This window comes from Aptenodytes patagonicus, chromosome 3, assembly GCF_965638725.1.
Source record: "Aptenodytes patagonicus chromosome 3, bAptPat1.pri.cur, whole genome shotgun sequence".
Taxonomy (NCBI): domain Eukaryota; kingdom Metazoa; phylum Chordata; class Aves; order Sphenisciformes; family Spheniscidae; genus Aptenodytes; species Aptenodytes patagonicus.
The window spans coordinates 62,273,971-62,346,059 of record NC_134951.1 but is presented as its reverse complement, the minus strand read 5'-3'; the positions used below and the strand labels follow the sequence as shown (position 1 = coordinate 62,346,059).

The following is a 72,089-nucleotide window of genomic DNA, read 5'->3' as shown; positions in this document are numbered from 1 at the left end:
GCAGCACGAGCCTTTGGTATTAGTGTCCTCAGCATCCGGGGCACCTTCATTTTTCATTGAATTCTCCCCTTCCTGGATACCTCTTTTCCTCAGCCTTTCCTTAGCAGAATGCAACTATGACTAAGATCAGCACTTGACCTGAACCTTGCAAACCCACTGCCTCTGAGTATCACAAAGCTAGGTAAAGTGTGCTTGCACGTTGCCCTGATCAGCCAGGGAGGCTGAGTAAGCAAAACCCACATTCTCAGAAATATTTTCATACAAAAGCTTCAGAATGAAGCTTGATGGCAAAACCATCAACTTGCCATTGTGAAGTAGCCACGGTTCCACTATACAATTTCCTATTTACTGCTGAATTCCAAGTCTTCTTGGTTTACCATATTTTTCCCAGGAAAATTAGAAATTTATCACTTTTAAGTGATACTATGACATTAACTGAACAGCTGTCCTGGAAAAAAGTAATTTTTTTTGTTATAGTTGATGAGGTAAGGAATGAGTTTCATGAAAGAAAAACATATTAGGGACTCATTATTACAATAAAGAAGGCCTTTAAATTCCAAAGATTATATTATCAGCAAAGTTATATATATTCCATAGCAATCTATATCTGCCTGTGTACAAACACAAACACATTTATACACATGCATATACATGCACTTCAAAAACTATACTTTCTCATGTTTGCTCTTGAAAAATAAATACTCAGTGAAGGTAAATTCATATGTAACATTGATTGAAGTTTGCTTTCCTTGTATTTAAAATCCAGGAAGCATGTGATGCAACATCCTACAGTCTCTGTGCCACATCTGACTAGCTCATATTGAATACAAGCTCTGTTAAGTTGAAAGGATTTCTGGTTTGTTTCAACTTGAAAGTAATTTAATATGAGGCCCAGAGAGAAAATCTGTCTCAGTAATCAAATTATAACAAGTAAGGATTAAAAGTATTAAGAAGTTTAAGCAATCTTTTAGCTGCCCTGTGTTCTTGAGGTCATTTGAAGCTGGCTGTGGGAATAAGTAAAGTAAAATAACAAGAGGGAAAACAACAAAGTATTATAGAAGGGAATCAAAGAGCGTCCTTCAGGATTAGATTACGGTACAAGAAAGGGACTGAAACATTTTCCAGGATCCTTAATTCATTTTCCTTTGGGAAACATAATTTTAAAAGGGAATTTTAATACCAGTCTTTCTTTTCTTTCCTTCTAAACTGGATGTACTAACACTTAAAAAATTAATGTTTTTATCTTTAAAAAAATGCAACAAATGCTGATAATGTCCACTAATTTACAAAATAAACAGTGTTCCCCAAATAGACAATTTTAGGGACTGGGCATATGGTATTAGCTGTTTATTATTTGTTGTATACATACATATATATATATAAATAAAAGAGCATATTCAGCCTCAATCAATAGTGGCAAATGCATTGACATCAAATAGCTTTATAGCAACTCATGTAAGTGCCTCAGTGCAAAAGACAGTCATGTCTGCTTTTGTAGGTCATTTTAACAACCTTTACAAAGAGACAAACTGAACCAACTCACTACTAAGGTACTGGTGGCAGCTCCAACTTGATGCAGGAAAGGGCTGAGGTGATGCTACAAGGAGATATACATTTTTCTTTTCTCTGTCTGAACCTGTTTTTCTTTCAATTAGTAGCATCTTTCCCAAGAGCTAAAATCACTTAATGTCCCTACAAATGCCCGGCGTATCCTTTGAGATGAATCCCACGAACTCATTCCCCCAGCCGGCACCAGTGAAGCCAATTATGAAGTGGAAAAGGTGAGGACTCGCAATCTCAATTAATTTCCTCAAATTAATTTTGTTGGGAAAAAGAAGAAACATTGAAAATTACTTTTACTTTATCCTGACATTCTGTTTCCAAGAAAATTTTTTAACCAACTCATCCTGAGTATTTATCTATGTGGTAAGTTCTGACAAATGCGTATCTATGGATAACTGTTGTACATGGCTGAGGTTTACTTTAGAGCAACAGCTCAGGTCTAAATAATTCTGCTCAGAAAGCAGCGTGCCCCCTGCCACACCCACGTCCACCACTGCCCACCTCGTCATGCTGTTGTATGCTCTGTGGGAAATATAACCCCCAAGGGACCGACCAGACACCACCCTTGTGCTAAAACGTTACAGCCTGCGTGTTGCCTAGTCACTGTGCAGAGGGAGAGGAAAGGAAAGATCAGGGCACTGAGCCCATTTATTTATATATAAGTAACGATTTTAATTAGGTTGTGATGGGGAATTGTGGACATCTGATCATAATTAGTTTTTTTCTAGCAAATGAAAACTTGTTTACACGATTAAAAAAAACCCAAAACTTAACCTAAATGAGGTAACACAAGCCAAAACGCACTGTGCAAGCAAGCTGGTGTCCAGATTTGGTCACTAAGCCTTCAAAAAGCAGCTGCCAATTACTATTAGATGGTCTTTGCATTGGAAGTTCACCTCCCAGAGAAAACAGTGAGTCCATTCAATATTACGCATATATGTGTGTGGAGGACTGTTTTAAAAAAAGGGGGGTGGGTAAAATCTGCGTTGGGTTGAGCGGACACCTCCGGACATGGCTAGAGTGTAAATGCTCTCAGTAGAGTTAGCTGCCTCACTGACAGGCTGACCAAGGAGTACGGAGAGCAAATCATTTCCAAAGGTGGCGAGTAATACTTTCTTGCTTTCCTTTTTTTTCCCCTGTAAACAGAGAATATAACTGACTGAGCTTCTGACGCATAAATCCAGCCAGCCACTTTCTTCCGCGGTCGCTTTAATTTCATTATCCGTGTATTTTAAATCAAGCTGTCACTGCCTGGACAACTTCATTAAGAAAGTCTCCAAGGCGCGGGGGCTGAGGGACCTGGCACGGCTGTGACCAGCAAGCGTGGCTGGGTCCCGAAGTCCCCATGCAACCTGGTGGAGGGTCCCACTTATCCGGGCTGGAGGGCTGCGGCACCAGGCGGACGCGGCGAGGGACACAGGGAGAGCAGCTTCACGGTGAAACGTGAGGCAGGTGCAGGTGAGGTGCTGGTCTCCAGGAATTTTATTAATGATTTAAAATTGTGGTATATATAGCATTTTATATATATATACACATTATATTTTATATATATACACATATGTGTACACACTATATTTTGGCCCAAGTATGCTGTAATTTTGGACAAGATACTTGTGAAAGCAGTGACAATTTTTTCCTCAATACCTTTTGTCTTTTATACTCTTTCTTTTTTTGGGGGGGTCATAGTCCCAAAATCTGAAAATCATCAACCTGCACCAGACAGACCTTCAATAAGTCATTTTTGTTGAAACATTGACCCATATATTGCTCTGACTTTCAGAGATAAATGTGATTTATTTTTCTACCAAAGGTATGTTGTTGACAGTATGTCTTTAAGTTAATTGTGCTTGATTATGAAAATACTGTTACTTAATAAAAATCACATTTGTTTTTTTACCTAAGCATTTTAGGTTTTAGTAGCTGTGATGTTGATATGTTCCCAGTCTGGAAAACAAAGCTCAGCAGAGGCTGTTGTTAATTTTTGAGTAAATACATACACAAAACCTTATGTGGATGTGTTCCTCTAAAGCAATAAGAGCCCTCACCTACTTAGGTTGTATGTGACTGCCTGAATCCCACTTTGTTTTCTTATTGCTACCACCCTGGATTCTCTCTGGGGAAGTCCTTGGTTGTGGAAGGGCTTGGGTCCATGCCTGCTGGGTTCAAGAAGAAGTTGTCAGTGAAGGACACTTGATAAAGGTCTGATTGCAGATCTTTATTTGGCACTGACTTCAGAGGAGTTTTTCATATCCTAAGGGAGCTGGGTCTTGAAAGCTCACTAGGAGGTACAAAGCTCCCTCACTGGAGAGGGACTCTGCTGGGAAAAGCTTTTGATGAGACCTTTTAAAGGACGTAGAGGAGAGGAAACTATCTGACTTTTTAAACATACTTGGGGCGTACCCTACAGATCTTCATTCAGGCAGTACCAGTGATTTCAGAGAAACTGCTTTGAAGAGCCAGGGGTTTGGTTTCCTCCAGTTACCCGGTGCACAGATAGCAAGGAAGAGAAAACAAACTCTTATGCTGTCTCCTTGTTGCCTGATTGCTAAGACTTTAGCTGTAGGATGAAAACAGACAGGACAGGATAGTAAGGACGTCCAAGAAAGCATGGGTAAATGGGTGCAGCAAGGGAAGCGCGCCTCTTCAGAGGAATAATCTGCCTCTCAGTCAGAAGTAGTAACTCAACGGTGACTTGGACCTAGTAAGCAGTAGAATAGGTCCATAAAGCAGTAAGAGGGGTCCAGGTCATCCACTGATGAGAGGGTGTGGCCCCAAGGCATCTCCAGGAAGAGAACAGACAACAGAGGGAGCCTGGATCACTAAGCAGTACTTCGACCGTTGACCCGTAGTAAGGACACAGCCATGGCCAGAGCTACTGGTCACCAGCAAGTATAAAACCACTTAGCCCTAAACATGGGTTCTGGCTTAAGAACTAAATAAGGACTCCATGTATGCCTTTAAAAACAGCAATATATTTGCCCACCACCAGGTTTCCTGACTTTGTTTCAGGTCTAGCGGGCTAGTGTTTGTGAGGCCACATCTGCAAAACATTGCAAGTTAGCAAAGAACTGAAATCCAAAGAAATCCAGTCTACCGAAGAGAGGATTTTCAAATGCTCTACAGTCTACCATCAGAAGAAAAAATACTCAATAGAGACATTCAATTCATTTTCTTTTTAATCCCAATAACTATCACATCCTCTGCATCCCATCTGACCAGAGGAAGGTACAAACTGCATACCAAGAGATTTTAACACACTTGTCACCACTTGCAGTACGATGCCAACTGCAGACGTACAAAGTACTGCATTTTAAACTGAAGCATTTCTCTCAGTAGAGATATCCTCTCCCAGCCTATCACTGTGACACACAAAGTTAAATTAAGATTAGAACAAAATCTGGGACGATGATTTAAAATGAGACTCAAAAGGTTATAAAGCTAAATGCTTTTTCAGAGCCAGTGGTTGTCATAGTAACCACTTGTACAACTTTTTTTCTTGGAAACACAGAGTAAACACTTAATTAAAGTGGGCCTCAGTGATACAGTAAATACATTAATTTATTACTATTTGCAGTCAGGGCTGGGTGAAGAAATCCAGGAGACACTATTTCAGAATTTGTTTTCCTTCTCAAACCAAAGGTCCAATGATACAGTCATTCAAGCGACCAAGGAGCCTGAGATGCATGTTTATTGTCTGTTTTGGCCCATCCCTGGGGCCATCCTCGGGGCCCTGCGGCTGCAGCTAAGCAACCAGCTTCATCTGGGTCAAACTCAAAGACATGGACAGCACACATCAGGCTATCGTGTTGTGAAGATTATGACATGATGTACAGCTGGCATGGAAAATTTTATTTAAAGAAACACAGTTTCAAATTAGTCTCATTTTTCTGTACTAATTAGGTTGCGTTTTTTGTTTGCAGCCAAGCTGTGTGAGTTAAAAGTCTACTGGAAAGAATAACACATAATGCAAGCTGTGTTCTCTCCAGGCTTTAGCTGTATGGGACAAACCAATATCCCATTAAAAAAGATAACATTAAAATTATACATAAAGTATTCCAAGGTGAATGGTTTCGGTGTGTTAACCCATGCACTTGATCTCCAATGGGTATCTACAGTTTGAACTTTCAATATATCAGGTGCTTTGGATCACTCCAAAAAAAAAGGATGTGCAGTCTCAGGACAAATTTGTTCAATAGACACATGCAAATAGCAAATTCCTGATTGCATGTGAAAACACGGTCAAGTTAAGTCATGTGAAGTCCTAACTTAGGTTATAAAATTAAAAAGATGAAAAATCTTAAAAACTTCTTTTAAAGTCTTCTTTTAAAAGATGAAAAATCTTTTTTAAATATTTGGAAGAAATGAAAAAGATGTCTGTGACATTCACCCTTTCTTCATTAAGCAGCAGTACTTAATTATACCTTTGGATATAGATATACTTAGATATAGATACCTTAGACCAACGTGGATAAAGAAAACAAAGGCAACTCTGATTAAATTGAGTTGTAAAAGGAAGGATCAAGTGTTGAGCTCCCAGCCATATGTATTAGAAAAATCTTGCTGATGTAAACATATAGAAGTGACGTCAGATCTACAAAAGACAGTATCCTCATTGCAAATAACACAAGGTAGAACAGCTCAACCCTGAAACAACTGTAGTGCCAGGTAGAAGGTTTTGGACATTTGACCTCATACAACTCTCCTCTTACTACCTATTTTTGTGAAGGAGCTTTTTCTTCAGCACAAGAGATGGACACAGCTGTACATCAAACTTACAGCCAGAGTTACAAAGTTACTGAAGGTAAGAGAAACTCCCACATGTTCAAGGTTTGTATTAGGGGGAGGGAGACCTGAGCATCTCTCCCACATTCCAGTGACTGTAAAAATAGAGGAATGGTGTTGGAAGCAAGACCTGGAACCCCAGTCTTCCCACTACAAATGGATTTTTTTCTTCGCTAGGCTATGTGTCAGACTTCTGCTTAAGTGTCTTTATGTTCTCTCTTAGATGAAACAAGTAGTAGAGTAGCTGGGATGCTACTCCACAAAAAATTGTTGAAGACTGTCTCAGCTTCAGCATCCCAATTCCTTCCCCTAAAGGCTGGTTTGAGGGCTGTCCTGTGTCGTAACAGGTTGGGAATGCAGACTGCTATTCCCTTAGGAGCTCAGTCAGGAGGCAATGGAGTTAGTAGGATAACCTAGTGGGAGAGGGGAAAATAGAACATTGTGGACATAAAGTGTCAACAATAACTTCATTTTCTGAAGATCCCAACTTTGAGAAGTGTTTAGTTTTCTCAACAACACCTACTAAGCTAAGCTTCTCGGGGAGACAGATAGAAAACATGTTGGCTGCATCTATACTACTAAATCAAATGAGTGTGGGACTGTTTTCTGTCACTGAGTCCAACTGGCATGGAGCAGCCTACATCCATACTCCTAAATTCTCATCTTCCAAAACATGCTTGCAGCAGCCAAATTGCTTGTGATCTCTGAATGACCTTTGGCCTCTGGAAATCCTTACTGTACTCAGCAATTGTTTGGGGTAGTGCTAGCTGGTCCAGGTCAAAACCATACTAGGAACCTTCTAACAATTTAACAGTTAGATGGCTGAGTTATCATGCCCAGGAACATTCCCAACACAGTCTAATTTATTAATATAGATGCTGTCATTTTAACTCTTCCCCAAAGAGGCACAGATGTGAGTTAGGAGTTAAGCAGACTAACTGTCAGGACTGGGGTAGTTCTGGAAATGTAGACAATTAAATTCAATTAAATTTTCAGTTTGCAAGATAGAAATTTGGATTTTGACATCCAGGCTTCAGCTAAGACTTCACTTAGGTACATGGTGCTAAAATGTCTTGATCTGGCTCTATAGTTTTAATGTAGCAAGTGTTTTCAGAATGACCAAACGAAAGCTTCTAGGCTCACTTTGCTTCATACACAGCACAATTTCCTTCTCACGAAACAATCAACCATACAGATGTTTCTCAGCTGCATGAAACACAATATAAAATTTCTGCAGGAAACCAGAATTTGTTCTGGTTTTTCACTCCGCATAAATTTTTCTACACAGCTCTATTTAGGACAAAATTCTAGTTTAAAGTATCTATTTCCCATTTATTGTTGGTTTGTGATATTATCATCTATAACTCTTTGCAATTCCTTTCACTATTTATTCAGCTTTTAAATGTGCAAAAAAGAAAACTTGCATTAAACTTGAGCCTGAATCATGATCAGCTAAAAAGGACTCCCAATAAAATTTGCTAGATTTCCAATGGACATGTGAATCTACTGTTGCAATGCCCACTGAGGATTCAGAATTACAGGGCCTTAGGCTAGTTGATGAATGTGTTATAAAAACAAAAGTAGCTGATGCATGAATATGTCATATTAATTTTTCAGTCTTCGGTTAAACAGCACAGGGAGTCCTCCTGCGTACTGCGGGGAAGGATACCTTCCTAATACCTTCCTTTGGAGAACTATAGCAGAGAAAAGCTGGCCCCTACTTATCACAGTTCTTCTTCAGGACATGCCTTGTTGCTTTGCTGATAGACACAGAAACTCTCCAGCTCAGCTCACTCACTGACTGACTTACTGGCCCTATGAAGTAGGTTGTGATGCTTACTATGCTGTGAGACTGTATAGACTCTGGGGTACAAAATACTTATTTTCCTCCATTTCTAAGACTTGTGTACCCTCTAAAATGTGTGCTATCCATATAAATAAAAGAGCCATGGGATTTTAAAGCAGATAAAAAAGTACTGGACTGAACAGGCCAAGTTCTGGTTGCACAGAACCAGGGACCAAAAGACATCCTGATCCCTGAAGCAGAAACAAACTAAGCCCAAGCATCTCCACCAACACACTGGAAAGTGACAGGGAAGGCAGGAAGGAGCTGAGTCACCCTGGATGGAGGGAATCAGTGAAAGAAAGAAAGAAGTTGAGATTAGCAATCTCTCCTCTCAGTATATATCATCGTTACCTAAACCACAAATGGAAGCTTCTGAAGTTTGTTCCTCACCTTTTTCCAGTGCTGCAAACAGCAGTAGATGGTGTACTTTCCTAATTCAAAGGATAAACCTGATTGCTTCAGCATTCGGTGCACAATAGTAAAAAATGACTAGCACCTCTCTTCCACTTAGAGAAAAGTCAGTGTCTGTACACTTTTTTGTACAGCTGAAGTAAAATCAACTTGGCAGGAGCCATGGGATAAATTAGACCTTAGAAAAGAATCCAGATCTTCAAATTAGAGCTAGTCAGGATTTATTTTTTTTTTGGGACAATTTTTATGTGCACACATTGAAACATGCTGCTTTAGTTAAATCTAAGTTTTCAGCAGAAACATCACAATTTGAACTATTTTTTTAGTGGAAGAAACAAAGATTTGCACCTGTTGAACAGTATTCCAAGCATGGATAAAGAAAGAGAGGTACACCTAACTTCAGCAGAGCCAAAGCATTTGACAGGGTGCATGAAAGATCTCATTCATGTTCCTGGTCAGAAACAGGCAAATCTGAGTTTCTACATCTCATGTGAGTGCCCTAATTCCTGGTCTAGTCTACACTCTCTGTTCTCTTACTGTCCATGAATGATTTCAAAAAGTTTCTGGATTTTGCTTGGGGTAGAAAAGGGCCTTTTTATCTATATACTTTTTGCAAGACGAAAAAACCTTTTCCTACCCAGCTCCACTTCTGATCTCTACTTTTGCACCCGCTATACTGAACATTGCTACAATTGTCTGGAAAGCAACTCTTGAGCCCACAGAGGCAAATCACTGCTGTGGCCAAGAGCTGATCAGTGCAGGAGAGAAAGTGAGTAATCAGGAAGATCTGGTTATGATTCTTTGATTCTCCGCCAGCACTGGCCACAGAGGCAGCATGCATTAGAGCAACCCTCAGGCTGGTCTAACCTACAACAGATGACAATGGTCTTACGGTGGCAAACTGCCAGCTGGAATTATCTGGAGCACAGTAGCACTCCGGTCTCATCCCCTCCAGCCTCTGGCATTATTATTGTATAGGCTGGGACTGGTAAGATTCAGAGCCATGCCAATCTAATGTCTACTAAAAACCCCCTTCTGCTGGGAAATTTTCATTTGGCCAGATACAGCTGAATTCCTGAGGTACAAAGAGGCCAGCATATGGAACTGAATCTCTCCCAGTGTATTTTTGGTCTATCATCTTGTTAACTCATCAGTTAAGAAAATCTTTTCATCTTAAAAGAGTCCTGCTGTGGTGTCACGTTGTGATCCCACAACTTTACAGTACGCTTTGCACTAGAACTCTATGTCACTGATGCATCTCAAAGTGAGAGGTCACATCAAGAAGAGAATCAGCCAAGAAATCTGACAAGATACAGCTTTCTTGGCGCTAATGGAGCCAAGATTCGCAAAAAAGGCTGTTTCTGAAGACTGAAAGATAGCAACACTGCTGGTGATAACCACCATCTCTTACACAATTGCTGCCATGGTTACAGAAAGTCCTGTTCAGAGAGAACGTAGCAGAAGAAAACAGGGACTTAAATCAAGCTTTTATAAATATGTGTGCATGTGTGTGTGTGTTTATAAAATGACACAGTAAAAGTCTTTTACCCAACTAATACCCCCAAAAAAACCTTGTTAAAATAATACATTTTCACCAAAAAAAAAACCCTTCTATTTCTAGTCAGTGTAAATGGGCAGTTCACATAAGAAGGCAGTAGGACTATAAACTAACTAAAATTAGCACACAGTTGCCAAAAGTCTTCTCCCTGGGAGGAGAAATACCTTTGATTACTGAGCTTATCCTCTATGCTCTCAGTAATGAGCATCAAAACAACCAGCTTGTCCAGGAGATGTAGCAGGGAACTGCTCATCAGAACCCTCTGGCTCTGCTTCCCTCGCTGGCATGTCCTTCCTCAGGCAAACTGCTTAGCATCCATGCACTCCAGCATACTGTGACTTATCACTGTGGTATCTGCTTCCTAAATTACTAGAAAAGAGTTTACTTTCATGCAACTGAGTCAGAGACACAGATGTAAAAGAAAACGAGCCATCAGTTTTTGGTGTCAAAATTAAGACATTCATGGCCAAATTTTTTAACATATTAAGCATGGCATAACTCTTCATATGTAGAAAGCACAGGGATCAGAGATTCCAATGACACATATGAGGACTCAACTTTTCTGCTAATCAGAGCTTATGCTCTCCAGTCAGACACAGAGAAAATAAGTCATGCATATGCAGTAACTACATGCAAAGGACTGGGTATAAATTAAATTTCCACCCTTTGAAGCAGATGAAAAAATAGAATCCAGTTCTTTATTGCAGCAGACAAACACCTTAATAATGCAAATGTGCTTTTCGTTTTGGCAGCCCTTTCCAACTTCTCTCTTCCCTTTTAGACAATCACTACTCAAGCCTGATTCGTTTCCAGAGCAGCTCCACTCAATATATTGAACTGACAGTGACCTGCTGGAAACAGGACTACAGACTGAGGTAAATTAAGGTTATCATAAGCCATACAGAAGAGTAATGAATTAGAGTTCCACAGGAATATACTGGTATGCCATTTTTTATAACAGCTTGCCTTTACAATCTTAATACACTGGGTTTGGGGGTTTGGTTTTGTTTGGGTTTTTTGCATTTGTTTTTCTTAAAGCTTGGGAAATCTGAAAAAAAAAACCCAGATAAATCTCCTCATAAAAGCCCATATGGGCTTTACAGCAGAGTTGGCATCTTTGGTTTCTTGGCAAAAATCTCTGCTACCTAAAGTAACTGGAAGTGAATGGAGTAACTGGGAGAAATAGAAAGCTGCTGTATTCTGTGTGAATCAGCCTCTAGACATAAGTGAGAAGCATGCTTTGCATTCAGCAAATATCCTTGAAATTTAATGACACAATGTAGTAACAGAATTTACTAAGTGCTAGACCTGCATGGAGAGTGTTCACATCACCCAGCCTTGGGCAGCTAAGCCCAGTCAGCAGGTTGCTCTCTAGTCAATGAAGGGAGTTAGGCCCAGAGGTTGATTCAAAAATAGGAAAGGGCCTTGAGAGATCATCTAACTTGTTCCTTGTCCTAGGACAAGATCAGCCATTACTTGTGCCTTCTTGATAGATAGTCTAACCTGTTCTTGTAAGCTGCTAATTCTGTGAAAGCTTCACAGCCTCCCAAGGCAACCTAACAGTTCACAATTCTTAGTGTTAAAAGGGTTTCCTAATCTTTACCTGTATTGTCGTCACTCCAATTCAAGTCTTTTTTTTAATCATCATTTTGGTCCTACCCACAGTGGACATAGGTGAAATACTCTTTCAGAGAGTGATTCAGAACAAGAGTCTAAGAACAGAAGAGTTTAGAGAGACCTGCTTTGTAGTATGGCCAGCTCAGATCAACGCCTAGCCATAGAGATAGACGTAATCAGTTGGATTAGGCCGTTGGCAGTTGGACTAGATTATTGTTGTAGGTTCCTTCCAACTGGAACTATTCTATTCTATTCTATTCTATTTATTCTACTCTATTCTAATTACGTTTAAACAGCCATATTTCCCTTTAGGATAGAGCTGGTTGCTTGTCATGGCAAGAATGAGAATAAACTATTTTTTTCAACACTGAAATATATAAAACCCATGGCCAACTGAAAAGTAAAGAGCAGAGGGAAGTGGAAAAGGAAAGAAAAGCCAGTGGCACACAATGTTTTAATTAATAATAGATTGCTGGAACTGGGAAATCATGAGAAAAGTCAATAACCTTTACCTCATAATAAAAGTGGTTTTAAAATCTTTTAATATTATTAAACTAACAGTTTCAAATGCTTTAAAATTCTATTCCCCACTAGGCTGGAGATGTGAAAACTCACAGAGGAGTATCTTTCAATAGCGGGCTGGCTGATGTGACAAAGAGTGTGGCTCTCTTTTTTTAATTCTTGAGTTATGTTTTTAGTTGTTTTTTCTTTAACGGAAATCACGGGTAATGAGATGCATATAGCCTTGGGGAGAATTTACTCACTCACTTCAGCAGGAGTACTTTCTTGTTTGACTGAAATATACTAACTGTGGCCAAAATGGTCTCAATACATACCACAGAAATTGAAAATATTTCATGAATAATGGCATGCTGGGACCACTACCTCACAGGGCTTTGAGGAAAATCTTGGTGGTCTTCTCACTTTGGCAGAAGAGATTCAGGGCCAAATCTTTGGAAAGGCTGCACTCTATTTAACACAAAGCCCAGGAAAGGAACAAAAAGTGGTACCACCTAACTGTGGTAGCGGTGTAAAATCCAAGTGTCTGAAGGCCTTCCATGCCAAATCAATAAAATGCTATTATACCTTTAATCTCATTGTAAAAAAATAATTAAAGGGACTTTAGATTCCCAAAGCACTTGCAGTAACCATAGTTTTTCAAATATTCGTCTCTCACCCTCATCACCAGTTCCCCACACACTGAAAAAGTTAACAATGTATTTATTTTGATGATGTTTTTTAAGGCAAACTTTTCCTTCATTTGGCTTTTCTTGTGGGGAAAAAAAAAATGAGGTCATATCACTAGACACAGTTTTCGGTAAGTTTAAGACTTGGTCTGATCTCATTCTTTTACACAGTGGCTGTCCTGCACGATGTCTAGACTGTTAAGTGATGTTTAGACTGTTAAGCAGTCCAAATACTGCTAAAATTCATGAGGGCTGTCCACTTCTGTTATGATGAGAGACAAAGACCTTCATATCTGTATTCCAAAAGTCCCTTTTTCTACTCATAAAGTAACATTAATTTTTCAGAGATCACCTTTTCCTTTGGTTACCATCAGGAAACAAAAAGCATCATTTTACTGGGCAAAGGAGAAAAACAGGCGTTCAAGTAGCAGTTGATGAATAGACTGCTAAAAATGTCTTCTATTTGTTCTCACTTGAGGACAATTTTGTGGTGTAGAAATACTTTTTAAAGTTTTCTCTTCTCACCAGGGAACTGATTTATTGACAACCAATTAGTGCTTCCAGATAAATCTCTTACGTTTACAGCAATATTTCTGCCTCACTTATTTTTTAACTGTTTAGTTTTATGTTCTCATAGACTTGTGGAAATTAGTTATTGAAAAAGCTATTTCTTCACTTTTTCCATCTTGCAGCTCAGCACCAGATTCTTCCTTATTTTATGGTTTAGAGAGCTTTGTTCAGGCTCTTTTTAAATATCCCAAAGGATGGGTATTCTACCACTTTTCTTGGAAAACTTTCTACAGCTTAATAGACTTCGTTATTAGCAAAAAAATCCCGTAAATCAGCCTAATTTTCCTATGCTACATTTAAATCCGTTATTCTTCTTAGTTACAGTGCCCTGGACCACTCTGCACAATCCCACATCCTTCCTTTCTTTTTAACATCTTTCAAAATTCTTGGCTTAGTTTCCTGCCCTAATAACTGTTGTTACCTGTTCCATGGGAGCAAACCCTTTTCCTGGCAGAAGACACCCAGGTAATGCTGGGTACGTCCTGTTTACAGACATTTGACAACTTTTAACAGCAGCTAATTTTTTTTAAAGCTAGATGACATAATCCGATATTACACTGTGGTAATTGGGTATAGACAGACCCAAAAATTTAGGTTTGCAGAATACTTACCTAGCAAAATGTGCTTTATCTGTGTTTACTTCTGCTAAGATGCCCGTGTTTGTTCAACCAGACTGTAAAAACTCTGATAAAAAAGCTGAGAGGTGCTGCTTTTCCCTACTCTTCTTCTCGGGATCTTTCTCCGTGAAAGCACGAAACAGAACATCATGAAGAGGACAGCTAAGCACAACCTTGTTTCTGTTCATGATGTGTGTTTGCAATGTTTGAATAGCTACTGTGTAAAACCATCAGCAGTGCTGCCACTGAGCAGCCAGAGAGGTGGTTATGGAACATGGGGCAGGACCATGAAGACACTATTTTTCCTCTCATCAGCAAAGCTAACGTGAGCAGAAAGGTAGATTAAACTATTCTCTCACCCTTAGAGACGGATATTGCAAGGTATATGTAAGACCAGAGAAAAACAGCGTATGGCATCTGTACTCTTTTGTGTACCTCCCAAGGCCAGCACAATCTAACTCCTGATAACAGCTTTGTCCAGTTTCAGTAGGAAATGTAACTCTGTAAAAACAAATGTAGTTAAATTATTGTGTGAAATTTATCAATTTGAAAGAGTAAACAACAAAGTTGTCGGAAACCTCCTGAAAGACACGTGAGAGCAAGCACCTGGAAAGCTCCTACAGTGAATCAGTCACTGGAGGAATAGGAGACGGCTCTGCTGGTGGCAGGTCCCCTTCAAGAACCTCCCCTTTCACGTCCACTCTCTTTTGGCTGCTGGTTGTGCCAAATGTCAGATGAACATTTTAACATGGTTGTTCTGTAATACAGGACTTGAAAGCCTCTGACAGGCATAGGGACAGTATCAAGCAGTGGGGAGTAAGAACCTTTTGAAATGATAATAAAAAGGTTTAAATTACTATTGTTCATTAAAATGACAATTGGTAAACAACTTAGAGACTAGCATCACTAACGAGGACAATGTATTAGTGAAAAAGTCATGCATCTTCTAAAACTTAATTACCCTCATTGTATATATATCAGAAAGAGAAAGAGGTGTAGGAAGCAGAGTCTTCAGCAGGAGTATAACAACCAAATACATTCACTAGCTAATGAGAACAAATATATTTGAAAAGATCTCTAGTGAACTAACAAATCAAATTTTAATAGGGAGGGGAAAAAAGATGAAATCACAAGTTTATGTGGTATAAATGATTTCTAAGAGAATCAATTTTCTATATGGACTTCCTATTCCACAAATCTTAAAAGGTTGAGCCATGTTCTCTGAGAAAGCATTACACTTTGTTCAGCTTTTCCTCAGGTCAAAATTACTTTTTCCTGTCTTCCTGAGCTTGAAAAAACGTCCAAGACAAATGATGATACCAGCTATTTTTGTCTTGCAAATGCTGTTTGAGCAAAGGAGATAAATATGCTGCCTATAAGCATAATTGTGGGGAAAGTCTTTCGATAAGACTCCATAGAACGTTATTGCGTATTCATATAACTGGGACTCTACCCAGCACTTATCATGATGTTTTTCCTATAAATCTCAAAATCCTCAAGTGAGGATGATGACTGTATACATACAGCATTTGTATGGAAAAACTGAGCAAGAAAGTACTATAATAATCTGGAAACAATTCCTCAATGTGCTGTTCCTTCCAATAACACCACTTGTCTACAGTGCACTGTGGCAAAGATTGCAAATTATGATTCCATTAAATGTTTGGCTTACTGTATAGTTTTAAAACAAGTAGTTCTCTGGATTTGTAAAATAGTAGTACAAACTGGAGGTAATAATGGACATAAAGTTTCACTTGGTTAATCAAGTACTTGGCTACATGCTTTTTTGCTGGGATAGCAAATATTCATAGTTTACAAATTTATCCAAGGGTAGCTGCAGAGTTTGCAATGCATTTCTGCTGAGGAGATTAAATACTCAGGAAGTTTAAGTGTTTAGGTTCAGATCTTCCATGATACCTGGGTGTCTGCATTCCTACTTACACACTTAACCTGCATTTTGGCATCTTTGATGTTCTTTAGCTGCTTATCTGCCACTTAATCCAGGGAGGATCTTAATTTCTGCTGGTCTGTATATGTGAAGATGAGCCACAGCTGGTGAGCTGCTTGAAGCCCCTGCCATGCTCCAAGTAGAACAGGAACTTGATCCCAGGCTGCCTGGTCCCAGCTGAGAGCCCTAACTGTTTGGGTAGTGGCCACTGGGGAGCAGATCTTTCTCAGTCTCCCCTGACAAATTTGTTCCATTTGTAGAAACACTTTCCCTGGGGAGAGAGATTGAATTCTGGTTCCACACTACTAATATACAAAGAGAGTTGTATATTTTTCACACACAGGAAAATTACCTTTCTGCATGTCCAGTTACAAGAGAGGATAAAATTTCCCTGGAGCAAGACTCCCACCTCTGTCCTCTCCATCCTTCTCCTGGCAACTCAGGAAACTCCCTGCTTGTTTCTCAAGATCACTTCCTTGGGTTCCTAACTGTACCACAACAACGATTAAAAAGTCTGGACACCTAACCTGGGACTGAAACTTCCACAACTTGCAATGCATTTAAGAGGTAGGTGGTGTTTCACTAAGCACTGCATCACCTAAATACCATAAAGACTTGTCATAAACTCCTAAACCCATTAAATTCAAAGACAAAACCCTTTTGATATCTTTGAAAGCTCCAGTATCTGTGAAAGAGAGATGAGCAGCATGCCACTTAAATATTTAGTTTTAAAAGCAGTCTTTGAAAATACATTCAAGAAAGATCAGTGGAGAGACCTGTCATGGCTCACCGTGCAGATCACAACACTGCCTGGCATTTACCATCAGGCACATATTTGCAAATTCCTTTGCTAAAAGGAGTGGTAGTGACTGCTCCTTTCACTATTTTCTGCTTTCAGCAGAGTCCTTTTGTCAAATCCCTTATTGTCAAGGGCAAACCGTGATCCTATTGAATTTACTGGCTGAACTCTTATTGCTGGACAAGAACTTCGCTGGCTCAGGGTCAGTAGTGCTGAATAAGCAAGCACGCTGCCACAGGCAATGTCATGCTTTCCTCTCCCTCTAAATCCAGGTCATAAAACCAATAGCCATAGGTTTTAAACATTTTTTTGTTTCTTACAGCCATAAGCAACTTGCAGAGCACCTAAACTGGCTGGAAACACAAACGAGGGACCATTGGTCTACCTAAAAGGTAGACTCTCCCAACATCCCAAAGGGATGTTTCTGGTAGTATTTGAGCAAGCTCCTGCACATGATCAGAAATGGGGACAACAGGTACATCACTGGCTGTTTTTTGTTCCCTCATCTTTTACAGAAAAAATAGACCAGATTTTCTGTCTGAACATATTTTCATACAGTTTATCTTGGTTTATCCATCCGAGTTAAAAGAAAAAAAGGAATAAAATTTCAGGTTTGTGCTGAAGCCATGTGTTGTCATGCCATGTCCACCTCATTTCTGTGAGGGGTAGTTGGGACCTATTCTTCTCCTGAAATCTATAGCTTGTAAGCATTTAAATGAATTATTAGCCAGAATTCTCAAGCAAAATAATTATTCGCTTTCCAAAATAGAGAGTTTGGTATCTTTATAAATGGGTGCTTATAGCATTGCACTGTGAATACTAATTTGGATACCTGAAGAGATGTCAGTAGTGTTACAAAAGTTCACTATGTACCTTTCATCCCTCTATGATTGCCACTTCACCTAATTTTACTCTGTTTAATTCTTCAGCATTTCTAAGTCACTAACATTCAGTTCCTTCTTTAGTATTAGCAAAAGAAAGACTTTGTTACAAAACAGTTCTCTATCTGTGGGTATTACTCAATTCTATTTACTCTCCTAAACACTTGCAAATAATTCTACCAGCTCAAAAGGTTCACATACGGCGAACACATGCTTTACATACAGTAATAACATGTAAGTTTCAGCAGGGTATGCCCTATTTTTAAACAAGCAGACAAAAAAATATTTTGAGTGAGAAGACAAAAACTGAATGACTTCACACATTACAAAGTAAAAATTAATATTTGTTATGGGCTATCTACATGTTAGTCAGACAAATCATCTCCTCTGTCTTTCTTTTTTTCCTTCTTTACAAGGTGATCTCTTTCTTCGGGAAAGATAACTCGGTTTCAGTCCTGCTCCTATACTACCTTTACCAAAGCAGAAGGGTGGAGCCTTGCTTTCACAGACTGCAAAGAAACAAAATTTCCTACTTTTTTTTTCCTAAGCAATCTGTAACTCTTTCCTTGGTCTCACCATGACTACAACCTTTATAAACATACCATAAAATTAACTAAAGTCATTCAGGGGCTTGGTTCCCAAACTTACTGGATTCCCATTAATCATATTATGCTTGATGGTAGCTGTGAGACTGTTCCCCCACAGAGTGTTACTCAGAAATTGGTGGTAGCAAAATCAACTCCATCATTATAGAACATGTTCTATGTACAGAGAACCTTACGAGCTCCTTGTGTGGCCCGGTCATCATCTTTTGTGTCACCACAAAAATTAGTTCGGTAACTATTTATATTCACTATTTTTGATACAAAATGTTTAAAGAATTATCACTGCAAGAAGCTTTTTTATCATGAGTTATAATGTTGTAACATGGGTTTAGCTCATTTGCACAGAGTATGCATATTCTCCCCACGCTTTTCCATAGCTGGAGAACTGGACAGGATAGAAAGTTATAAACCTCAGTACTAAAAAGGACCCAGCCTCTCTTGCAAAAAGCTGACAGCTCTTAGCACTGCCCAGATCAGACAATTCAAAGACAGGAATTTCTTTATCTGTCCTTATGCGTGGGTGTGTATGGTGAATGGTATATCACCACAAAGGCTAGATAGAGACTTTTCAGCTACTACACAGCGATGCACAGAGCAACACCCAAACTATCTGTCCAAAAGATAACTCAAGCACCAATACAAACAATATAAAATTAGCACAGGACTTCACTATGATTAATTTGCTGTGCGTTTGCCACCGCACATTCATGAGTTTCAGCAGCAGTGCTAGTTGAAGTAGCTCTTCTCCAGTTTCCTTCCTAACCCTACAAGTCCTTCTGATCCTTGCACTGCACAGACTACAGCAGATCAGAGATCTGGCCAGATTCAAAATAAATTAAAGAGAGCGAACTTCCAAGCATGAGACCTATGGTTTAGCAGAGCTAACATACTGTCAAAGTGCACCTCTCCATGGCATGGCATTATCCTGCCAATATATACTACCAGGCTTTCCCATTTGTGGGATGGCAGGGGGTGTTTTGGCCTCTGATATAATCAAACTAGTAGCTGTGGCAACAAGAAACCATACTGATTTTATTATTTTTTTGCCATGCCTATACCCTGAAGATTTGTAATTCAATTGAAGTGACCAGGTGCTTTGCAATTTTCGGTAGAACACCAAGCAGAGAAATCTTGACTATTTCAAATGATGTACAATGCAGCTTTTTAAAAGGGGGGGGGGTGGTGGTGGTCTTTTTTTTTTCCCCCCTGGAAGTCCATAAAAGTCCTCATGTAGAAGAATTTCACACATTTTATTCTTCAATTGAAAAATAATTCATCAGCTAATCTTTACTGCACAGAAAATTGAATCCTATTTGGACCGGTTTGTTTTCTGTTGTAGAGGGAAAAGGCTATCATTTTACTTGTCTAAAGAAAGCTATAACTAGATGAGTAAAATGTGTGGAGGAAAAAGCAGCTTAAATACTTGCATGCTGATGAAATGATATCATCAGGATGAAATGATTATGTGGTCTCATTGAATAGGTGCGCACCCAGCCACTATGACTCTTGCCATTTCCTTAAATTGACCCAAAAGGCTCACATTGTTATGTCTGTGCTAATCTGCATGATCCTCCCTTGCATGCTGACTTTGCAAGGACAGCTGTATTTCTGCAATCAGTTGAAATGCTTCTTTTGAAAATGTGGTTATTCAATACATGGTTTTTAATGAGGTATTACTATAAGGGCTGTACTGTGTAGTCCCCCTAAGGATAAACTTACTCCAGATGAAAAGGATCATCTGGTTTAAAATGGTTAAAGTTGAATTTTTTTCTGATTTACTTTCAGCTAAGTATAACAGGAGATAAGATACTTACCCTTTTTAAAACAGGGCCTAATCCTGCAGTCTGCACAGACTGATTGAAAGAGTTACATTTAGCTGAAAAATATGTATTTGTGAACTGTACCCACAAATTCCAGAAAGGTAGGCTGAAAATTAGAACTGAAATGTTTGGAGATCCCTCACCCAATCAAGCCCCTACAAATCTTGGTGTTGACTCATACCATATCTGTGATACTCATACCACCACTAAAGTCTAGAACATGTGACTGAAAATATCAAGGGAAAGAATCTCCTCGAAAGATTTCTGTTCAAAAACACCAAAGTAACCCCATCACAATGGTACTATGATGTGCCTGCTTTTGTCATGAAGCAGAACCGACAATTTCAATCGAATGAAAAATAATTTTCAAGGGGAAAATAACCCTCTTATCCAACTATTATTCTTATAATGAATCAAAAATATTTTTAAATTTTGTACACCTACGCCCTTCTCCACGCTTGTTCCTCCCTCCCCTGAACTTACATGAAACCTATGACATTAACTCATACCAGCTTCCTCTTTTTGTGCTTTCCTGCTCCTAAACTCCCTTAGGAAAGACTCAGGACTGTGCTAGTTTCTTCTACTGCATGTTTCTTTCCCTTATATTAATAGTACTGCCTCTGGAACTAAACGATAATTCTTTACTGGTTCCCATACCATCAATTCCTGAAATACATTTTCAGACTTTCACTATTTCCTTGATCATTCTCCCACTACAAAAGATCTGAATACTTCTGCAAAGAGCAGACTTATATATCACAAAAAATGCAATGTGCGAGTGGCCCAATTATTTTCTTACACCTGTTTGGCAGAAAGAGTTTGCATCGTATTTGAAAGGTAATGACTAGTGTATAACCCAAAGCTTTCCCTTCTCTCTGAAAAAAAACCATGCTCCGTGCATTGGAAAGATATAGCTTGACCTTCTTCCTTCAGGAAAACTGCATTTAATTTGATTATGGAAGCTTTTAAGAGGTGGGCAAGTTAAAAGAATTGTTTCAGTCTGCATTTATATGACCAGAGTTCCTGCTTTATATGTTTAAATAATTCTAAAATGACAAAAATAATTATCGGAATAAAAAATCTATAATGATTGTTACTTCCCAATATTTTATAATCCATTGCTTCTGTATGCCCACTGAAAAGTAATGCCGATGTAAGTTCTTTGGAAAAGGACACTACAGCGTTTTCTACTTGCTTCCAGCAATGCTTTTAATGCAGCTGCTCTTGCTATACCTAATATGTTTAGTTACAGTAGCCATGAAAACCTCAAAATGGGTATAAGGTTTTGCAGCTTCAGCATATTGCAAGTTTAGCAGTCTCTGGGAATGATGAGCTATCTGCTTAATCTTTGTGATAGTACACAAAGTGCTGGAGTTTAACGTCAGAAAATTCTTTTGCCGGATCAAACATTACTATTTTTATTAATATTTTTAAACCCAAAGAAACTGAATAGCATATCACAATTTTGGTACTGCTTTAAGAATGGTAGATGATGGAATATTTTGCTTCACTTAAATACCTATGATTAAAAACTGTGTTTCCTGATGGGGCTTTTGCCTGAGTAAGCCAGATCAGGTTCAGAACTAGTATTTCTTTCGTTCTTGTACTTTCTGGCACCCCACAGAAGTCAAGGCAGACACACAAGCTTAAGTGAAGCACAAAAAGAAAACTTTTTACAGGGGATTATCAACTAAATTAATCTCTTCTGACCTGATATCCATCTCAATATCCAGCTCTGATTAAAAGCTTTCAGGAATTCTAGCAGAGCCTTAAAATTGAGATTTTTTAATAAAGCAAGATCCAGAGCTCAGTCCCAGCACTAAGAACATCCAGCTACCAATCCTTTGTATATCTTAAAAGAAAGGGAGAGAGAGAAAGGGGAAGAATCATCGTGCACTGATATTTACTGAAAATGCATGCTTTTTAAGTTTAATTTCATTTAAAAACTTTTGCAAAACATTTTGATTTGCGATTATCTCCTTCCTCTATCTTTATAGAGAAAAAAGTCATAAAATGAAAAGAATACAACAAGGAAATCCAATTATCTGGTGGCTCTGTAGCATTTGCTTTAAAAACAAGAACATTTTCCCAATTCCAAATGACCTGTTAGTTAAACTTTGAAAAACTCTGGATCAACAAACCTGTTAGTCCATTTGGGATGAAATGGAAATCAAATGAGAGAAATTCAGGGTGACACAAAACCCTTCCTTTTGCTATTCAATAATCTAACCCAATAAAAATGATGTTTGGAAGTATAGGATTATATGGTCTTTTTAAAGAGAGATTTAAACTTACCAAAACGAATTAGAGCAGGAAAATATTTTAATAAAGACAGAATTCATGAAAGTTTTGAAACTGGCTTCACGCTACAAGCTACAGTGCGAATGTGAGAGCAATCAAAATAACAGAAAGGTAAATTGCCTCACATTTACAGTAAGATGAAAGAAATTCATAACATAGTTTACTCCATTGTAGTTAATGCTTTGCTATGTCTAGACCATCCTTCCACCATTTCTTTTCCATATGCCATGCATATTTTACTTAAACAAATGTAGTCTAGACCCATCTTTAAAATGCTGTGTTTGGGAAAATCCCACTTAACATATCCAAAAGCTGACTTGGGAACTTCTCTGTTTTAGGAGCTAAGGCTTGAAAGCACTGGCCTTTTAACCCAGTCTCTCAATACGTGCAGGAGAAGCTCCTCATATTCCTTCTCACAGCAATGTTCTTAGCACTCGTAGTATCTAGAAAGTGAAAAAATATGACTAAATTCTTTTTAATATAAACATTTAGATAACCAGGTGTTAATATGAAATATTTAACAGCAAGATTCTCCAAATGAATCAGAAAATACAATGCCGGATAAACTAACCAACCTAAAATTTAACATATGATTGAAACCTAGTGTGTTCAGTAAAACAATCTGGTAAAAATCGGTCTGACAGAAAATTAAGAAACAACACTTTAGTCAGTTCATCTTTACAGAATCATAAGACACCTCCAAATATTCGGGATATATATAATAAAGCAGAACCAGGACAGCATGGAACTGTCTCGGCCCCCTGAGCTGGAAGACAGGGACGGCGAGCGGGATGAACCCCCCATAATCCAAGAGGAAGCAGTTAATGACCTGCTACGCCACCTGGACACTCACAAGTCTATGGGGCCGGATGGGATCCACCCGAGGGTGCTGAGGGAGCTGGCGGAGGAGCTCACCAAGCCACTCCATCATCTATCAGCAGTCCTGGTTAACAAGGGAGGTCCCGGACGACTGGAGGCTTGCCAATGTGACGCCCATCTACAAGAAGGGCCGGAAGGAGGATCCGGGGAACTACAGGCCTGTCAGCCTGACCTCGGTGCCGGGGAAGATTATGGAGCGGTTCATCTTGAGGGCGCTCACAAGGCATGAGCGGGACAACCAGGGGATCAGGCCCAGCCAGCACGGGTTCATGAGAGGCAGGTCCTGCTTGACCAATGTGATCTCCTTCTATGACCAGGTGGCCCGCCTAGTGGATGAGAGAAAGGCTGTGGATGTGTTCTACCTGGACTTCAGTAAGGCCTTTGACACTGTTTCCCACAGCATTCTCCTAGAGAAGCTGGCGGCTCACGGCTTAGACAGGTGGACTCTGCGCTGGGTCAAAAACTGGCTGGATGGCCGGGCCCAGAGAGTTGTGGTGAATGGAGTTCAATCCAGTTGGCGGCCGGTCACGAGCGGTGTTCCCCAGGGCTCAGTACTGGGGCCGGTCTTGTTCAATATCTCTATCAGTGATCTGGATGAGGGTATCGAGTGCACCCTCAGTAAGTTTGCAGACAACACCAAGTTGGGCGGGAGTGTTGATCTGCTCGAGGGTAGGAAGGCTCTGCAGAGGGACCTGGACAGGCTGGATCGATGGGCCCAGGCCAACTGTATGAGGTTCAACAAGGCCAAGCACCGGGTCCTGCACTTCGGCCACAACCCCATGCAGCGCTACAGGCTTGGGGAAGAGTGGCTGGAAAGCTGCCCAGCAGAGAAGGACCTGGGGGTGCTGGTCGACAGCCGGCTGACCATGAGCCGGCAGTGTGCCCAGGCGGCCAAGAAGGCCAATGGCATCCTGGCCCATATCAGAAATAGTGTGGCCAGCAGGAGTAGGGAAGTGGTCGTGCCCCTGTACTTGGCGCTGGTGAGGCCGCACCTCGAATACTGTGTTCAGTTTTGGGCCCCTCACTACAAGAAAGACATTGAGGTGCTGGAGCGTGTCCAGAGAAGGGCAACGAGGCTGGTGAAGGGTCTGGAGAACAAGTCTTATGAGGAGCGTCTGAGGGAACTGGGGTGGTTTAGCCTGGAGAAAAGGAGGCTGAGGGGAGACCTCATCGCTCTCTACAACTACCTGAAAGGAGGTTGTAGCGAGGTGGGTGTCGGTCTCTTCTCCCAAGTAACAAGCGATAGGACGAGAGGAAATGGCCTCAAGTTGTGCCAGGGGAGGTTTAGATTGGACATGAGGAAAAATTTCTTTACTGAAAGAGTGGTTAAACATTGGAAGAGGCTGCCCAGGGAAGTGGTTGAGTCACCATCCCTGGAGGTCTTTAAAAGACGTGTAGATAAGGTGCTTAGGGACATGGTTTAGTGGGCATGGAGGTGTTGGGTTGACAGTTGGACTCAATGATCTTAGAGGTCTCTTCCAACCTTAATGATTCTATGATTCTATGATTCTATGTATTTATAGAGGGGCCTTAAAATAAAATTCACCTGTATGTAACTGAACAAAAGACAGCTTCCAGCACCTCTTATTGAAACCAAATTAGTTTTTCCTTTCTTGGCTTCAGAACAGCAACTGTGCTTCCCCATAACTAGCACAATTAAGTCATATTCCTCAGAGGAAGGATGAGAAATAGATTCCAATGGGACTCACCTCTCTTCTAGACTGTATCTTGCTTTAATTATGATCCAATTCAAAAGCATATCCAGGTAATGTATCTTGGCAAAATGAAGATGTTTTACTCACTAGGAAGGACTGTCAAATCTTCTGGCACTCAAAAAATTCACTCGTATCAGGAGATGAAAGGTTGGAAGTGCGGAAGTCAGGGTAAAGTCAGTCATCCTTTCCACTGAGTTTGCAATGATTCTGACTTGGATACATTCCAGATTTCCTTAATAATATGAAACAATAACATGGAATAGCGCTCTTCCCTTCATAAATGGCCAGTCATCACAGTTCGAAATTTAGAAAAACCAAACAAACCTGGTCAAGACTTTTCGGAGGGGGAGCAGACATATTCTCTGCTGCTTCACCTGAAAAGGTGAGGAAGGAAAGGCAAACTACGAAGACTGTCCAGCCTAATGTTTCTGGGGTAGGTAAGGGAAGTTTTGAATCTGTTCTACCATATTCTGGATGTCAATTGGACTCAAAACACCATTCAGCAGATGAGAGTAACTACAGCAACAGCAGCTCATATCTCACCCTGTGCTAGGACCTTTGATGTGGGAAAGTACGATGAGATGGCACAGATCTGGTTGTCCCCCATGACCAGAATTTAACTCTTTTTGATGATGGAGTGACATACAAGGACCTGAGAGAACTAAAGAAACAGGTCAAATATCTTTCACTTCGCTGTGTATAGCAGAGCCTGGCCTTTGGGACTTACGAATCTGCATTTGAACTCCACTCTAGCTCTTCTTCCAGTTCAGAAGACGTTTACAGTCTCAGCTATGAGAATGAAAACACAAGACTGGGATCTGAGGCTGTATCTTGCCAGGACTGACATTCAATGGGCTGGCTAGACACGTCTTCTTATGCATACATGTAGAAGAGTACCCATAGGTATATGTGTTCGTATATATGTGTGTGTGTGAAAATTTCATTTTCTCTTCTGTATAGGTTACAATATTTATGGATTTAAAAATAATGTTCTGGAAGAACTCTTCAGCACTGTTTCTTGGTAGAAACAGTTCTCTAAATATTTTACTCTTGAAAATTTATTGAGTTAAGGATTGTCATTCTAACACACACTGAGACCGAATTGGTTGAAAAGGTTATGCACTAAACCCTTATCAAATCATGGATGTATGCTGCTGCAAAATTGGCTATATAAAATCCTAGGAAATTCCAAAAAAGTTTTTTCCCCTTGACATTAACATAAGTAGCTTATTTTATATGGCTTATGATATGCTCTAATAAAATAGAGTGAACACTTTTAAAATGCATTAATTTTGCTTTACATAAGAGAACTGTATGATCTTGGACAAAATAATTGGTATAAAAATATTTAATAACATTTAAGTTTCTGATGATTTATGCTTTTTGAGGAATCCAGCAAAATAAGGAGGGGACCCAAGCATATGTTTGTAGACTATGTCATTTTCAATTTATTAAAAAGCAGGAAGCAAGAGAAGAAGGATTATATGTACTCCTTCCCCCAGCCTCTTTCAGGAAGGCAAACTCCCAAAACGGATGGACAAGTTCCAGAAGAGGAGTTGAGTTTTGTGTGTCTCTGAATTTGGGATGAAGCAACTGGCAGGGCTCTGTGCCAAAAAGGTGTTGGCTGCCATCGCGGCTGTACCCAATGTGGGCTTAGAAGAAAAGGAAAGTGTTTCTATTTATTTTTAGTTGTTTTCTTACTCCTTCTTCTTTTGAAGGAATTCTTACAAAAACGTTTATTTTGTCATCATGTGCAAATTATGTAGTATATTTTCAGTATTAGAGGGTTATGTCCACCCCACTGTGGGTTATATATCAAGATTCCTGCAGCTGTTCTGAAAAGTATTTTACTCTGAAGATACTCCAAAGTTCTGGTTGACTTGAATTTGGAATAAGGATTTTGCCATTATATGCTTTATGAGAGGGAGACTGGTAAATGTCTGGACTTTGGAACTGACTTTGTGATATTTGGACTGCGCGTACACATCATGTGGTGAATTAGCATGTGGTGTTCTTATGCAAACAATAAAAACAATACAAAGAAAGAATTAAAAGTGCATTTACAAAAATGAGTTTCAGCATATGACTAAAACAATCCCATAATAGCAACAACTTTGCGGTAAAGGTACATACTTGCCAAAAATATCTGCTAGTGTGGAAGCCGAGTATTCAAAACCCTCAATTTAGCAGTAGTACAGATGCTGTTACTTAGGTAACATTGAGTATCATAGAAAAATTAAGTGCAGTCTGGAGACTGCACTTCAGAGCAAGATGCAGTAGTCAAACCTATTGGGGCAAAATCTTGCTCCCATTTTCAACAGTATAGATCACTTCGTATGACTTTGGATTTACACCAGTCTAAATGGGGAAAATTTGGCCCAGAATGTACTGACAGATTTAAAAAAATGTTAACAAACCTAAAAAGTGAAAATGATGGACATTACAAAAAGTTCACCTAAAAAGTTTTTTCCCTTTGGCAGCTGCAACAGTCAGCTGAGCCCCTAAGAAAATCCTATGCTTAAAGACAGTGACAAGAATGGCTCTTATTACTGGAGACCAGATACACGATACTACATTTTTTAATACTGATCTCTTAAATGTTAATATCTTCTGTTATTTACCTCAGCTAAACTAAGATTTGGATCCTACTGCAGAACAGATAACAGAGAAAGTAGCTTGTCTGTCTAAACAGTAACTGAGGGCATAGTATTGTAAGGAAGTTACTGTCTGCAAATTTTTAGTAGTTGGCTTCCTTTCAGATCAAAGGGCTTCAGTTCTTAGAACCACTTATATTGGAGATTACATCTATTCTTCCTGGACTTTTCCTAAGGGAAGGGTTTTCCCCAATGCACTTGGTCAAATCTTTCATCTACTACCTATGTTCTGTACAAATACGACGCATGATATGAAGGATTCCCTATCGTCTCTCTGCCTGGCTGAACACAGTGACTTAAGGGATAAGGGGCAATGGCGACAAGTTCCTGCCCGGTGCATCAGGTGCATCTCCTCTGTGACTACCCCACCTTCCCAGGTGCCCTTGCGTAATAGGTGTGAGGCTCTGCAAGTGGAACTGAACAGTAAGGAGAACGATGGTTCATCTAGCTTGGAGGTGTCGACGAGGTTAAGTTGGCCTATGCCCTGTGTCAAAACTGCTTCCATAAAGAAGAAAAGATGGGTTATTGTCATAGGACACTCCCTTCTGAAGAGAACAGAAGGCCCAATATGCAGAACGGACCCAGTTCTGCTGCCTCCCTGGGGCCCAGGTTAAAGATGTGAAGGGAAAGCTTCCTACCCTGGTACAGCCCTCAGATTATTATCCACTATTGATTTTTCAGGTAGGCAGCGATGAAGTTGCAACAAGAAATCCAAGGCCAATCAAGAGACACTTCAGGGCCTTGGGACGACTGGTTAAGGGATCAGGAGCACAAGTAGTGTTCTCCTCTATCCTTCCAGTTGCAGGGAATGATGAGGGAAGAAACAGGAAGAACCAGCAGATCAACACCTGCCTCCAAGCCTGGTGTCACCGTCAGAATTTTGGGGTTTTTGATCATGGGTCGATCTACACGATACCAGGCCTGCTGGCGACAGACGAGGTACGCCTGTCTCAAAGCGGGAAATGGATCTTTGCACAGGACTTAGCAGGGCTCATTCAAAGAACTTTAAACTAGATCTGAAGGGGGAAAGGGATAAAACCAGGCTCACTAGAGATAAGCCTGGGGGCGGCACGCCAGTGTTTGAGTGATGGTGTGCTAGCGAGGTCTTTTGGTCTGCTGTTTCAGTGGAGGTAGGGGATGGAGATCCACGCGGCAGCAAAGATGCAGGGGTTATGGATGTGTTAGAAACCATGGAAGCACCTGAGAATGGTCACGTAGGAATTAGGGTTTCTTCGCCCAAAAAGGTGGTGGGATCAATAGCCTAGCTGAAATGCATCTACACCAATGCACACAGCATGGGCAACAAACAGGAGGAGCTGGCAGCCATTGTGCAGCAGGAAAACTATGATGTAGTTGCCGTCACAGAAACATGGTGGGATGACTCACACAACTGGAGTGCTGCAATGGATGGCTATAAACTCTTCAGAAGGGATAGGCAAGGAAGGAGAGGCGGTGGAGTAGCCCTATACATTATGGAGTGTTTTGGTTGTCTAGAGCTTAACGATGGTGACAATAGGGTTGGGTGTTTATGGGTAAGAATCAGGGGGAAGGCCAACAAGGCAGATATCGTGGTGGGAGTCTGTTATAGACCACCCAACCAGGATGAAGAGGCGGATGAAATGTTCTATAAGCAGCTGGGAGAAGTCTCACAATCGCTAGCCCTTTTTCTCGTGGGGGACTTCAACTTACCAGATGTCTGCTGGAAATAGAATACAGCAGAGAGGAAGCAGTCCAGGAGGTTCCTGGAGTGTGTGGAAGACAACTTTCTGACACAGCTGGTGAGTGAGCCAACTAGGGAAGGCGCCCTGCTGGACCTGTTGTTTGTGAACAGAGAAGGACTTGTGGGTGATGTGGTGGTTGGAGGCTGTCTTGGGCATAGCAACCATGAAATGATAGAGTTTTCGATCCTTGGAGAAGTAAGGAGGGGGGTCAGCAGAACTGCTACCTTGGACTTCCGGAGGGCGGACTTTGGCCTGTTTAGGAGACTGGTTGACAGAGTCCCTTGGGAGGCAGTCCTGAAGGGCAAAGGAGTCCAGGAAGGCTGGACGTTCTTTAAGAAGGAACTCTTAAAGGCACAGGAGCAGGCCATCCCCATGTGCCGAAAGATGAGCCAGCGGGGAAGAAGACTGGCCTGGCTGAAAACCATCTGGTCTTCAAAGACCAGAAGAAGACCAGCTTTGGCTGGAACTCAGGAAAAAAAGGAGAGTTTATGACCTTTGGAAGAAGGGGCAGTCAACTCAGGAAGACTACAAAGATGTCGTGAGGTTATGCAGGGAGAAAATTAGAAGGGCCAAAGCCCAACTAGAACTTAATCTGGCTACTGCCGTAAAAGACCATGAAAAATGTTTCTATAAATACATTAGCAACAAAAGGAGGGCTAAGGAGAATCTCCATCCTTTATTGGATGCAGGGGGAAAGAAAGTGACAAAGGATGAGGAAAAGGCTGAGGTACTTAATGCCACCTTTGCGTCAGTCTTTAATAGTAAGACCAGTTGTTCTCTGGTTACCCAGCCCCCTGAGCTGGAAGACAGGGACGGCGAGCAGGATGAACCCCCCATAATCCAAGGGGAAATGGTTAGCAACCTGCTACACCACTTAGACACACACAAGTCTATGGGGCCAGATGGGATCCATCCAAGAGTACTGAGGGAGCTGGCGGAAGTGCTCACCAAGCCACTTTCCATCATTTATCAGCAGTCCTGGCTAACAAGGGAGGTCCCAGTTGACTGGATGTTAGCAAATGTGATGCCCATCTACAAGAAGGACCAGAAGGATGATCTGGGGCAGGCCTGTCAGTCTGACCGCAGTGCCAGGCAAGGTTATGGAGCATATCATCTTGAGTGCCATCACGCAGCACATTCAGTACAACCAGCTGATCAGGCCCAGTCAGCATGGGTTTATGAAGGGCAGGTCCTGGTTGACTAACCTGATCGCCTTCTATGACCAGGTGACCCACCTAGTGGATGAGGGAAAGGCTGTGGATGTAGTCTACCTAGACTTTAGTAAAGGCTTTGAGACCGTTTCCCACAGCGTTCTCCTGGAGAAACTGGCTGCTCATGGCTTGTACAGGCATACTCTTCACTTGGTAAAAAACTGGCTGGACGGCCAGGCCCAGAGAGTTGTGGTGAATGGAGTTCAATCCAGTTGGCGGCCGGTCACGAGCGGCGTTCCCCAGGGCTCAGTACTGGGGCCGGTCTTGTTCAATATCTTTATCAATGATCTGGATGAGGGGATTGAGTGCACCCTCAGTAAGTTTGCAGACAACACCAAGTTGGGCGGGAGCGTTGATCTGCTCGAGGGTAGGAAGGCTCTGCAGAGGGACCTGAACAGGCTGGATCAATGGGCCAAGGCCAACTGTATGAGATTCAACAAGGCCAAGTACCAGGTCCTGCACTTCGGCCACAACAACCCCATGCAGCGCTACAGGTTTGGGGAAGAGTGGCTGGAAAGCTGCCCAGCGGAAAAGGACCTGGGGGTGCTGGTTGAGAGCCGGCTGACCATGAGCCGGCAGTGTGTCCAGGCGGCCGAGGCGGCCAATGGCATCCTGGCCCATATCAGAAATAGTGTGGCCAGCAGGAGTAGGGAAGTGATCATGCCCCTATACTCGGCACTGGTGAGGCCACACCTCGAATACTGTGTTCAGTTTTGGCCCCTCACTACAAGAAGGACGTTGAGGTGCTGGAGCGTGTCCAGAGAAGGGCAACGAGGCTGGTGAGGGGTCTGGAGAACAAGTCTTATGAGGAGCAGCTGAGGGAACTGGGGTGGTTTAGCCTGGAGAAGAGGAGGCTGAGGGGAGACCTCATCGCTCTCTACAACTACCTGAAAGGAGGTTGTAGCGAGGTGGGTGTCGGTCTCTTCTCCCAAGTAACAAGCGATAGGATGAGAGGAAATGGCCTCAAGTTGTGCCAGGGGAGGTTTAGATTGGATATTAGGAAAAATTTCTTCACCAAAATGGTTGTCAAGCATTGGAAGAGGCTGCCCAGGGAAGTGGTTGAGTCACCATCCCTGGAGGTATTTAAGAGAAGTGTGGATGTGGTGCTTAGGGACATGGTTTAGTGGTGGACTTGGCAGTGCTAGGTTAACGGTTGGGCTTGATGATCTTAAAGGTCTTTTCCAACCTAAACGATTCTATGATTCTATGATATTTGACTCCAATAAAAAAAACCCTGAACTTCAGTATGGCTGTATTATTTATTACACTTACCTAATTCTGCAACTAGAACCAATCAACTACTGTGAAATACTCTCCACAAGTATTAATTCAGATCTTTAAAAAAAAAATTTCAGCTTAGCTTTTCCCAAGCTAATGAAATAAAGTTTATCATCAGGAATATGGATTTAAGCAATTTAAGCACACTTCAGAAAGTGTTTAGTGAAAGGCATGTTTACATCTGTCTTCTGCAAGCTTCCAGCTAAGAATTATTACATATGTTCAATCAGGACAAAGAAACATAACATGCAAACTAACTAGCTGATTACAGACTGTTGCCTTTCAAATGGCAATCAGCAAAAACAGACGGCTCATCAGTGAGCTAAAAACCAAGACTCAAGATTATTCAACAAACAATTCTGAATGGTGAATGCACTTGAAGAAACTGAATTATTCATCAACAATTCATGGTGAAGAAGGAAAATTTTGTGAATTATCTGCTCAAAAATGTTTTAGAGTACTGCAAGCTGCAAGAAAACATTTAAATAAGATACATTTGCTGTTGAAAAGAAATATAATTAAAATGGATGGATAATAAGAATTTCAGAGATATTACAAAATTTGATCAATCAGCACGAGACAGTCTTATAGGGTAACAAAATCTAATTTCTTGTTAAAGAAACCAAAAAAGATACTTGAAACTGAAAAATACAAAAACAGGATAAAAATTATTTTTTTAGTTGCTGAGGATGCCTTCCTCTGTTATCTACCTCTTCTACTCAAGGGTTATACTGTAATGCGCTAGAATTGTTGGCTCATATACATGTTTGAATAATAAATTACTCTGACCTAATAAGGATAATTTAAAAAATTTTTGGCAAGTCTCCATAGATTCAGTGTTGGATTATTTTTTTTCCTCCTAATAATAAGGAATACTTTCAAACAAGGATTCACACACAAAATTGCAACAGGGTTTTCAAACCCAAAGATTTAAAAACCATGTTGTTTGCAAGATTTAAGAATGGCTAATAAAACTTTGGGTTGACACATTTACATGAGCTCTTAATTTCTGGAAAACTGTATTTACAATTTTTGGTCAATTTTTTAAATCTATCACCAAGTATTGTGTTAGAAAAAAAGATTATACATAGAAAAACGTGTTAAGATAATACAAATGCTGTAAGTTACAGCAAGACTGTCATAGCAGCAGTTTACAGGGTTGTATGTGATGGATGGGTAGAACTGCATCTTATTTGCCTAGTGGTAGAGCTTGAATCTTCATAATTAGTTTCTCTACTGGCTTCATACAAGCTCAAGCAAAACTGGAGAAAGAATACATTACACTAGTGTAAAGGTAGGGTTTAGGAAGTTTGAAAAAAAAAATTGCTTCCCTCTTAATCAGTTACCTTCTGCAATGTTTCCGTTATTAGATATCCACAGTTAACAAGGTAGAAAGAACCTTGATTCTTAATGTAAAGAAAATAGCAGGAACACCCCCCCCCCCCCAGGTTTAATTTTCCATAAGAAGCAGGATTTGATTGTGTCTTATCAACCCCAACTTAGCCTTGACATTTTTTTGGGGGGAAGGTATATGAATGAAAAACACTGGAAACAGAACAAATTTGACACTAGAATTCATAAACATTCCCATGCCGGCTGTTCCACTTACATGCTGAACAACTCTCAAGAGAAAATGTTTTGATGTGTTTCTTTATATGCTCAAGAATGTCCTCCTCCAACAGTTCACATGTCTCTGGTGTAGATTAGTTATGGACCTTTCATGCTGATGAGGTAATCCCCTTAATGTACTATACACCATAGGATATCCTCCTCCTCTGTTTCATGTTCTGACATTGCTAGAGGTCAGTGAAGTGTTTCATGTGGTGCTAGACCCTATTTAAATGGGAAATTACAAGAACAGACTGAAATTTATTTTTCTCTGGGTTTCCAAGGAAAACAAGAAGCCTCGGTAAAAAAGGATTGTGAGTGCATCTTGTACTGAAAGTACAATCATAGTTTTGCTCAAAATTTGCTATTAATCTCTAAAGATTTATTTCCAATATAGTGATTGGTAACACAGTGGTACTGATATAGTAAGATGAGATCCATACTGTAACTGCCAAGAAGTTTACTCACAGAAAATGTAGACTTCACATCAAACAGTTACAACATAAAAATAATTTATGTTGAATGCAAAAATCACTGCTCTAAACACATGACTTTTATTAAAAGTATACTTCCTCTGTAACAGAGGCATGTAAAAATTAAATTAACTCAGAAATAAAGATATTTTGTTACACAAATTATGTCTCAAACATGGTCCACATTTCTTTTCAAGAGGCATGCAGACAGGAGTTAAACTTACTAAGCTCTAAAAATATTATACACAAGCTTTTTAACAAACATTATAATTTTACATGGAATTTGCAAGAGAAAACATAATTTTACATGGTATTTCAAAAGTGCTTCTTTACTATTAGTAGTATTTTGCTTGTTTGTGCAATAACATCATGTTAGTTTTTTAACAAACTGATATTAGTAGAATTTATAAAGTCCCAGTTGTGGTACAGCTTTAAACATTCAGCTTCTAATTTTTAGAAGGTTTCTCAAAAGAATAGGTATTCCTCAGAGAAAAAAAAATGTAAAGAAAATGAAACAAAATGTTTTTCAATGAATAATTAGCACACTAAAGAAATTAAATTGTTTTGGTTCCTGTTTACATTGGATCTGATGCTTTCTTCTTTTTTGCTAGTAAGGAGGAAAAAAAAAGCTTTTTTTTTTTTTTTGAAGGGGGAAGCACTTCCACAGTTTTTAAGCAAAAGCAACAGCTTTGCTAACAAAGGATCATCATGTGAATTGTCTCCCCAAAGGACCATCTAAGGTTGATAAGGAACACGGAGCATTTGCTTCACCTACTCTTTTCACTATTTAAAGCCTGGTACCTGTTAGTATTATTGCTTAGGTTCCAGTATAAATGTTCTGCAACCATCCTCTCCTCTCCCTCTCTTCCCTTTAGCATTGAAGTTAGGGGTTGGAAAAAGAGGAACAGAAAATACTGGGAAGAAACTCTGCTTAGTCTTCAAAATTATCAGGAGTGTTATGGAAACTGGAAGACTTCTCTGGGAGTTGAGTCACAATTGGATTTTCATGCTTGAATAAAGGAATGTGTTATCAAATATTTAGCAAAAAAAACTTTAAAATATCTATTAGCCCCTGTAAGCAAAAAAACTGAACAAAAATTCAAAATAATCTAACAAAAATCCTCTCCATTCTCAGCCAGAGAGTAGCCTGACATTTTAAATTGATGGGTTCTTCAGAGGATAAGACATAGTCCCAGGTAGTCTAAGTTCCATCTGAAGTTTTATACGTTAGAAAATATCTAGGGTTTCTGAACTGGAAAAAAAATAAATCTAAATTTCTTAAAAGTTGTATACATAAAATCCAGTACATGCAGACAAGGTCTTTACACATCAGAACAAATGTTTTAAACTACAGTTGGTAGAGACAAAATAATACCTTTTTGGTAAATCATCGAATTTCTAAGACATCATTTTAGAGATCCATGGCCTTCTGCTTAACCAGGGGCTTCACAAAAAAAAGAGCCATTCAAAGAGTTTTCCTTAGAAGAAAGGAGTATCCAGCTTATCCCACCTTCTTCCCCCGTGAGTGAAAGTGGGCAAGCAAGAAGTAGGAAAAAAACACGTTAGCAGAAATATCCAAGGTACAATTCAGGTCAATACATGAACGTTTGTTTTGGAGAAGTTCAGTGTAATTAAGCATCCATTCTACCCAAGTAAAGATGATTTGGAAAGGTGTTTTCTTTTTATTTCCAGGAAAACCTTGCAAAAGATGCTAGGTTCATGAAAATAATATGCCAAAGTAAAACTGCTGTGCTTGCACTCATCCTGTGTTTTTAATATTGCCTATTCTTCCAACTCTTGGCTATAGCTGCACTGCCAGCTAGCTGTTTAGCAAGTAAGAGAAGTTCAACATAAGGCATGGTAGCATGAATAATCACATTAACAATAAAATTTCTTTGTGTTTGTAGGTACAAAATTGTAGGACAATTAACACCTCAAGCCAGTAAGTTACTCCACACCTTGTTGAGACAATTTCAAAAACTGCAGTCAACAAAAAGTATCAGTAAACCCTAGGTCCTACTTTCACAACCTCACAACGTTTGTGTTTATGCTACATATATACAGAAATATTAAAGTGAACAAGGAAAAGTAAACAATATTTCAGAAAGCTTGTGTAAAGGCTGCTAGCTCCTATGCTTGGTTTCTCCCTGAAGACTAATGTTTTGGGGGAACATTTAATATTTGAATTTTACTCACAATTCAGGATAAACTAAAGCAAATTAATTAAAATATTCTATATTAACGTCCATAAAAGCACAGAAAAACCTGCAGGAAAGGGTAGAAAAAGCTAGAAAATACTCCAGGGCAGACCTGCTATAGAATCACGTGGAAAGACACCAAGGCCATTCCAGTACTGACATCCAAAGAAATTCCCCCAGGATGTTATGGATACAGCAGTATATCTCCCAAGACCCGGATATTTGCCCAAAGCAGATCCTTACTTCACACACCCATGACTAGCAGGAGAGCACACGCCGCAAAGCCACAATAGCTGAGACCAGAGGAAGTGTCATATTCTGCCTTGACTGTGAAACTGAAGCTTTCTTCTGCACAGGTATCTTCTGAGACAGTGGATTCAAACTAATTTCAGACCATTTGTCTGCAAGACATTGTATAAATCTGAAATAATACCAGTGATGGGGCTAGACTCTGTTTTTTTCCTATTTGGAACCGTTCTTAGCCAACTGTTCCTTCTCTCCTTCCCATTTTATAAACTTTAGTCAAAGAGAGAAAAAGAAAGCTTCACCTAGCTGTTGATGGCTCCTTTGAAGCTTTTTCTTTAAATTCTCTTGAACTCAGCATACATTTCAAAGCCAACAGACTGCTGAAGGATTCTTGTACTTACTGCTGTGCCTATTCATCAAGTTAACCATCTTTGGTAACTTTCCCTTCTTTCCACTAAAAAACAAACACCACCCCACCCCAAAAAAAAAAAACCACAAACCAACCCAAAAAACCCCCATGAGTAGTGGTGAAGAGGGATTCTCATTCTTAATTCTGCAGCCACATATATATACACACACTTACTAATCTATGACAAACATCTATAGGTGAACAACCTGTTGGTCATTTAAACGAAGAATGAATTATTGCCCAAATTCACACAAAGAATACTAATACGCCTTCAAAGAAAATTGATAGTTAATCCATTCTTTTGGCAGCAGTGGATTTTTAAATGTTGTTGCTGCCCTAAAATAAAATTTCACTATGCTCTCCAGTCTTATCCAGAAAAGGAAAGGGAAACAATAAGGAAAACAAAATCAAGACAAATTACTGAAAAGCAGGTAGGTTAATTTACATATACCATTATGTGTTTTGCAAAATTTTAGTAATTATGGAAAAATTTCCTGTAAAGCTCTTAGACCAAGCAAGATGAACTTTTGTCCACTTCTGATCTGAATTTTCAAGGTTTATTCATATGAATTTGTGGAAAAAACTTCCAGAATAGGCAACAGGAAAAGTACCATCAAAATTAATTACCATGTGGAACTCTGATAACAATTTAGGAAGATATCCCATATCCCAGAAAACCTTAGTTAAGCTGAAGTTAAGGTTGAACAGAGACAGCACTAACTTGATTGGAAAAAGATTTAGAAGAGCATTGTTACTTAGACTGTATGAAAACTACAGCCCTCCTCCCCCAAAACCCAACCCATTAAATTTGGAAAGTGCAGGAACCCACAATTAAACTTCAATGTGAAAAACAAATTGTGAAACTACAGAAACACAGTTAAGGTTGGCCAGACAATCATTTACTCTGCCGTGCGCTTACCTTTCGCTTTTCCTTACTGCTCCCCCCTCTTTTTTTTAAAATTAGGGTCTGTCTTTAACTCATTTTTAATTGCTAACCAACCTTCAGAAATCAGCGATATTTAAACAGCTGACCAATTTTGGAAACAGCATTGTACACACAGTTTTCTCTGAAGAGTGAAAAAAACCTAAAGAACAAAGAATTTAAACATGTTTAAATGTAACCCACCATCAGTATGTTAACGTTAGCTTTTACCCTGCAAGTACCCTCCAACAGCTGGGACTAGAGACGTGCTTGTACTAAGAAGACTGCAGCTATGCAACAGAATTTTAAAAACTGGCTTACATGTTACTTAAATGTTTTCCTTTATCTGGTTTATTTATAAAACTTGCGCAAACCTCGTTAAAACTGATTTCAGTTATATAATCTAATCCGTGTGGGTACTTACCTGCTGAAGTTAAACAAGTGAAAAAATTCACATTAGGCTGCCAGTTTTGGAGGTTAGCACAGATACAATTAGACCAATTTAAACCTGATATAAGGGATTGGAATCTCCAGCTAATCCAGCCCTATTCCTTATTAAATTTATTTGGAAGTGTTTGCCCTTTGTAATTTTTGATTCAGGAACTGTTCAATTGCCAAAATATATATCTTTCTGTGCTTTCTACACACTTTGGAAACAAAATAGCAGTCTGTTTCTGTAGAGCCTGACCTAGTGCTAGGAGGTTAAGCCATTCCTGTAGGAAGTGGTCTTGGTTTTATTTAACTGCTGCAATCACATTACTACCCAGTAGTAAGGCTGTGTCTACATTGCTTTTGTAAACCAGAAGTAATTTTAGGGCTGTTTAGGCGTTCTTCTACGCTCTACCAAGTTCTCCACGCACTGAATTCATTCCTCCAGGAAAGTGACCTTCTCAGTAAGAAATTTGATCTTACAGGTATCAAATGACCTGAAAAGATCTTTCAGCAGTTTGGTCAGGATAACATTAATAACCCAGCCCACAGGAGAATATTATGTACCAAAGCCCGTATGAATTTGATGAACGTGGACTGCAAAGAAACTGACATACCCCCAACATTGTTCACCAAACAGTAAATGAATGAATTCCAACTGACCACTTCTGCAGAACCACGAGCTGTCAGGTGGGAAGACTCTTCACCAACTTCCTCAAAAAGTTGCAATTCTGTATTTAGCACAACAAAAACACTGTCAGCATCTTCTCACCCTAGAACTGAAATGACTCAAACATGTAAGAAATTTGTTTTATTATGCTCTTTTATCATATCCAAGTAGGCTACCACAGCAGCTACAAGTGCAGTACCATTAAAACATATCAAGGAATCTATATTCCAGTACAAATACATAGTACGTTGAACTAAAAAACAACTACACACAGCACTTTGAAACAGTCTGAAGAACTTAAATTTGACATACAGTTTACAGCTCTGGAAAAAGGAATTTTGTTTTACTGTAACCAGCACTTCTATTTGAAATATGTCATACCTTCTAAATATATACTCATAATCGTAAGTCACCTCAAAACCCTATGTATTTAGGAGTTACAATGCCCTATCATTAGTTGTTGTAAGCTGATAAAAGACTAATGGAATGCCGAGTCAGCAATTCAACCAACACGAGCTATATGTTTTATAGTTAAGGTTGCTATATGAGCAATGTCCTGCACAAAAACCTCCTGCATAAAACTGCCCATAGAACATACCAGTTTCTAAAAACGAGGCTATGTTGTACAAATAACTATAGACGTATAACTAAGAAAACTATCTGATGCTGAAACACTGAACTTTGAAGAAAAAAATCCTCAAGATCCATCAAAGCCTCGCATAACTTTTACCCTCTCAGCATGGATCAGCGGAACACCCTTTTTTGATGTGAATGGGAATTTTTTTTTAAACATTAATTGCCCTACACATGTCAGCAGTGCAGGCTTAGTAGTCTTCAAAAAAATATCTGGAAATGTCACAACCTATAGTATAATTTTTGGTAGGAATAAACTGAATATTTTCTCTAACGGGAAGTTACTGCAGGGAAGAAAAGACAGTTTTTGCTCTATCCCCACCTTATGGCTAGAAAAAGAATTTTCCTATTACAGCATACATATTTCTGAATTTTTTTCCTTTACTGTATCACTATAGCCAGAAGATATTTACTATTTGTATTATGCAACTTAAGGTTCTTTTTTAGCAACGTTGCACTCCTCCACATACAAGCACAATGAAACTCCAAGGCATAAATGTCCTCTCTACCACCTGTGTTAATTTTCTGAACCAAAACAGCAGACTTACAGATCCAACATAACTTTAAATAGAACAGTGATTATTTGGGCCCTGACCCACAAAAGTATACAAGTTCTTATATTCCTGTTGACTCCATTAGGAGCTAAACAGCTAGAACTCTCCATGGATCTAACCTTCACTCCTATACCGTTCTTAATAGTCACACTTTTTAAAAATAGTTTTAAACCTAATAATCAGGTGATTTATACCACTCAAAGTATTAAACTTACATGCCCTACAAATTAAAACAGAAGTATGCATGAATCTAGTTTTCAAGCTTTCACAACTATCTTCTCTCTTCGCTTATCTTGCAAGCAAAATGATGTGACCATGAGAGCTAGAATAGTGCATACTCCTCACAAGAAGGCGTACTCAAGATGGCGTACTCAAGATGGCAAACAGCAGATCCTCTTTCATCAGTCACTCCATACAGGAGGTGAAATAAAAACAGTAGCAGCACCACCCCACAAGGGAAAACACTCCCTTCCCCCATAGTCACCTGCTGATCAATAAACATGTTTCTTTTTCTTTCGTGCCTTAATCACTTGTGATACCACTCACTGGGCCAGGGACTAACATGAGCTACATGAAAAGCTGAAAACCAAGACAAGGGCCAATAGAAGTACTTTTGCCCAATTCTTCTATTTCTTCATTTTGACTTTTCCCTCTTTCATTGATGGTCATAGTGAAAGGGCGGGGTAGGACGTGAAACAGAAGAACACTGGGAAAGCTGCAAAGAGAAGAGAGAGAATGGAAAAAACTGGATAATGTCTTAGTGTGGCTTTAATTTTTTAGGCCTTCTATCCTGCTTTCCTGAGGAACTGAAAAGTCATAATTGTATTGTCTGAGCACCTCTCCTTCCCAAAATCTCTTGAATCTTACCTTTAAAACCAGAGGAAATTCAATAGTGAGTCAATAGTCTCAATGGTTTCTGAACGCTAAATTTCTCAAGGTTTCATGAAAACAGTTGAGTAGAAGAGACACGTTATTAATGCATCAGCATGACTCTTCCCTCAATAATCCTTGCCTTTTTCCTCTTTAACGGCAGAGAATCAACACAGGAATTCAAATAAGAGTACCCAACTTCATTAGGCCTTCTACCACAGATCTAGTTTAAAAAGACATTTTCTAGAACTACATACTTTGATGTTTTGTCATTAAATAGACATTCAATAACAGAAAACAGATTATTAGTATATCCTCCAAGGCTATATTAATTGGAAGTGTTTGTGGGTATTTAGACAAGACTGCTCTAAGTTTTGATTTTAAAAATCCAGTAAGGAGTACTGGATAGAGAAGAGACTCTATGTATATACACGAAGGAGTACAGAAGACCTGCCAAATATGAATATAATTAACCTTATGGTGAACATTCAAGAAGAAGATACTAGAAAAACGTAATAGCATTGTATATTTCTGAATTCTTAACCACACTACATCAACCACATTAATTTCCAGTAAGCATTTATTTAAAGTTTAAGAGAGAAACCTGAATACCTGCCAAGCTATTCAGGTCTTCTGAATACCTGCCTGCTTCAGCTGTTATGAAATGTTCACAAAGTATGGGCAATCTAGTGACAGGACACATTCTGACTCAAACTTCTCAGGGCTTATAGAAAAAAGTCCCTCTCCTATAAAAAAAAAAAAGGCACCTTCTTAACCGTGAATATAGGCCAAAAACACTGCATAAAATATTAAAAGTACACTGGTGGCTGGTTTTAACCCTTCCTTGCCTCCCTTCCCCAAAGGTAGCTGATCATCCGTCTATTACATGAGAATGAAAACATTCCACTAAGCTCAGAATGGATCTTGCTCCTAGGCAAATCAAAAAAGAAAAAGTTAAAGTGAACATCAAAACAAGTTCCAAAAGAAGCTACAGTACTCAAACAACTGTACAATGAGGAAAGGTATGTGGTTATACAAGACTATAAGAAAATATTTCAGGGAAAAATTAAGAGAAAACCTTTCTAACAAAGGAAAATCTAGTGTTGCAATAAAATTGTTAAATCACGGACAGTAATTACAAAGAAAAATATAAATACCTAGTCAGATCTCCCTTATTCCTGAGAATGTAATTCAGATTGTTAAGTCCAAATATCCTCTACACATGTATGTTCTCAGCTTTCTTTGTGGGTTCCAAGGGAGTAAGAGAAGAAAAGGCAGAATAAGGAATCTAGTCAACCCTACAAGAAGCAGACTGAACTAAGCCCTATGAGTTAAATAAAGCAGAAGAATCATCCTCCTTTCTGCATACTGTGAAAGGATGACTTTTCACAGGTTGCACAGGATTTTAAAAAGTACGTGGACATGATATGAAATTTGAAATTCTGTCATTGCTCCGGTTTCCTTAGACTACAAAAATATTTATAAAATTAAATTCTTTTTGCCGAGTTTCTAGAAGATACTCAGTAATGTGTTAAACAAAGTTAGGTTAGTCAATACATAATGTTTTTAAAAATTCTTTATTTTAACAATAGCTCACTGCGCATATGAAGGATCAGCTACCACATATTCCACAAAACTGTATTATCAGCTCAAACTGTGAGATTCAACTATACCTTTATTAAAAAATTTATTAAGCAAAGTGTTCAGCAACTGTTTAAAAATACCAGGTTAGGAATAGAATATGATTTTAATTTAAAAGGTATTTTTATATAATGTACATTTCCAGACTTCTGACAAGTTAGGATGACACTCAAAAGGGGGGAGGAAGTAGCCTGGCACTCATGCCAACTTATCTTCACTGTTTGTACAGGATCTAACTTCAAAAACAACAGCTGTGCCAGAACTTTTCTTCTCCATAACGTGCATCTGTCCACACCAACTGAATTAGAGACCACCAACTTGTCTCATACACCACATCAAACAACAGGCCAGCTTGACAGTTCAGAGCATGATTTAGAAACACAAAATATGTATTCTTTCCCCAGAACACAGAAGTTTTAGCCTACTTTTCAAAGTCATTTTAAAAATATTAAGACATTTATAAATACATTGAAGCCAAGATATTTAATACACTAGTTTCTACAGTGATTGTTTTGAAAGCCAAGATTTTCTTTAGCTAGTAAATCTGCTTTGAACTGCATAATCTAGAATGGATTTAGTGAAACTTGCATTTTTATTACTGTTCTCCTTTAAAAGTTTCACATGTCTAATAATAAATGACACATCATACCTGAAGAGTGACTATGGTATAGGCATTCCTCCATTATTATGGAAGAAATAAGGTACATCAAAAATCTTAAATGACAAGTGACACACATTTTAAAATTATGCATGAAGTGTATGAAAATATACATTGTAAGATTCTTTTTTTTTTTTTTTTAAAGAAACAGCAAGATACTCAAGAGTCAGGAGATAGACATCAATAAAACTAAATACTTCCACAAGTGCGAAAGCTGGCTTACAGGATCTCACGTCAGTAAGAAAACACAGAAGAACATGCTTTGAAATTCCAGTGGTCTGTTTTCTAGCCTCTGCTTTTCTTTAAAATAACCTGCAAAAAAAAAAGTATATTTATCACTGCTTTTATCTGTACAATCCAGGTAGCAGTAAGAGATCCAAAACGCTAGGCTACTCAGATGAAAGGTTCACCTAGCCAAACAACCTATTTCCAAAAGTAGAGTCACCAAGGGTAAAAGTCTAGGGAAAAGGTTAGAAATAATGCAAAAGCATACAGAAAAATGCCATATCAGAAAGTATTTTTTTTTAAATAGGAACATTCATAACCAAGAATTCTGTAAAATAAAAGGATTATTTTAAAAATGAATGCTGAGGAATGGCAATAGCACTCTCAAGCCCTCAGCAGATTCCTTGAAGCTCTTACCCCATTAGGCCTAGACAAAAAGAAAGAAGTAAGATTTGCAATTATGCAGCTACTATGCTGAATTTTTGTTTGTAATGCCTTATTTCTTTCTATATCAAGACTGCCCAGACCCTTGGAAGGACATTTTTTGGTTTGGAGTTTAAGTTGAAAAATGAACTTCAAAGCCCAAGTGGGACCATTTAAGTGTTAACATTATTAAAATACAGGCAGTTTTTCCTTTCTTCTCATCTTAAAAAAAAAAAATGGAGCACAAAAATGTTCAAATAATGTTAAGATTGTAGTTAAAAAGAAATTACAAATGCGTAAGATTCCAACTGTAACATTCACTTGGCTACCCTACACATCCTGTATATATTTCTGTTACTATAGTAATAGAAAGTATCAAACTAAACATTTCACCAGAGGGGAAAAAAAAAAAATACTGAAGATAAACAGAAGCCACAGGACCCAAATATCAGAAAACACTGAGTTTTGTTCTTCCAATTTGCCCAGCAGTAGTAGGTAGTTGAACAGATAACTCAGCAAATTAAAGAGACTGAGTTCCTTCATGAAACCTAGGTAAAGCAGACATATCCTAGCGAGTGAAATGAGCTACAGAATACAAAAGGTTTTCAGTCATACTTTGACACTACTCTAATTCTTTCTAGAGAGAGAAAGCTGCATAACACCTTCCTCTCTCTCTTCTTTTGCATGTACACAAAACTTACCATGCTCTGTAATGCAGGGAATTCCTCCTTCACAGATATTCATACAGCAATCTTTGTTATGCTGAACTACCCATATAGCAATCCACAGTTTAATCCTCCCTTAGTTCTTCCCTTGCTGAACACATCATCACACAAAGTATCTGTTTGTTCAAGTAGTATCCACACAATGCTGCAAGAATCCACTTCAAACATCTTTCAGACTAAGCAGGTAAGAACTGAAGGTGTAACAAAGATATTTGAACCTCTTTGAACTATTTCTCACTTGTTCCATAAAGCTTCAATTATATTACTGAAGTTAAGACAGCATGCTTCCTTGATATAGTATCATTTGAAATAAAGATCCTCCAACTTTGGAATTTGCTCCTGTTCCCCAGGCTTTCAGCCCATGGATGCTTGCTGGTAGACTACTGTGTACTTACCCACATATTGAAACTATGAATTTAAACATGGAACAATCAAGAACAATAGGGCTATATTTAATAGGGCAAGGAGAGTTAATTTGATGCCTTGGTAACAGTGAATTATGCCAATGATGGATTAAAGAACATTACATTTCTGCAGGTTTTGGATTATAAATAAAAACATATCAACACTAACACTGAAAACTTTTGTATATGCTGTCATAATACATTCTACATTAAACAAAAAAGAAAAATATTAAAAATGCTTTATTACCTTTGCTGCAGCTATAGTGTGCTCAGGTTTAATTATTTTACTTTTGCTCTCAAAAGCATTTATCCTGGCTTCTTCTGCTAGCCGATGGAGAAACAGTAAGAAGTTCAAATGCACCTTTAAAAGAGGGAAGGAAAAAAATAATTAAGAAGGATTCAAACTGTTTAAGCACAGTTTGGTTTTTTAGAGGACCATTGTTTGAGACAGAAGACTCGCATATTAGACTGCTTCCAAATTCCTGAAAGGTGTTCTCAGGAAAACAAAGTACCACTCAGTTCAAGTCTTAATAAATTCCCAAGACATTCCTTACTGCAAGACTCTTGTAAAATCATACAGTGCTCTAGAAATGATCAAACAACAACTGATCTAAGAAAAATCAAATCTGATTTTTATTAGCAATTTTTTATAATAAAATATAAATATAAATACCAGAGAATAAGAAGGAGCCTTTCTGCTTACTAGTAAATATAGTCAGCTTTCAGTGACTACAACGGCCAGACTTTTAATGAACAGCAAATTCATCCCTGCCTTATCACCAAATGGACCACAGACAAGTTCAAGGACTTCTGCCCCTTTCCAGTGCAAAGGAGCATTGACATTAATTTCTCCAGAACAAGAAATTCTCCACTGTCAGGAGGTTCCATCCATTTTTTCCCAGCTCATCACTTACTTAACCTTTTTACATGAAAAGAACTGGTAGGGCAGTATTCCGTTCAACACAGAATGCTGCTCTGCTAGTACAGAAGCAGCAAAAAATCTCAGCAGGCAAGGAACTGCTCCAACTTGGACTAAAAACTGCCAGCCAAAAGCACCCCTGTGTAATAAGGGACCTATAATACAAAACTCTAGCATTATGCAGACATTATGTGAACTATTTTAATAGTCCAACCTGAAAACTGGTAATTGTACCTTTTGTAAATTAAACTTTCAAATAATATTAACTTTGCTATACAAAGCGTACAAAAATACTTTTTCAATCAAGAGCTCAGAAAAATATTACTGAAATATATGAAAATTTTATTTATATGAATTAGGTGATATACTTATTCTGCCATACCTGATCTACAAAGCCTAGAAAGATATAACAAGGAAAGTTACGAGTTAGAGTTTATAGGAAATACTTTGGCAGTGGGTTTGCAGCACAAAGAATCTGTTAGAAGACGGGCATTTCAGTGTTCATATGACAAGCAATTTAGGGTTTTTTTTAATCTCCTGAACTAAATGAAGCCAGCGTGCAATAGATAAATTTACATAATATTTGGCATCGTTTGGAAGCATCTACTACACAAAAAGCAGATGTTTTTGCAGATTTATTTAGCAAAACATCAAAGCCATTTTTAAATTAGACTTCAGTTACTCACACAGAAATAATCTGTGACAGAATCAAGCAGTGGCACTAAAATAGTGTTCAACATTAGAATTCTCATTATTAGACTTATTGACACGGAGGTTAGATTTCTGGAAACAACCTGGGGGAGAAGAGGGAGGTGGAACAAAAGCTTCCATACTTGCAAGTCCTCCTGCTGAGATATCTAGGGGCAAAAGTGTTCATTTTAAAACTGCCTTTAAAAACTGCATCTTCTCTCTGAATCACTGTACCTTTATTTTCCTATTTTCAAAGTGAATTGCTGCATGTGGAGAAGCTTCCCCTGAACTCCTATAGATTTCAACAGTCACATAACTAAAATCAGAACATTCCACAACAGACCACACATGCTAATAAATATTCCAGATTATTCAAGGCAATTGAGAAAGGCTAATGAAAGGCAGAATGACTGAATACCATGAATGGGACAGTTACTGACAAGTACCTAAGCGATATCACATTTGTTTAAAGACACTGCTTTACTACGTATTAGATTATTGTCCTTCTACATAAAATTTAAACAGTTTTGAACTACTCGTGAAAACCACCTTACACAACAGAATGCTTATTTCCCAGAAAAGAAAGGTTGTAAAGTTTTAAGAACGTATGTAAAAACTCACAACACTGCTTGCAGAGCAACTTCCACGCACCTGTTCAACAGAACTAGTGAATAGTAGGGATAAGCTCCATAATTTTGTTTTGCTGCCATAACTTCAGAACAATTCTTTAGACTGATATTCTGCCTTCAAGGCACACTTATTCATCATTCCATGCCGATAACAAAGAAAAAAAGGGTCATTCGATGCAATACTTTAAGCTTTTTCTGCAATGTAAATACAAACCTGCCCTTCTAGCATAAAACAAGCAGCTGAGTTCCTGCTTTTCTTCTATACTTTCAAGCTAGAACAAAGTTTGCAGCTTTTTCTTCTCAGACCATTGGGGGGAGGGGAATATCTGAACTTCAGTACTAAAATCTTTACCTCTTATTTTCAAAAAGGTAAATAAATGAGTTCTAAGAGTATTGGAAAAACCTTAAACACTATTCCTATCTCTTCACTCAAAGATATTATCATACTCCTTCAAAAAACCAGCTTCTTGAGAAAGTTTGATGAAATTTGTTAGCTACACTGTGCACAGAGAAAGATGTTAACACTTAGGAAATAGGTTCTGACAAAGCTTCAAATTTCAAAGAGAGACTTGATCAAAAGAATCTGAAAATAAAAGAAGAAACTCCAGGTATTCAACAAAATTGTCTGAATTCTTATGTCTTTCAAACTTGTTAGTAACAATCATGTAAGAAGACATTGGTTTATTGAGGAAAAATAATTGCTGAAGGTCAGGAAAAGGAAAACAATCTGATTATGTCATAAGACAGGTAGGCAGACCTCCTCACTGGACTGGCTAAGTACCACAATAGATTCAAACATAAAGCATGGATCATTCAGGAAGATAGCCCAGAAACTGAACTAGCCAATTCTCATATTTCCCTGCAGAAGACACAAGCACTCTGCTCAAAACGTATACGATTTTGTCTTGTTAAGACAGCTGTTATATACATTTCTAAACTATGCAAACTAATCACTCTCACAAGGTTTGTAGAGAATAACAGAGACACTAAAAAACATATTCTCAGAACTTGTTACTTGTCTAACTACAGGACTAAACTTCCCCCCCCCCTTTTTTTTTTTTTAAGTAAAGCAAAACTCCAGCTGTGTTGATTATTTATTCATAGAAATAAAAAGCTAAAGAGTTGTTAGCCACATACCTAGTTGAAGAACATCATGAAGAAAATCACCACCCCTGGACATTCCTGTTTAAAGCCAAGCCTTATTAAAGGCCATTTAATTTGACATCACCAGAAGGGATAATCTAAGCTTCCACCACATTATTAAAATTCATTCTCCTCTCATCCTTTTTGTTGGAATCAGTATTTGCATAGTCATATTTTAAGCTAGATCAGATTGTTGTTGTTCATTAGTTTCAGTCAATTCAATTCACTGATTGTCTTTGCAGCCCACAGAACACTAGTGCCAGGACAAGGAAGAGATGGGAACCAATGGCCAAGATTTGGAGGGATGTCCCACATACCCCTTTTCAGACAGCTACACTACCTTGCAGCCAAATTAACATTACCATGGAAATATAGACCAACTGTTACTAACAACTACAAAAAATTTTATTAGTGACTGTGTAAGTTTGATTAGTTGACTACTGCATTCCACTGAGTAAGCTTTGAGTGGGTCTGAGCATGAGTAGCAAGGGGCCAGGTCCTTAGTCCATAAAATACTCCAAAGATATTAAAAGCAGTAGGAAGGGATCATATTTTTATTAGACCAATTAGAAAAATATGTACTGTTTACATTCAAATGTAAATCCTCTCATGTTGGATTAATCATGGAATAGTTACCATATTCATTCATATTATTCTCACTATATTTTTTTAATTCTGTATATTTACATTTAGCTTCATATATCCAGATACCAACCTTCAAGGTGCTGCAAGACACAACTTTTATACACATATACACATATGAAACATGGACTTACGTCCATGACAATTCAAGTCAGGGACCATACTAGTATACAGTATGCATTAATGCTCTGAGAATCACATGCATTAGAAAACAAGAGGGCATGACAGTCAAGCAAGGTAAGCTATTAAGTCACTTCAAAGAATTTTTTTTTTTATGCACGGATATTTTTTTTTCACTATGGCAGCTACCACAAGCTCTCTTGAGGTCAGGTTTCCTTGCTGTAGTCGAGTAATTTCTTTGTGAGACAAACCCTTCCTGTGCCACAAATCCCTTATTGCAGGTCAGAAGAAATCCAGCTTTGTTGACCTCAGTTTTCTGAAACTTGTTTGGTATGGCTCTGTTATCCCTACACCTTTATGGCAGGTGTTTTTAAACCGTGAACAGGATCCCAACACCTTGTTCTCCTCATTAGATTACTAAGAAGACTTGTCATTCCTTAGTTTTGGACAGAGATTACTTAGATGGCCTTCTACAAAAATATGATCATTCAAGATGCCTGAACAGCTTAGCAACTCATTAATCACAATTCAGTTGATTGATACTTGTATACCCGAATTGCTCTACATAAACAACAAACATCTGCATGTTACAGCCACATAATCCAAACTCCTATTTCTCAGTCCATCTACATCTCTTTGAACAGCAGTGTGTACATATAGTGACACAGTATTTATGCATCAGCCTGTCCCTGAATACCCAAACTCACAGTCAGAAACCTACAATACAGTAGCCACCAGCAAAACAGAAAGCTGCAATCACTACTTATTAGTATTTTATTAGACTAACCAATCGTCTATCTCCCCACAAACTTTGCCTCCCCTCTGCTTATAGGTCACTGCAGAAACAACAGTAGCAGGAACTTCACATCCCATTACGCCCAGCAACTCCAAAGCGCTCCAGTGCGCACAATCCATCGGTCCGCGTCTTTCAAGCGATAAAACTTTTAGAAACTAAATGTCCCTATTTAGGGACACCTGCCCCTAGGCAACCAGAATAGCTGCAGCTGCCCGCCATGGCCAAAAGCACAACTGCTCCCGGACCTGCGCTACGACCCCAGGCTCCGCGGAGGAGTACTCATGGAGCTAGAGGATTCAGCCCTTGAGCTCACCGCGCTGCCCGAGCGGCTGAGGACCGCAACCGGCTGCTTGGAGCAGGCGCTGCCCCCCGCCTGTGCCCCGGAGAAAGCAGGCTGGAGGCTGCCGGGACCAGCGCTGAGGGGCGGAGCGGCCCGCACCCAACTCCAGGCCGCAGACTCGGCGCCCGCCCCTCTCCTTCCTCACCAGCAGGTCGGCGTTAGCCGCCAGGCGTAACTGAGGCTTGTGCTTCTTTATTATTTTCCGCAAAGTGCTGCGGGGCGCCGTGCGCTTCATCCTCCTCCTCCCGCTGAGGCCGCTGCCGCCGAGAACGGGCCCAACGGCTCCCGCCCAACCGCCCTCCGCCGTTCGAATCCGCCGCCCTGGCGCAGGCGCGCGCCCGCCGTGACGCACTTCCCAACGGCCGCGCGCGGCGCCACCCCCGAGGAGCGCGGAGGTGAGAGGAGCCCTGCGCGTCCCTCCCCGCTCCCGCCGGCACGGCCCCCTCCCGCCGGAATGGGAGCGGCGCTAAAGCGTCTCCCTGGAAACCGCATGGAATCGTAGTAGTTACGGGAGAGCCGTACGGCGCCTCTGCCCCGAGCGGCCGAGCCGCCGCGGAGAAAGCTGAGAGGGAAAGAGGCGCCATCCCACCTGCGCTCGCGGCTCTGCGCCTCCGTGCCCTTCCCCGGGCACCGCCAGCGGCGGTCCCAGCCCGCGGCTCTCCCGAGCCCCCCGGGCGCGCTGGGCCTGGCCCTCGCCCCCAGCCGCCGCCGGCAGGCGGAGGCTGTCACTTCCCACCTACAGCGGTTGCCGGCTCGCGAGTGCCGGTCCCGTCGCGGAGGTTGCGTACGTGGGGTGAGAAGAGCTCCCCGAACTGGTGCTAGATTTATAAACGGGTCCCAGATGGGCACTGCGACAGTCGTTCCCTTGACAAGCGACTACGTCTCAAACCGCTTCCCTTGTAAGCTAACTGAAACTTTGTTTTAGCTCTGGCTTTAACAGGTTACCCAAGCCTCCACCCAGGCCTTTTTTCATCAACAAGAAAGAAAATGGACGTGATAGTTTCCATAGTTTGAAGGCCTTTACCTAGCCTTCAAACCTGGCCACTGCCGCGTGCAGGGGTTTCCCAAAATGGAGGGAACACAGCACCGGTCGGCAGCATCGGCACGGTGCTGCCTAAACAAGCCTCAGGCCAAGACCTGTGGATTTTAAGTTGGCGATAGTCTTCCAAGTGTGATAGAATTTATTTGCTGCAGAAGTCGAAGGAGTTGTGCGACACGCTTGTTCTCTCCTTCGTTACCTTGTGTGACCCTGCTGGGAGATGTGACACCAAATGGCCTAGTCTGGGTGGACTGCAGGACCAGGAGCCTAATTAGCACCATAAACCTACACTAAAATGAGCCTAGAGTGATAGTTATGTTCTGCACATAAATCCAGATAAAATACTGCATTAGTACAAGTATGGGATTGACTTAATTGTACACAGAAGCACACACTCGTTCTGAAATTGGCCACCACTTTAAAGTGTCATCCTTTCTCTAGCATCTGTCCCTACCCTTCTGTTTTGGCTGACGGATGCTGCTGACTGAAATACAGGTTTCCCCACAGAGGGGCCCCTGTAGCTTGGCATTCTCGGTGTATTTGGACTGTGTGTACTTAGTTGGAGAAGGGGTCAGGATTTCATACTGAGGTATGGAGTTTTTCAGCATATTTATTAGTTTTTTGTTTTCTTTGGCCTATGGGATGTTTGCAAATTTAAATGTTAAATCAAAAAGATAAATATATTGTCTTAGTATATTCAAAATTAGCAGCACCCAGATATGAATCAGTCTTACTGAAGTATGTTCTTAAATCTGTATGATTTGGTATTTTAGTTAATTTTGCGATATGCACAAAATGTATTCCAAATAGAAGTATGATATCTGACAGCAGGAGAGAATTTAATATTTGCCAATTCTTCATACTCTGTCAGATATTTGAAAATCATGCTTTGTTCTTTCAGCTTCGACTGTCACTTGCCATTAATCGTCAACAGGGATGCAGATCTTAAAATCAGGGTCTTAACTTTTTTTCTGTGAATGGATAAGCACATTAAAACATAGGGGTTTTTTTCTGCAGTTTAATAATAATCACAGTTAATGGCTCAGCAGCACTGCTAGAAGTAAACATTTGTTTTTTCAGTTAACTAAATGGCTATGACTCAGGAGCTACATAGGGTCATATACTGTAATGCTCATAATATACACATAGAAACTTGCATTAGGATCAACAATAATTCAGCATGTCAACAGATTCAAATCAACAGCTGGGATAAATCAGTAGCTCCACTGGACCTTACTTGAGCTGAGAATTGGGCCTTGCAATCTCAGACTGTCTGTGGGAAACTGGTATGGGCAAGCATTTTACAAACTGCATGAGCTGCAAAAGTACCTCCACTATAGGTCTAAAACTATTAAAATACACAAATTTGAAACTGTGCAGTGATCTGCATGAAATGACAGATACTGAGACTCAAGACTAGTAACTATATCTTTAGTCATTTGCTTGCTATACAGACAATGACTAATAAAATCTACTATTAAGTCTAATACTATGAGACTTTTGTTGGTTCTGATAGTTTAATGTTTCTGGTGGACTATTCTTTGTTTTTAGCCACAGAAAATAATAATTTAAAGTGCTGTCTCAAATCTCCTTATTTACCGTATTTCCTTTTTTCTTATGTTTTGAAAAATTTATGACATTAGTTACTGCAAGCAATTGATAAGAGGTCCAATGTAAAAATGTTAATTTATAGGCTCTGATTTACTGAACGAACATGAACTTCAATAGCTAAAATTTCTCCTTGAATATATATTTCAATTATCAGTAAATATTTCTGTAAATATGATTTTTGAATAGTTTAATTTTAATACAGGAATATTGTAGAACAAGAAAAAATTACATTGCTGTACTTTATGCATTGCAATGGACAAAAATTATTTTATAAGTTAACTAAATGACTAAATTTCATAAAAATCACAACTGTTTAAATGCTTTGATTTGTATTAACACATGGATTAATGATTACATTACAGTGAATCATAGAAAACTACAAATTCATATTATGTTTCTGATTTTGAACATGACTCTTTTCCTTTTCTTTCTGATAGAATCCATAATGTTCTGTTATAATGCTATCATGAAATATCATTTAAATAGCTAAAAGAATAATGCAAAATGTATTTTAAATTAATTCTTGAAAAGTTGAAATTGCTAATTTTGTCATGCTCATGCAGCTTTATAAAAAAGGCAGTTCTGTGCCTTACAGGCACATTTTCATGTCTTGCCTGTTCAAAAGCTGCAGTTTTGCATCCATTTTCTACAAGCAGTTACCTTATTTTCAAATAGTATTTCAAGAATTTTATATTTTTCACTTTTTAACTGTTGCACTTTTTAAGCATACATTAGTTCATTTTGTGAACTGGATGTGTTTTGTGGCTTCAGCTGCAGCACAGCATCTTCCCAGTTTTCCAGCAATACTGAACTGTTTTAGAACTAAATACATCATCTGGTACCGATGATAAGAGCTAGGAAAAGTCAGCAATTAAAATGCCACCATCCAGGTCTGACTTCTTCAAGAAAACAAACCACCTTTGCAGTGTTTTTGAATAAAGGCAATTTCAGTGACGTTATTTTGTCACTTTTGCTTCCAGATTATGTGGGTTTCTTGAAAAGAGTTCCATACATTTCAGTGACTAAAAAGAGGCCAAGCTTGGGGCCATCACTGCTGAACTGCAAACCAGTAAACATTTTGTTCTCCGTTTCTGTAAGGAGAGAGATTAATTTAAAGACTAATTTTATGCACTCCTCTAATATACTGTAAGTTGACACAAGAGTAATATTTGGAAATTAAATTGAAAAGCAGCATTTCCTTTCTGACCTGAAACTTTTATAAGCCCATCTTAACTTCTTAAATTGGCTCTCCCAGCCTGTCCTTCATAACTATTAGTTTAATTATTTTGTTTCTGGACTTTGACATTATCTTCAGTCAGAGTCTTCATCAGCTCTTCATCAATTCATAATTTTAGAGTCAACCTGCCCAAAGAACGCTGAAGAATTCCATTTTAAATGTGTGATATCTTGAAATTAATAATCACATTTTATAGATTCTTGCTAAGCCAAAGGTCCCTCGGTTTCTTCTCTAGTGAGGTAGAGACTGTTAAATACTTTCTGGTGCTAATCCAGTTTCAGTGGTTGATGAAAGACTTTGAAACTTATCCTGGATATGAATGTCAAAGCCTAAAAATCTTCTGATGTTTTCTTCAGTGATGAAAAGATATCTCTGAAACAGAACATAACAATTCAGCAAAAGAAAACTCTTCTATAATGTAGTTGATAGGCTTGATCATAGTGGTTGGAGTACACAGACTGACTCTCCTGTTACATCTGTATATTCTTTCTATTGTGTATAGGATAATTCAGGTGTGGTTGAATACTTTTGTAGAGAAACAGGAAAAGAGAGAATGCAAAGGAGCAAATTGTGTTTTCCTCTCCTCCGTGGAACTTAAGCAAATCTCTTGCTTGAAATAGAAGGTGGAAATGGCAATTTTAACAAGAAACTTTTGTTGCTGTCATTATTAACATAATGGCAATAATTTAATTGCAATAGTAAATACTAGAAGCTCAAAGATGTGTTTGGCATTCACCTTTTATTTCTGTGAAGAAAAGAAGTCTCTAGGATCAATTATTTTAAAAATTACTTTTTTGTATTTAGCCCTATTTCTATCTGTTTTCAGGCCCAGTGTTGAACAGTGAAAAATAAGAAAGGCAGAACACCAGAAATTATATTTGAAATTCAGACTATTTGCTGATTTTAGGGTTTACAATTTAAGCTTCAGTTTTGTTTTTCAGGACATTCTGTATATCAGCTCTGTGTATATCAGGCTGTGAAGAGCCTGCCTGAAGTCAGTTGACTTCCACAGGCCAGACACCGTCTGCCTGTTGTAACTGTTGGGATTGCATTCATAAAAAAGTAAAGGCATATAAATCACAGCTCAGCAATCACTCTCACCTTCAGAGATATTCCTCCTGCACTTGACATGCCATCAACTAAAAGTGTATCAGTTTCACTGCTTTTAAAGTAATTTAATGCAGGATCACGCTGGTACATATGTCTAATACTTTATTTAATTCTGTAAGAGAAAATTGTTTATTTTAGGTGCTTCCAATGAAATCCATAAAGATGAATAAAGAACACCAAAAATAATTACTTCAGATATCCACTTTGCCTGTGTTAATGCAACTTTTCTCATTACTTTTTTAGATTTTTACATTATTTGCATTTTGCTCCCAGATCTACTACACCCATTTAATGCCAGTTGTATTTCCTCCCCCAAATTCCAGAAGGAACAGTGTTATCCTCTGCAGATGTCATGCTTTCCACAACTACATACAAGCCAGAAGGATCTTCCAGCACCTCTACTCTGATCAGCTAATCCAGACCTGCCAAAAAGATCACCTTCTCTGAGAAACTTTTACAAACCTAAACAATATTCTGAAAAACACCTGTTGTCCGCCTTCCAAAAAAATATATTTTATGTAAATGTTTTACAAACAGAGAAGAAACGAGAGTGCAAAACTTAATGACATTCCCTGGGATCTTACTTTACTGAAAGCTGGTCTAATTAGCATAACATGTTTAATAGTAATGGCCACCAATAGAGAACTCAAACAAAGATTAATAGATGGATACATATTACTCAACCGCCAACTTTTTAATTATATTTATCAGGGAGAGTAGACCAGAGGTGTTGACGACAAGAAGGCCTGAGCCTAATGGTTTTTCTTCACTTTGTTTTTCACATGAAGGGTAGCAACACCTTTTAGCCCCACTGGAAGAGACGTTAGCTTTCACCTCCCACAAGGACCATGTTTTTTCCCCATTGACTTTTTCTTCCGTCAGAAAGAAACCCCTAGAAGTCTGATACGCAACAGTATTTTTCCTACCTCTTCACTGATTTCCTTCAGGTTACCTCAGCTCCGAAATGCTAAATGATGTGCTACAGAATGGCCGGCTTAGCTATGCACCTTTCCACCAGTTTTCTGGCCATGGCCGCAGAGGAAAATGAGTGATCCCAATGTGAGATATCAACCCCTATGACAAAAAAATTAGCCTCTTGCTGGTGTTTCTGATTGTCACTAATCCTCAGCTCTCCTAGAGTAGTGGAGGAAGCAGTCATGAGGCCACTGTAAATGACAAATGCCCATTTCTTGCCTGGTACTGCCTGCGTGCCCTGTGAATGTACTAAAAAAAAGGGGCGTACACGCATAGTTGTTAACATTAAAGCCAATTAGACAACTGATCGCATGTATATCTCAGGCCAAAAACATAAATACAGTTAGGTTTTTTTTTTTTTTTAATTAATAAACAGTAGGTGATAACCAGTGGGATGCCTGCCTGCCAGCTGGTTTGCCCCGATGCCCCTGATGATGGATTACAGCAAATGGAATTCAAAGAGAACCAATAAAGTGGCAGACAGGTTAGGTTTCAGATGAGGTGAACTGATTGCTGATTACTTAAATCTCACTTCATGTGACAGAAGCCAAGCCATAACATTATTTTTACATGTGAACACGGTAGAAAAAAGAAGAATGGCAGCTATAGTGGAGCAAGAATTTAAATACTGACTTTCAGGTGCATGGAATACACCTATAACACAATAGGTGTGGTCTTTAGTGCACAAAGTTGGCATGTATTCTGCCATCAAGAAGACAGGAGAGGGAAGAATTAAGTAATTTTCATTCATTTCTTTTACCATTAAGGCCAATAAGGGAGTTAAAAAAGAACATTTCAGATAAAATATGAATAATTCAGAATAGGCTGTAATCAGAATATTTTTTTTTCCATGCAGATTTTCAGAAGTGAAGAGGTTTTATTAACTGCCAAAAGGAACATATAGTCACCTGAGAATGAAGTAATATAATTTATGCCAAACGGTTTACCACAAATGGTTCCTCAGTGACCCACCTTCTTTAGCAAGCAGACATAAAATCATTGGTCTTCAAAATTATGTTAAGAAATTAATGATCTAATACAAGCTATCAAGAGTGGGATGCATAGAATTCAACTATCTATTTTTCTGGGGATAAAAGTGCTTGAAAATTTTAATGTCAGTTCTGTATTAGTAAAGAATAAACATTCTGGAGAACGACAGAATTACTCTTCAGTTTCCATCATTACGGAAACGCTCGCATTCCTTTTGAGTGCACAGAAATCTTACCGAGTGTGACTCTATGTCATGCTTTTTTTCAGATTTGCAAATGCCTTTTTTAAACAACAATAATAAGCAAAATATAAAACCCTCTGAAACTATTCCAGATTGTATTGAGAATCAGTAGTTTTCTGAAGGTATCTAAATGAAAAAAGTAAATTTTTAAAAATTGCTGCTGCTGTAGCATAGAAGCAGGAAACATACTTCTTCGGAGATTATGGTGAAGTATAGGATTTACTAAATCCTTTTCCTTTCGGCTAGTTAACTGCAAATTTTATTCTTAGGAATGTAGGTTTGGGGTTTTTTTTAATATCTTGCTATATAGTGTATAGAAAGAGGCTTCAAACATTAATTATCCATTGAGCTAAAACGTCTTTTATTAGCTTAGAATCATTTTGCCTTCTGGGGATGATAACATTTGCAGTTTCAAATGTGATTAAATGGAAGTGATAGTTTACAAAGTGAAAGATACTGTATATACTTCTTCGAATGTAAAACACCACCGGTAAATATTGCTCAGATAAATGCAACTTTGACCACAATTTTGTAAATAAACAACTGCTGATACAATCTTTTTCTTTTCCTACAGAACAAACACACTTTCTTCAAACAGTGCTTGACACAAAGAAAAATAGCAAGGGTGTAACGCTTCAGGTTAATAAAACTAAAAGATAGCAGCTGTAGCTGCAGCCTTGCACAGAGGCAAGATGCTGCTCTCTGCTGTAAGAAACTGCATTGGAGCCTTAACGTAAGAATAACCATATTGTCTGTGGAGAAGAGAAGCCATATTGAGTTTTCTTCATCTACCCCAAACTACTGTGTAAGCCTGTTGTTAAGACAGAAATGTGTGTGGAAGCACAGTAGCTAGTAGAACTGGTTTAATAAATGGAGGTGCCATACTGTTTTTCTAGACACAATGAGGCTACCTAGCTAAGCTTACGTAGTGTAACTTAACTACCACGAAGCTAAGAAAAAAGTCTATTTTAAGCTGAAAGTCACACCTCTTGCATCAGCACAAATACAATTATAACAAAACTAACCCCATAAAAACACAGAGTGAATCATAACACAAATGCAAGATTTTTTTGAAAGAGCATACTACAATGTTAGCTGACACACTTGGAAAACAGAAGTCAGCTCTAAAGTCTCTCACCTTTATCCCAGCTACTGCAGATAGGCATTTTGTATTTAGGCTACCTAGCCAGAATATTAGCAAAGGTTAAGCTTGGTTTTTCAGTGTACAGTGATGTTCTTCGTAGTAAATAAGGTTGCTGTGATGTTTTTTAAGTTCCTTCACCTGGGTATGGATTGTGGCTCCTTAATATCACCGGTGATGCACCAGCTTCCAGACATACTATGGAACAGTTCCCTTAGAGCAGGTCAATAGCCTTAAACTGCCGCTAGTTACCATTCTGACTGATGGCACTTTGCCCCTATACAAACCAACTACTCAATTACTGCCATTAAACAATGCAGAGGGAAACATAAAATTGCTGTTCAGAGGCATCTCTTTGCCTAAAAAGGTGGCAGGTGTGTGCTTTTTCAGATTTTTTTTTTTTTTTGAATGGTAATACATTGATATTGAATGCTGCCCTGCCTCGTAGAGTGAATAAAAATACATTTATGCTTGGCATCAGGATATTTTTTTTTCCAGCATGTTTTTCAAACTGGTCTAAAGATATGTGCTGTTTTGAAAGACATGTTTGCATCTCTCTAGCATTCTTCCCACTCTATCTGATGATGTGGTGATATCACTAGGTCTACTCTTCTGTGCAAAGTGTCCTGGAAGAGAGCCATCAGGAGAAAGAGGAAAAAAATAAGCATGTACGAGTTTATGGAAAGCTGGGCCTAGACGCAGTTCTTTTGGGGGGGTTCTGGTGTAAATGTCATTCGGTTGAAGGCCCATACTCATTGGTATGCTCAGCTGTTTTGCAGTGCTACAAATAAGCGAAACAGCTGTAAACCTAGCTTAACTCTTCAATTAAGCTGAATTTATGACATCTTTACAATACCCGTGCAGAACAAAGCAGCTGAAGACAACGAGTAATTCTGATCCTAACAATCCCTTTTTAGGCTTTATTTGGCATTCTTTAGTCAGGCAAAAGTTTGCCAGTTTGTCTAAGGTTAAACTTAGAGGCCTCTGAGAGGCCTCTGAAGATTAAACAAAATTATACCATAGAACACATGTTCCTAAATGCATAGACTTTAAATGTTTCTTTGTAACATTATATTTTGAGCAGATTAATCCAATTTGGGTGTCTTGTGAACTCAGAACTCTCACTGATTTCAATAATTACCAGGATTGCAGTTTAATTAGTTTTGCCGATTACATTTTTTTTTTTAGAAAGAAGTAAATTGATTTTTATTTCCAAAATAAATTTAACAGTTGCCTTCTGCCACAGTTCTTACACTTGTGAATTCTATGTGTGGATGACAAATCTTCATTTGCCCTTAGCTACAAGGGTCCTGAAATACGGTCCTGAAATACGTATGTTTGTATAAAGAAGCCACAGGCATCAGTATCTTGATGTACAGTTCACAGCCTTACTGCTTTTCTTTGTGATTCCCAGCACAGAGGACAATTTGAAATAGTTTTGGTTTTGTTTTGTTTTTTTTTTCATCTGTTCTTTATCTGTGAGTCGGTTGCCTTTAGTAGACCCAAACAGCAGAATCTGGTTGTTCATTCAGAATAAGACTCTCCTTTTTGATGTCGTAGGCTAGATCTGTACCTATGAGTATAATATTAGGCCTAGTCTTGGGTCTGTGAGCAAGAGGCATGCTACACCTCAGGTACCTATGGCTAAATTCTCTCCTCCCTAAATATAGGGTGATCTAGTCAATCCCCACTATTGGGGACAAACCCTGCCACGCACCATCCTCTGGGCTATGTCCAGGGGTTGGCTGGGGAGTGCTTGTTGGCTCAGGCCAGAGCCATGCCTGCTAGCGTCATGCTATAAACAGAGTAGTCGCTACTATCGCATGCCAGACTTCGTGCCTGTCCCTTCTCCGGTTTAGCATACTGTACCTGTAGCCGTGGAGTAATGCAGTAATGATTGCAGAACATTTGTCGGCGGGGCTGAAAGTTAGAGTCCTAAACAAGAAGCTGCATGTCAAAATTCGAAAAGCTCAACGGTCAGACACGACAAGGAGGCTGGTCCATGTCAGGATTGTCTCTGGGTTTTATTTTGTGCTCCAACTAGCCAGGACCAGGGTCCAGAACATGGATCTCCTCCGTGCTTGGGGACTGTCCTTACAACTGACCTACAAGATCAGCTGCTTGTGCTTTTTCTTTCTAGTCCTGAATTGTGTCCTGTTTGCTGCAGCAACAGTATTTCAACAGGCAGAATAGGAAGTAGATGTCTCTGCATGTCCACAGCCTGGTGGCTGGGGCATGCTTCTAGGAGGTGGGGAATGTAGTCTTCAGCCCTGAAATTTATGGAGGAAGTGGACTGAGGATCCTTCTCCCAGCACAAACGTACTCGCCACAAAGGTTTCATAACAGAAGAGAAAGTAGAAAGTACAGTTGGCAATGGGGGATACAGAGTCTGGTCCACAGGCACTGCACTGCGCTTCAGCCGTTGTAAACAATTGTTTTTGTTCGTTCGTTGTTTTGCCATGGTTTCGTTTAGACAGTATCAGTTGCGGAACTAAACTGTTCTCAGTTTTTAAGCAGAGCTCAGAATTATGCTGTCTGACACTCAGAGAGTCGCTTGATGTCAGGGGGCAAGCGCGGGATTAAATCTTCAATGAAACAGTTTCGTTTCAAATTTTGACTTTACCTTACTCCAACGGGAAACAATAGTGAATAGCACAGCAACAAAATTAAACCTGCAAGTAAATGCCTACAGGTCTCAGCATAAATTCGTGCGAGAACGTGTTCTATGTGTCTGTATAGCAGTACATATGAAAGATCTGAATACTCCTAGCAGCAGTGTCTGGATCCAGAGCTTTGGTTTAGATTGTGTTCCTCTGGGGATGCTGTTCCATACATATATAAAACTGAATTTAACAATTAAATGGGGACTTCTGCATTCTGGGCCCTTGAATACCTACTTATAACAAAGTACGAGATTGGGTTTGGAAGTTCTGTCTTTGGGAAGATTTGATTCCAGATTTCCAGTTCTAGCATTTCTCTGATAGCTTGAAGTCTGCAATATATGAGTGTGCTGTATTATACATAGAAAAAAGTCTGACTGAACCTATCAGGGATATGAATTGCTATATGCATAACTAGATGATTAATGCGGTTTTATACAGCATTACCTGTATTCTGGCATATCATAAATCAGTGGAATCAAGTACATGCATTAATATCACAAATACTGTTTTTCCAGTATCAGCCCTGATTTGTCTATTATCCGCTCAGGTCAACAAATCTATGTACACATGAACAGAAAAGCCTCTCCTTAGAATGCCTCCTGAGAGCCATTGCTCCAAGCAGATAGAACACATAGATCCTTTTCCAAATCTAAATGAAATTTTAATACTTTAATACATTTTTCAATATATGAAGAGCATCATATGATCCCAAATTTTCCTCCAATCTTTAAAGTTTAGTAAGCGTCTGAAAATTGTTAGTGAAGTTCTCACCCTGTACCTATGCAAAAGACAATGAGGATACTGAGGATACTTTGCTGATGGCTAACTTTTCCACTGCCTAGTTAACTCTTCTTCCCATCAGGAAATACATTAACAGATTTTATTGGGTAGTTTCTAATCACTTGCAAGTATTTTTTTCATATACCTGAATTTTCCTCTTAGATGCAAACAATGAAAGCTACAAATACAACTTAAGACATAGAATGCCCATGACATCTAATTTGGTGTCTCAGAGACTTGGACCTTTTCAGGTGATGCAGTTCTATAAAGCAACATGTGCAGAAGTCAATGAGATATACGTTTAATACACACTCGTGTCTTGCATTTCTTGTTAATAAAGTTCATGTTTGAAATACAACCAATCTTTCTTGTTACTCAGCTTAAATAAAGGCTACAGTCTGCAAAAGAATCAGAATCTTTTCTGAATTCTGTAGGATTAGTTGCAACCTCAGCATCTATTATCTTTGTAAACCAGTATCTTCACTATGTAATATGTTAAATAAATACAGCTTGTCTTTTAAAAGATGTCTTCTCCCATTGACTGCCAAGTGAAGCACAACAAAAATGTTAAAAAAAGAATCCTCAATAGCTGCATGAGTAGTTGTCCACTTCCTCCAGAGATCAGTAAAATGTTTGGCAAGGAAAACATGGGCTGAGCACTAGCACTCATTCACATGTCAAAGCCAAGATAGAAAACATAGTTCATAGTGGAGCGCAAGGACAAGAGTGCCGGAAAGGCATTCTTGCAAATAACGTGCTACAAAACTGTACCACTCTCCACCTTCTCTGTTGCTTTCATGTGCAGCTCAACTACATTTTGGTAAAACAGTGTGCCTGAGTGCAACTCAGGAATGTGTATGTCTTCTCCTGTGAACAGATGCAGAGCCAAACACCAACCCCTGTATCAGTGCGTGGACATATTGCACAGCTGGAAAAGCAATTGCAGCTATTAAGAAAAAGCACTGTTTTTCCTACCGGGTTATCTAAATCTTGATTTGTAGTGTGAAAGTGTGTTTTAAACATGATTTTGACCACATTAAATTTTGCAAACTAAAGACAATGTAAATTTAATAGTGGTGTTTAAGCTCTCTGAGGTCTTAACTGAATGACATACATTAGCAGTCAAAAATAGGTGATTAGTTCAAAATCAAGTTGTGTAAAGTTCTGCAAATTTAAGTCACTGCCTGACACGTGGGTGCCCACACACTCAGAAAAAGCAGTGTGGGGAGCCGAACAATGTAATAATCCTCTTACTACCTGCCTAAAAAGGTGGCAGGAGTTCGTGCTGCACTCTCAAAATCTCTATCTAGAAACAGTCTGAGGTGCATAGAGTTGATCATGCGCAGGAGGCAAAAAGGGGAATGGAGAAGGACAAAAGAAGTTCCCTCACCCTCAAGGCACCAGTAACACCTTACCTCACCTCATATTCCCCCTAACTGCAGGTTCAGCTGAAAAAATGCTGGAGTATATAACAGCGACAACACCCCATAGGCAGGAGCCTATAAATCTTTGCAGTCTCTGAGGCACGAGCTCCATGGGCTTAGCATTCATTGCACTTGACTGTTTGTCAGGGCTGCCTTAAGGTGCGTGAGGCACTGCTTGAGCAGGTGTGGGAGCATATGCAGATTTTAGGGAAATGGGATTTCAAAAAGAGACCTTAGACATTCAGATGCATAAAATCTACTTATTTTCTAAAATTGAGGGGGATTAATTCTGATCTAAGTTTCTATTTAAAAAAAAAAAATGAATAAAACAGAATGGTTCTTAATTCCTTCTGAAATAAGCAAAAGCGAAGGTGCTTCAATCCTTTTGTAAAATCTAGTCTTTTTTTTCCCCACACACATACATTGATGGCTTTAGCACTTACCAGACCTTTACAAACAAGTACATAGACATCACAAAACTACAGTAAAGTTGATACAGAAGTCATGATCCTCACTTTGTGGACAAGGTAACTGACTCTAAGATATTAAGACCAAACTGTTACCCTAAATCTGAACACCTGCAGACATACTTAATAACAAACAGGTGATGTAAGAGTTATCAGGACTGAAAACATCAAAGTACTACTTAAGGTCTGTGGAGATAGATGCCCAAGTCTGAAAACAGTTTAAGTTCATGTTTAGTTTCCAAACATTTAAACTATGCATAGTAATATTTACTTATCTGAATGTGTTTACAGACACTTTAAATTTGTTAATTTTTTAGAAATTTCTTCCGCGAGACAAAGTTACCTTTTTCAGTAGATTTGCCTTTTGCTTCTTCTAGAAGAGGAGTTACTTCTGGGCTAACAAATTTCCATTTAATAATGCATGAATTTGCCTCGTATGAAGCTAGATAGTTTTTCCATCACTTGTACTTCAGTATTTCTGAAACCAGGTGTTAATTTTCAGGGGGATAGGAGGTTTCCAAGCAGCTGCCAGGACTAATATAGCAGCCAGCAGTAAACGCTGAATAAGCTTAGGTACAAAATCTATACCATCTGGTTTCAGGAGTCCCCAGCCAAAAAATGTGAGGCCAGTTCCTTTCATGTCCAGAAGTCTTCCCGTTCATTGGGAATTGTGAAATGGATCTTACCTTTGCATTACCTTTTAATTCACAACTCAGAGGAAGATTCAAATAATGGTCTTAAGAAAACATTGCATAACTGTAAAATGGGAAACTAAGTAATGTGCTCAGGTTTCATAATAAGAAAGATGAACACTTTTTGACAAGCTGAGATCAAAGTCCTTGCTCAGCCTCACAGTAGTCCAGTCTTCCAAGCTGCTGTTTCTCAAAGTCAATCTACCAGTGCTCAACACAGAAACAAAGTCCCTCAGAGGAATGGTCTCCCTAGACCAGTAAGTCAATAAGGAGATACAAAATTAAGCCCTTCGGGTTTGATTTAAGACCAGGGAAGTAAGGAATGAGGTCCATCTTGGCTGCCAGTGAGGAAATGCTTATGGTTCCTTAGGTGTCTGAAGAGATCAACTATGTTCTACATGAAAAATTGCTATTCTGAAAATTTTCATAAAAGAGTAACTTAAGAGTGATTTTGTTCACAGACATGAGTATGAAGGCATAGATATAGCTTGGGCCACTCCAGAGAGAACAGAGGAGATCCAAGGAACAGAACTTTCACTGAAGAAGTGTGGAAAAGGAGTGTTTCCTGCAATTTTTGAAGTCCAAATCATTTCACCCTCTCTCTCAGGCAGTCATTTACAGCTATACATAATCCACAAGGTCACTTTCTTATCAAAGCCCTGAAGGTACCAAGCTATCATCCCATCCAAAGACTTATTAGTATCTCTTAGCTTTCTATGTCTGGGTTATATATAAAAAAATGCATATCATAAGAAACCATGCAAGCCTATTTTCCTTTTACTATCATCACTGCTTTCAACACACTGATTAAATCATTGCTTTAACTGGATGATTAAACCCGTTTGAGAAGGGACTGCCATGTTACTGTATTTGGCTAGAACAGAGTATAATGATTCCCTGGACCATAGGCACTATCACAATGCAGATAAAACAGCAATGATAGTGCCGTTGCATTCCTGGTTTGTCTACACTGCTGTATAGCAAGATTGCCCTGAGCTCTGTACAGCAAGTTAGAATAGCTTTATCGTCTGATCTAGCAGCAGGTTTAACTGGAGACACTTTTAGAGATGAGCAGATGAATGCAGATCAGACTAAACTGAGTCAGAAAAAATACAATTTTAAAAGCCTGATGTTTTCTCTCAGCACCGATCTCCAGAAGACTTAATGTTCTGAGGATTCTTTCTGACTCCTTTGTGGCTAGTAGTCAAAATATTTTTTCGTATCTCTGTCTAGTAATAGTAAAGTGATGATCCTTCTGATCATATACACTGCAATAGCGTTTGATCATAGATTCCAGCCAGAGGGCATTCTGAATTAACAATTTCACATAACCAGACTATTCTATAATGCACTGTGAGTAATCATTTCAGTAAAGGCAGTGATTTTGCTGTGTTCATGCCCTGGAACAATAGTGCTAGTATAAAACCCAAGATAGCACTCAATGTACTTTAAGAGAGAACTTTAGTCACCTTAAAAAAATTTAAAAGGCTGTGGTCCAAAGTTCCCCTTATCTCTGAATGTATGATAAATTGTTGATCCACAGATAGAGAAGAGTCTTCTGTATTGCATCCATGAAGCATCTGTAAGTGATAACTTAGGCAACTGTAGTGCACTGATATTTTTCAAAATGGCAACAAAACACACATCAAAATACTGACCAGTCACTGGCTAACTGACCATTATATTCCAGAGCAGTGTTTCCTCACTCTTGAAGCTGTAGGCTCCACACATAAAAAGTAGGACTAGTCCACAGACTGCAAAACCACTTAAAGAACAGACATGCCACAAAGTTCAACAGATCCAACAGGCTTTCCTGTTAATAATTCTCATCTATTTCATTATTTAATGTATTTCAAGATCTTTCTATTTGACTATTTCTGCTATTATGAAAGGTTCAGGGACTAAATAATACCAAAAAACATGGATCTTTATTTCACATTATCTGGTCTAGTTCCCAAAATTCGCAAATCACTTAATACCAGAGAGAAAATGTTTCAGTGAAAGCAAGTACATGCACAGCCTCTATCCAAGAAGAAGCAGCAGCAGAAAATTTATCACTCACTCTTCTTCAGTGTTAACAGCCAGAGGGAATACACTCTGGAAATCAATTTTCTTTTACGGGAACTTGATGTGGGTAGTTGCTTGATGTGTTCAGCTTCTGTATGGCCCAGATTCAACAAGACACTTAAAAGTGTGGCTGACTTTATTCATGTGGGTATTTGGGTATGTGCTTAAGTACCTCGCTGAATTGGGGCTTATGTTAGGTCATAAGTATTTTCTAGGTCAAGCATCCAGGCTAAAATTTTCTGTTTTTCCTAGTTACACCGCAGATAAGTCCAGTCACACAATACATTTGGAAGTGCCTGCAATGAATTTGTCAGGTGATGTTACCCAAGGCAATGGAGAATACATTCTTGTTCTGTTGGAGAAACATATTAATTTGCCTCCTCGGTACAGACCCTGCAGACTGCTGAAAGGATCTACGTGGGCCAAACTTCAAACATACAGGATAATAAAGTAACATTTTATTTAAATATTTATGCTGCTGCAGTATCCAGCAGTTGAAGCCAGTCTTATGCCCTATTGTATTGGCGCCACAGAGAAGCATAAGGTCCCTGCTCCAAGTAATTTACATTCTTAAGAAGCATTGCACGCCAGAGCTAAGTAATCGGGGAGCCATACATTTGCCACAATGAAACACTTACCAAGATAAATCAAAAAGCAGATAATTTAGGAAGGAAAAATTAAGTGCATGACTGCTTTTTTCCTCTTCAAACTCTGGCTATTAGCCCAGACATTAGCCTATCTAACCCACAAGTGAGTAAGTAGTTTAGGAAACACAGTGATTCCAAGCGTTGAGGGAGTATCACTGAGCAAAATTTTTCTATTTTATTGGAAGTGAAGATGTGATTAAGATTGTACTCTAGCCTGCTCATCAGCCCTCTGTTACTGACTTCTAACTCCATGGCACATTTTAGACACAAAGATATGAAGTCCCCATGTGTTGTCCGAGATCCCATGGCAGAAGAGAAGATGACTCCTGCAGCTGCTAGCTGCTGCAGGCCCCATTAGCAAGGCATAGAGTCTGGCTGGGAAAACTGGCGCCTTACTCAAGCTTTGACAGTGTTTGAAACTCATACTTACTGCAAGTGAACCAGGTTCTTTTCCCTTCTTTACCACTGCATACGTTTTCTCTGCATAAACTGCAGTATCCCACTCCGCACTTTACTATCCTGGCCAAAAATACTTACAAAACCTTGAATTAGTGCTGTCTCTGAATAAAAGACTGTTACAGCTCAACCAAGATGTACCCATCTAATCAATCTACGCATATAGAGGAGCCAGTCAGTGCATGCATGGCTATAATGGAGCCTGAGCACATGGGAAAGAAAGACTAGGAGATATGAGAGGGAGCTGCAATTCCCAAGGAGAGTATGACAGAACCTGGGACACAATTCCTTGTGAAACCAAGTTTCACCAGTTCCATTGCTCACTTATTGCATAATTATCTTCCTTGACTTGCTTTCATTCAGCTGTAATCAACACAAATGTTTCTCAATGTCTTGATTTTGCCTCAACATCAAGACTTTAATAATTTGTTTTTTTCCAGGGCGAACTATTTTGGGACTGATTGCTTCTAAGTAATTCAGCAAGGTTGAACGTTGGTCTTGTGGGTTGTTGTGGTGTCTTTTTCTTTTTCTGGAGCCAACCCCCCACAATCATAATATGCTAATGTTAACTTTGTGAACTGAAATGCCACTCTTCCTATTTTCATTCAGACTTTCTGTAAAATTTGATTGAGAGTATCAGTTCATATTATAAGGTTTATTCACATCTTGGTGGCATGGAAATTCTTTGCTGTTTGCAAAAAGCCACAGATATATTGTCATGGATTTTAACAGTGGTTAGGTACTGTTAATATCGACAAAAAGAATTAGTGGAGACTATTTGAGCCATGTTTCTTTTTTAGTGTAAATTGGATACAATGCTGAAAAAGGGGAAATCATCATTAGGTTAGCAAAACTCCTGCCTTACATCTCCCCCATCTTCACCATGTTTTATTCCACTAATGGGATCTGTATGTATTTTGAACTCTAAGACTAGTATAAACTGTGAACATCTCTTGAGGAGGGGGAACACACAGCAATGAAATGATAGAACAGAAAAAGAATGAAGCTGAAAATTAGGCCAGAAGATTGAAATCAGGACAGATTTAAATCATTCTTTGCTATGTTACTCATCTTGGTTGTCTGATAAACTACCAAGCAGGACAAAGTTCAGGAGACTTGATATACTGCATGTTAAGTCTTTGTTGTTATAAGGTGAACTCCCTTACTCCAGCTTGCTCTCCTCGTCTCCCACACTTGTTGTTTTAATACAGAGGAAAGTTCAACTCCCCCTGCTTAACTCCAGTACCTCTTAATGAGGGAACTGTAACACTATCCAGTTGTCTCACCACACGGCAATCAGAATTTCATTGCTTTGCACAGCTTGACATGTCAAAAAGGATGGTTAAAATTCACCCAAGTCCTGGAAACCCCCTGTTGAGTTAAACAGATCACATCTTAGCTACAGGAGGATTTTTTGTTTGTTTGTTTTGTTTTTTAAATGGTCAAAGGGCAAGAAGTATTATTTGCAAAAGCTCTTTCACATACCTGGTTCTTAGGATGCTGGCATCAGCAAGATGATTTACATATCATATAGTTAAAGAGACACAAGCAATAGAGCTTCACGTGCCAATAAAAAGAAACACCATTTACAAAAAATACAGTCTGATCATACAAAATGGATCCTTTAGCCTATTGTGGTTAAGAAAATCTCTTAGAGCATCCTAATAGATTATCTTTGACAGTGTGGGCTTTACATTTACAAATGAGCAAAAATCAGAACAGAAGGCTCAAGGCCAGTAAAATTGAGTCACGGGAGGTAATGTTATTTACGGGCAGCAGCAACTGAACCACCATTTCTGAAGCCTTCAGGACAAGCTTCCTTGAAGGCTCACACACATTATATGGTTATTGCAATTGCTGTGATAGAAACAACACAAGCAAATATTTGCAGGCACTTCGCTTATGCTTGCTGTACCTCAAGTTGTACCTTACAAGAGTTTTTAGACACGGTCTTTTTTTCTAGTATGTTGCTTCAGTTAAACTGAAAACCAGACACGAGAATGCTCTATTAAACTGTGAAATCATTGTACTGCATTACAGGAAGCCTCCAAGTTTATAGAAATAGGAATGTCTCTGTTCTTATTACCCCTGTTTACAAGACAGTTCAAAGGATATCATAAACAATTACCTCTGAAGTGATAATGCTATGGATATTTTTCTGTGTAAGTAGTGTCAGCACAAGGAGATGACCTTTAATAGTGGTGGCTCTACATCCATGAAAGATTAATTATCCAGAGAAAACATAAATTGCTTATGAGCAACAGCCCTAGAACCAAAAAAAATTAATTATATTTTTAAATGGTGGCTCATTTAAGGATCATTTAAAGGTACAGGGAATGACTGAGTAGGCCAGTCTTCTTTATTCTGGAAAAGAGACCACCGAAGGAAAATATGAAGACTTTACAGAATCATAAGGGGCATGGAGGTGAATAGGGATCAGCTGCTCACTATTTTCTCCAGTGCAAAACCAGGAAGTCATCAAGTGAAGACTGTAAATTCTGATCCAAACAAATGTAAGAGTGTCATTCTTCATGCAGGATGGGCAGTAGTGGAAGTTGTACACAGATGGGTTTGAGGGGACACTAGACCAGTTAATGGAAGAAAAATCCATTACAGGTTACTAAATACATAGAAACGACATCTGATTCAGGAAATCTCTCAGCTGGCGATAGTATAAAACTGGGAGTCCTCAGGGCATACTCGTATTTGCTTGCTCTGTTCTTGTTTTTCCCTAGGCATCTGCTTATGACCGTTGTTCTCACTGGATTTCCCCTTACAAACAGACTTCAGTTCATGCCTAATACCAGCTACCCAGCCAGAGTAAAGGATGATGAAATTAAAAAATCAGCAAAAAATTAGAGACATCAAAGAGGAAGAGAGTCAAAGGGTCAAAAGTAGAAAAAAGTAGAATGTGTGGGTGGGGCAGAGGCAACCCAAAATAACTCCAAGAAGTGCATGCCAACAGCATCACCACTCCTTCAAGGCATCCACCTCAAGGCACCCAAGGAGATAATTGGTATTGCTCAGTGGTGCTCTTTCCAGATGGAAGGGACAGAACAAGGGCTCATCCTGCACACACCAGATCCCATCAAGTTTCCTCCCCTAGAAGCTGTGAACAGACAGCATAGACAGGGCCAGGAGGAGGATGACAATAAAGTCTTGCGACTTTGTGGGTCCTCAGGTGAGGAGCGTGTAAATGAGAAACTGAGGGGAGAAATGCAGCCAGAACCTCAGGACTGAAGGACCCAGAAGAAATACAGGGTTGTGCACTCAACATACATGTATGCCAGAGCCCCTCTCTGACTGCAAGTCAGGGACCTTACGAACCACTTTGTGCAACACTAATCAACAACCCTATGCCAGCTCCACATTCTCCCTGAATACAGCATAGTCTGCATTCATTCTCTGCCAACAGTTCTTTTGGCTGAAAAATCTAAGCACTAACTGGGGCCAGTCCATGCTGGGGTGCAGACTTTATGGTCAGGCTGCCTGTCATCCATCCCAGTTCTGGTTCTCTTGGCACATTTCTCTCTCCACATTTAGCGCAAGGCAGGGCTCACACCTTCTGAAGGGACTGAAGATTGTGGTATTTATTAGCATGGCCAATGGTGTCTGTGTGCAAGGGAGGAAGAGGTTGTACTTGTAGCACAGTGCACACTGCTGATGAGCAGCAAGGACAAGACCTATCCTTCCAAATGGCTGAGACTTAAGCAGTGCAGAAACAGGCCAATCCACCTCATTTGGTCAGGAGGCACTTTTTGGTGTGAATATCACTGGCAATATCAATGTAGCCTATAAATAAAAAGAAAAATGTAGCAATGTGGTTCCAGCACCTCAGAGTTTGAAACTCAACATTTAGACAAGGTAGTCGGAATAATTGCACGGCAGATAACTGAGGTGAGTCCAAACAGTGCCCTCCAAATAGCCAATGCTTTTATCCTTTATCTCAAATGCAAGTTCTTCCATATCATTACCATAGTTAAATGTGGTAAGGAATAAAAACACAGCACTTGTGCAATCCGTCTGAGAAAACTTGGACTTCTGGGTGTTTTTAGGGTATAAGAATTATGAATCGCTTTCAGAGGAATCCAGCTGCATGTAGAAAGTATCAATGACTTGTTATGTGCAAATATTGAAAGCTTGTTTAAAGTTATTTGTTAGTCTTGGTATGGTCTGTGCTGTACAGATTTATGACCCACAAAGCCACATGGTCTTAGGC

At 39.2% G+C, this 72,089-nt stretch overlaps 1 protein-coding gene across 2 annotated transcripts; it reads right to left on the bottom strand.

Annotated features, from left to right (window-relative positions):
• Window positions 1–40,469: 40,469 nt before the first annotated feature.
• CENPW (centromere protein W) lies at window positions 40,470–50,636 on the bottom strand. Of its 2 annotated transcripts, XR_012994912.1 has the most exons (4): window positions 50,476–50,636; window positions 45,299–45,412; window positions 43,498–43,586; window positions 40,470–40,820 (listed from the first exon to the last, which is right to left on the bottom strand). XR_012994912.1 is itself a non-coding variant. In XM_076333545.1 (3 exons), exons 1-3 carry the CDS (start codon window positions 50,563–50,565, stop codon window positions 43,560–43,562), a joined length of 231 nt encoding a protein of 76 aa, XP_076189660.1. In that variant the 5' UTR covers window positions 50,566–50,636; the 3' UTR covers window positions 40,829–43,559. The 2 variants fall into 2 exon arrangements, 1 of the variants encoding a protein (XP_076189660.1); XM_076333545.1 differs by lacking the exon at window positions 40,470–40,820 and having other exon boundaries at window positions 40,829–43,586.
• Between the last annotated feature and the right edge of the window lie 21,453 nt (window positions 50,637–72,089).

Coding starts and splice junctions, on each gene's coding strand:
- CENPW (XM_076333545.1), bottom strand. CDS start 50,565: ATGAAGCGCACGGCGCCCCGCAGCACTTTGCGGAAAATAATAAAGAAG. Junction 45,413..50,475: donor CGGCTAACGCCGACCTGCTG/GTGAGGAAGGAG, acceptor CCTCTTTTAAAG/GTGCATTTGAACTTCTTACT. Junction 43,587..45,298: donor ACACTATAGCTGCAGCAAAG/GTAATAAAGCAT, acceptor TTTTTTTTGCAG/GTTATTTTAAAGAAAAGCAG.